Below are 72,089 nucleotides of genomic sequence, written 5' to 3' on the forward strand. Positions count from 1 at the left end.
GAAAGGAGAGGCTGAGTACTCGGTTTTAAGTACTCAGCGGAGAGATTAGGATTGAGTAGAAGTATAGAGGAAGGTACTCTTGTCATACTCAATTGCTGATATTGTAAAAGGTTTGAGGCTCTACCTTTAAAGAGCTCAGTAGAGTATTTGAAATCTCAGAACGTGTTCCGGGGACAGGACGTAGGCTTAGAAGAAGCCGAACCTGGATAAATCTGCTGAGTGAAGTATTTCTTACCTTAACTCCTTATTTATATTGCTTGCTTTAAATAATCAAAACTGACCAAGTAAAGAGGTCAAGTTGAGTTGTGCGCGTTGAACGTCTGAGCTCAGGAATAGACTCTAAGTGCTATTTCCTGACTTAAGCTAAGAAACTGACCTAGTCACCTGTTGACTAAGCCAGTATCTTATTGTTTACTCAGCGCCGCTGTTCAAATCTTTTTCTTTAGAAAAAGAAGTCTGCCTAAATTGCAAAAAGCTTAAATAGTTCCTAACCCCCCCCCCCTGGAACTATACTTGCAACTAAACAAGGGACCAACAGGTACTCTCAATCATTATCTCTGAGAATCAATCTGCTTTCATTAAGGGCAGATCTATTCAGGATAATGTACTTATTGCATTTGAGATAATCCACAGTATGAAACGGAACACGAGGAGGAAGAAAGGGGAGGTGGCCCTGAAGATTGATATTAGCAAAGCCTATGACAGGGTGAATTGGGAATACTTGGCGGCTATGTTACGTAAGTTGGGCTTCACAGAAATCTGGATCAAGTATATCATGCTTTGTGTAACCACGGTGAGATATTCAGCCAAAGTAAATGATAAACTTGTCGGACCAATATTGCCACAACGCGGGTTAAGGCAAGGCGACCCTCTGTCCCCGTACCTCTTCTTGATCTGTGTTGAAGGTCTATCTGCCCTCATTAAGGAAGAAGAAAGGGTGGGGCGGATCCATGGAATCAGGCTATGTAGGAGGGCCCCCTCAATCTCTCATTTACTCTTTGCAGATGATGCTTTTCTGTTTTTTCAGGCTAATATTAAGGAGGCTTGGGAGATGAAGAGATTATTGACTCTGTATGAAGAAGCATCGGGCCAGGCAGTTAATTTTACTAAATCCGGGATCCTTTATAGTAGTAATGTCGACATAATGCTAGCGGATGGTATTACAAACATATTGGGTGTCTGGCAACCTCTGAATACTGGGAGATATCTGGGGCTTCAGTCACTGGTAGGTCGAAAAAAGAGGGCTATTTTTGCTCATCTAAAAGATAAGCTGTGGAAGAAAGTTCAAGGCTGGAGAGATAAACCATTATCTAAAGCTGGGAAGGCAACTCTGATACGTGATGTGGGTCAGGCTATCCCTGTGTACTACATGAGCGTCTTTCTTCTTCCTATTTCAACAGTTGAGGAGCTGCAGCGAATGCTTAACTCATTCTGGTGGGGCAACAAAAAAGATGGGTCGAGGGGCATAAATTGGATGTCATGGGATAAGTTTTGTGTTTCCAAAGATGATGGAGGCCTGGGCTTCCGCGATCTTACTGCCTTCAATTTAGCATTATTGGGTAAACAAGGGTGGCGTTTTCAGTCATCCCCAGATTCTCTGGTCAGCAGGGTCTTCAAAGCTAAATACTATCCTGATAGGGACTTCTTAAAGGCTTGGCTGGGTCATTCTCCTAGCTATATTTGGCAGAGTATCTGGAGCTCTCAGATTTTGCTAGAAAAAGGGGTTAGATGGAAGATTGGAGATGGACAGTTAATTAATGCGTGGACAGATCCTTGGCTGAGGGATGATCAGAATCAGAAAATTTCTACCCCTGTTGTGGAAGGACTAGAAAATCTGAAGGTTAGTGACCTGTTTATCCCAAACTCGTTGGAGTGGGATCAGGAACTACTACAGGAGCTGTTCTCTGAAACGGATATTGCAGCAATATGCCGTTCTGCAGTCCGCGTAGCTGGTCAAGTCGACAAACTCATTTGGCATGGAACTCTGAATGGAATATATTCTGTCAAAAGAGCGTATGGACTGGCTACGGGAGTTCTGGTTGACAACTATGAGCTACGAATGGAGGGATTATGGCAAGCTATCTGGGACGCCTCAGTACCGTATAAAATTCGACATTTTTGCTGGCGCCTTGTCCGGAACTGCATTCCTACTCGGGTTCGTATGCGAGGGGTGGACATTGCGGAGGAGTGTGTCATGTGTGCTCAGGACGTCGAGGATGTCTGGCACCTATTTTGGCTATGCCCCAAAGTCCAGGAAGTCTGGCGAGTGGCGGGACTGCTTGGAGATCTAAACCGTATTGCTGCTGATGCTGATAATTTCGCAGACCTGTTCTTCAAATTCTGCAGGATGGCCGATGAAAGGAGTAGGGAGAAATTTTGTGTTGTCCTTTGGTCTTGGTGGCGGTCGAGGAATGATCGCCTTTGGCGGCATACTAACGTCCCTGCTACGGCAATTGTTAATGGCGGTCTGCAGATTCTCGGAGATTGGAAGCAAGCTCAAACCAGGCGGTGTGTGGCGCCGTTTACCCAACCCAGCCCTTGCTTATCAGCCTGGCATCATCCCCCAGCACAGAAGCTGTCGTGTTGCACTGACTTTAGCAGCTTTACCATTCTCGGCTTATCGGGTTGCGGAGCGGCTATCAGAAATGCGGATGGGACTTTCATCGCAGGACGGGCTGCTACTTCTGAAGGTTTAATGGCAGCGCGAGATGGTGAGATGTGGGCACTGCTACAAGCCATGGTTTGGGTCCATCAGGCGGGTTTTACTGATGTTATTTTTGAGACAGATTCAATGCTCACCTATCAAGCAATTTACTCGACAAAGCCCGATGATTCCGAGTTCAGGGATTTGTCCAAGCAATGTCGATCCTTTACTAATCTCAATATTGGCTTCTCAGTCATATACATCGAAAGACAGGCGAACAACTTAGCCCATGCTATGGCCCAGACGGCTACACAATACGCCAGTCCTTCTTTCTTTGATAGTTTACCGAGCTCTTTTCCTTTATCTGTATTGAACTTTTGTCGATCTTTGACTCATTAATGCAATTCCTCTTCAAAAAAAAAGATAGTATATTTAATTTCTTTGGATTTATATAATAAATTCAGTCAAAATAAATATTATTAATTAGTTTTTTTAAAAAGCAATATTATTAATTAGTTAATAATATTTTTCGTTCAATATTATTATAATTGTTGTATTGATATATCTAAAAATATTTAATGTGGTTTATTATTAGTAATTTATTATTTAATAATAAGTGATTATATAAATTTTAATACTGCATCTGTTCCACAATAAATGTCATTTAAGGTTAAAATACGAGAATTAAAAAATATAATAAATGTTAACTAAAAAGACTTTGTTATCTTTATATTAATTGCATCTACTAATTAAGTTTTATCTATTCTCAAAATAAAAAAAAAACAATTTAAATATGAGTATATTTGGTAAAATTCAATTAATGTGTATAGATTGAATCAAAGCGTCACATGTATTATGGAACATAAATTTTTTCTAAAAAACATATATTGTGGAATGGACATAGTATTATTTATAGATGGAATTAATGATTCTTAAAAAAAGGATGGAATTAATGAATTTTGAATAATAAATTCAAAGTTAACCCAAAACTTTAATAATACTCTTACAGTATGTTACGAGACAAGTTATATCTCATAACTTAATTCTCTATGCAAAAATATCTAATTAGTAGGCTGAACATTAGAAAATAAAGGATAATTAGAGCCAACTAAAGTTTCTTTTTTCCCAATCAAAACCTAATGTAAGATTATAGTCTATATTAGTTTGATATATGTTGCGTAAAAAACTTGCGTATATTATTAATTAACTTCTAGATCAATTTGTTCAACCATAAGGTATTATGAAAATTCAATATGTGCTTGAAGAGTAAAAGACTCTTGAACTTTGAAGTAGTTATTAATGAACTCGAAAAAGAGCTACAACTCAGCATAGAAGAGACTAAAAGGATTATATGGCCTAGAATACAAGAATTACATAGCTCATATTATCTTGCTCCGTGCAATGATGATGACATCACTAAGGGGTTTATTAAGTATGAAAACACAAAGCATCATTATGAAGGACAAGTTCGGAAGTGTGACTCTAACAGAGCTTTATTCTCTGAGATCAAGATCGACACTTACCAAAAATGTTATGATCATACTATGAAGAAAGACTTAAGGGGGATTCCAAAAATGATAAGGGAGCTTAATGATGCTGGTCACAAGTTGACCGATGAACACAAGGTCCAAAATGTTATCCATTCTTTGCCTAATAGATTAGAGAATATGAAGATGCTCATAACTTACATCTAAAGCATCGAAACTTTGGATGATGTTGTTTTCCATCTCAAACTCGAAGAGGATCGACTGACATTGATTAAGATAGATGTTGAGCTCCATTATGTTGGGGAAACGCTCAGTAGGAAATAGGCCCAACAATCAAGGCAACAAGCATGAGAGCTTCAATAGTAAAGGTACAAAATAAGCTAAAAAGTCAAGAAGCTGAAACGGAAAAGGAACGACAAGAACATGAAGCATACCATTTCACAAGTGAAATGCTTCAAATACCTATTAAAAGGCATTATGCAATAGATTGCAATATGTTGCTAAGGTATATTTAGTTAACCTAAGAATGAGTAAAATATATGTATCTAGTTTCGTTCTTCAAACCGAATCCAATCCTCTCCGGATTATCGATTCAAGTGTCTTGGACCATATGTCAAAGTATTAAGATCCCTTCGTCTAGTTCCGATGAATTCTAGTCAGATCAAGATGAATATATGTAAATGAAAACTCAAGAGTTGAAGTACGAGGGATCAGAACCTATAAATTAAATCTACATGGTGGTCAGGCTCTTCTATTACATAAAATCTTATTTCCTCTCGGGATTCTATGGAATTTAACTTCTATTATAGCTATGATCAAACTTAGGATCAATTTTTTATTTTTTAAGGATAATAATTTAAAGGTTTGTTTGGAAAAAAAAACTACTACAGTCGAATATCCTTTGCAAATTAATCTATTGTAATGTATATGATCCAATAAATGTAAGGGAAAGGCATAAGACCTTATACTTTTCACCACTTTTATTGATAAATATATAAAATAAGGTCACGTCTATTTGATATCTCACAAGTCTGAAGCTTTAAGCTACTTCAGAAAGTTTATGAACTTTGTTGAGAATTAATTAGATGGGAAGATTAATTCTTTGAGAACTAATCAAAGTTGGAAATATATTTCTGATAAATTCAAAGTTTTACGTAATAAAAAAATAATTGAACATCAGTTATCAATTTTGTGTAGTCCGCGAGAAAATGATGTTGCCAAAAGGAGAAACAGAATTCTTGATATAGTTAAGTCTATGATGGCTAAATCAAGTTTAAAAAAATTCGATTGGGGAGATGCTCTTGCTTACGACCGCTTGTATCCTTAACCGAGTACCCTCCAAATCGGCTACTTCTATTCCATATGACTTACGACAGGTTGCAAACCCATTTCTAGTCAACTTAAATTGTACGGTAGCATCGTTTTTTCTTATGATGCCTCGAGCAAGTTTTGAGAAACTATGCTCAATAGGTTAAAAAGAATGTGTTTATAAGATACTCGAACGTATAAAATAGATATATCCTAGTGAGAAAAAACAAAGACGGATATAATACATATCACGATACGTTTCCTTCTAAGAGAATAAGTTCCATAAGTTAGGTGAAGTTGACCATGATCACACTTAATATGAGGAATTAGATTCGAATGGATCTCTCCATTTGAGTGAGAGAAATTTTGAGAAGAAAGAAAATGTTTTAGCATCTCAAAATGTTTTGAATGATCTAGATCTTATCTTAAGTGGGAGTCTAATTCCTAACTCTAGTCGTAGTATGGAACATGGTTCAAGTGGGAGCATTTTGAATTATGACTAATATATGAGATATGTTTATCTAGTGTTATGTTAAAAAAACAAAAGTTGAACGTCACCGATTCAGTATCGAAGTCACATCGCCAATTCAGTATCGAAGTCACGACTATTTTAGTCAATCCAAAAGATGATGGCCCTGTTTGGTAAAGAGCGTTTTGGGATAAAAAGAGCGGTTTTGACCAACTTTAGCGGTTTGACCACTGAAACCGCTGATTGGAGTGTTTGGTGGAGAGAGGTTTGGAAGAGAGTTTTGGAATGAAAACGCTAATTTAGAAAAAGCTCATTTTAGGAGCTTTTTCAATTAGCGTTTTACAATATTAAAATTAATGGACTTCTTTAACCCTAATAGATAGACTCCTCCTCCAATATTAAAAAAAGAAATGTCCTTATTCGTCTTTTTGTACAAACCGCTATTATCAATCAGCTAATTTTTACCAAACAGGTCTACACAAACAACTAGTCAAATCAGCTAATGTAATCAGCTAACAGCTAACAACTAACAGCTAATTTCCAAACATGGCTGATGTGAAGTCTAGAAATGTCAACAAGGCTATCTTATTCCCAGAAAAAGACAAATGGATTAAGGCAATGGAAAAAGAAACAAATTTTATAAGATCAAACCACGTTTCGAATTTCGTCTCAATCGCTAACGGAATTCCATCACCCGTCCGTCACAAATGTGAGACACAAAAAGGTAAGCAAAATTTACATCGACCGATATAACCACGGTTGTAATCTGTCACTTATTCCGTCACTAAGAAGATTTAGTGACGGAAAATGGTGATTTCTGATGGAATTTTCCGTCACAGTTTGACAATTTTCTAGTGATGACATAAGATTATTATGAAAATAATACTAAGATATTTTAAGGCTATTGGGGATTACTCTATATGTTATTTAGAAGGATCTGTAACTAAGAGGATACACAGATAAAGATTGGGGAAGAGACTTGGATGTGAGAAAATTCATGCCTACCTATGTTTTTCTCGTTAGGCTAAAATGTTACACGAAAAAAAGTAGTGAAAAACTTGTGATTCCCTATCTGTTATATGAGTTGAGTATGTGTGATACTCATCTGCAATATATGAGGTAGTATGGTCAAATCATTTTATGAACCATTTAAGTGTTAATTCTTCATATACTACTATTATGATTAACAATGGTAGTTAATCGTCTGATAGATTTTGCTAAGAACCAAATGTTCCTTAACAAGTCAAAGCACATAGAGATTAAGTATCAGTTTGTTAAGGATTTAATTGCATGTAATGAATGGCATGGTAATGGATCCACTTACCAAACCTATCATGAGAGATATTTATGCAAAACATGTTAGATCCTAAGTTTTGTATCGAATCTAGACATATTTTTTCATGTATTTTGAGAACATAATCATTCAATAAAATTTGAATGTATATGATACACGAGTGTGATTATTATTCATTAATGTTTACTATTATTCAATTATGTATGTCAGCTAGAGAAGTAGCTCACTCACATAAGTTTTTATCCTTAATTTTTCAAATGATGAGAAATGTAAGGATAGGGCTATTGAACAAATCAAGAGCTTGTTCATTAATAAGAAATCGCCTTGCATGAGCTATGAAATTGATTTTATTAAAAAACCAAGATGTTAAATATACATGATACATGACACTTGTATATAGAGATTACATGTAATCTAAATAGCAAAGCTAAAGCTAACTTAAAGCCTTATGTCTTTATAGTCGAAAGTAGTTTCTAAACTTGATGGGACTAAGGTTGGATATTTAGACACATCTGAACGAATGCTTTTGTGTGGTGTTAATAAGACATGCACTTTTTTCAAAAGTCATGAATAAAACACCATAACACATGCTTTCATACCATTTGTGTTTAGAGATCGTGAGATGATACGATGTCAACTTTTCCTAGTGTGAGTCTCACATTGTAAAACTATGGTTTTACGAATTTATCCTTAGGACCCTTAACTTATTCTCAAAGTACAAACTAATATAGTCGTGGAATGATACTTTGAAAGGCCATGAGATAATTCAGTTTGTAGGATACCGATCAGACAAGTGAGTTAGATTATAATGGAAAGAATGTAGTAAGAGGGAAAGATTTTCATATGCTCACATCTTCAAGTTTATGTTTTTCACTACCCATGTAATTATGCACGTCGGTGTAGTTGTGATAATAAAAAGTTGTAGAGATACAAGGAATTACAATGGATGGATATGAAATATAGGATAAAACATACATGTTACGATCCATGTCCAATCAAAAGACTATATATCTGTACCATGTATAGCACTGGGTTTGATACATGCATGTCGAGATGTTATATATCTCCAACAAGTGTACAACTAGAACCCTCATTTGTATGTCGATCGCATGAACTATTTGCGAGTATGAATGAGAATAATAGGAAGCAGGAGGAATATGTTATGTCATGTGCAAGTGAGAGATGTTAGAAATTTAGCATAGACCAAATAGTCTGCCCTTAACGAACATGAGTCGGATACGGGTTATTGAGTTATTAGGTTAATCGTAACGAGATAGCTATATAAGCTTAGTTATCATAACTCTAAACATAACCTGACAATGCAAGAGAATTAACCTAAAGATAGAAGTTCCTCTCTCTCTCTCTCCCTTTTAGTCTCTCGTTTTTAGTTCGTGGACCATCGTACCTTCTCACGGTGCGGTGAGTTTTGATATAGTTGATTCTTAACTGGTAATATGGGATCGTGGTTCATTCTTCTGCGACAATCAATACTATAAGAGGTAATCTGTGAATTCGTCACTATATTCGAATTTTACATGTCATAATCCCTTCAATTTTAATTTTTTCTTTAATCTAATTTGATATTAACTAAAGAGTGACATAAACTAAATTTAAACACTATATAATTATTTCTAAAAAATATAAAAACTGATTATTGTATTATGTAAAATCATAAGAATAAGAATTAATAAAATTACAACAAAAAAAAATATGAGATCTTATTTATAGATTATTTATATTTGAAAAAAATGAAACTGTAACAAACGCACTCTGTATTGAACTAGAATTGCATAACAAAAAGGTTGGAGCCAACCAATCAATATATATTATTCCTATTCCTAGGCTATTAACATATATCTTAAAAAAACGTTTGTATTTAAACTTGAATGTTGGAGAAAAAACCGTTTGACCATTACAAACTAACACACCTCTCCTTCCTTTCTCTCTCTCTCTCCACCCATCTGCACCAAAATTCACCGCTGCCGCCACCTCCGCCTCTGCCTCCGCCTCCACCACCACCCCGACTCCAGGCTTTACACGAACTCAATGTAATTTGGGGAGGAACGAACAAGAAATTAAGCCATTTATTCATCATTTACAAACATAATCCAATTTAATTTTTTCATTGTTTGTTCCCTCCCTGAATTAATACTGATTATTGAGATATATACAATTTCCCATTGAAAGTATTGTGATCTTGAATTCTAGGCGTTTTTGTCCGCTTTGGCCATGGCGGACATTGTCAAAGAGATCTTGGCTAGGCCAATACAATTAGCAGACCAGGTCACAAAATCAGCCGACGAAGCACAATCTTTCAAGCAGGAATGTGCAGAACTTAAATCCAAAACAGAGAAGCTAGCTGCCTTACTCCGGCAAGCAGCTCGAGCTAGCAACGACCTCTATGAACGCCCGACGAGACGAATTATCGATGATACAGAGCAAGTTCTCGATAAAGCCCTTACTCTGGTCATAAAATGCAGGGCCTCAGGCATAATGAAACGCATGTTCACCATTATCCCGTCCGGCGCATTCCGGAAAACGTCGATACAGTTGGAGAATTCGATTGGAGATGTATCTTGGCTATTGCGAGTCTCAGCTTCCGCGGATGATCGGGACGACGAGTATTTAGGATTGCCTCCAATTGCTGCAAATGAACCCATTCTGTGTCTCATTTGGGAACAAGTTGCGATTCTTTTTACAGGTTCATTGGAGGAAAGGTCAGATGCTGCAGCTTCTTTAGTTTCGCTGGCCCGAGATAATGATCGGTATGTAAAACTTATAATTGAGGAAGGCGGAGTTCCGCCATTGCTGAAATTGGCTAAAGAAGGGAAAATGGAAGGTCAAGAGAATGCGGCGAGAGCTATTGGATTGTTAGGGCGTGATCCTGAAAGTGTTGAACAGATTGTAAACGCTGGTGTTTGTAGTGTGTTTGGGAAAATCCTGAAAGAAGGTCATATGAAGGTTCAAATAGTAGTAGCTTGGGCTGTATCTGAATTCGCTGCAAATCATCCCAAATGTCAAGATCATTTTGCACAAAACAATATCATTCGGTTTCTTGTTAGTCATCTTGCTTTCGAGACGGTTCAAGAACACAGCAAGTATGCAATTGCAAGTAAGCAATCAATTCATTCAATTTTTATGGCCAGTAATACTACTACTGATGGTAAGACTCAGGCTGAAGATGAAACCTCCAAAATTGCTCATCCAATGAGCAATGCCACTCCTACCCAAATTCACAATGTGGTTACCAACACTTTGGCAATGAAAACCACTACTAATAGTAATATCACCCCAGCACAAGCTCAAGCACAAGCCCAAGTACAAGCACAATTACAAAGTCCTAGAAAAAGACAACCCCCATCCCAAAATAGAGGCAATCAAAATAATGGAAAAACAAACAATCATGTCTTAACTGGGACAAGCATCAAAGGGAGGGAATTCGAAGAGCCCGCTACAAAAGCACAGATGAAAGCCATGGCTGCAAGAGCACTTTGGCAGCTCTGCAAAGGAAATGTAAACATATGCCAAAGCATAACGGAGTCGCGAGCGCTTTTATGTTTCGCGGTCTTGTTAGAGAAAGGTGTGGATGATATTCAATCCTATTCATCTTTGGCATTGATGGAAATCACAGCAGTAGCTGAACAAACTCCAGACTTAAGGCGCTCGGCTTTCAAGCCTACATCTCCTGCAGCAAAAGCAGTTGTTGATCAGCTACTCAAAGTCATCGATAAGGCGGACTCAGACCTTCTGATTCCTTGCATTCAATCAATTGGGAACTTGGCGAGAACCTTTCGAGCAACAGAAACTCGAATCATTGGACCGTTGGTGAAGTTACTGGATGAAACAGAACCTCATGTGACAATGGAAGCAACAATAGCTCTTGTAAAGTTTGCAACAACAGAGAATTTCCTTTGTGTGAATCATTCAAAGGCCATAATAACTGCAGGAGGTGCTAAGCATCTAATTCAACTGGTTTACTTCGGAGAACAAATGGTTCAAATTCCTTCACTCATTCTTTTATGCTACATTTCCTTAAATTGCCCTGATAGTGAGATTCTTGCAAATGAAGAAGTTCTTATTGTGCTTGAATGGTCATCAAAGCAATCACATTTGATCCAAGAACCAAATATTGAAAATTTACTCCCAGATGCAAAGAGTAGACTTGAACTCTATCAATCAAGAGGTACAAGAGGATTCAAATGTCAATAAAAATGAGAAAGTGTAAATAGAAAGGTGTATTTTAATATTTATGATGACTAATTGTTTAGCACATTAATTTCTCCTCCCAAAGCCTAAATTTTCTCCCATTTTCCTTTTGTAAAATTAATAGAGTAGCATAACCTTTTCTTAGTAGAAGGTAACATCAATACACTTATCATCAATTATCAGCATTGTTACTTTTGCTTTATCTGCAAATGTATTTGGACATAGATCAATTGCTTGTAAAATTTGTTAAGCTTTTCTGTAATTTTCATTTTTTATATGATGGTATATAAATACAGTCAGCCTGACATCATTAATCATCCATTTGATGCCTCTTTATGACAAATTTCTGTAAGAATATTTCCTAATAACGTTCCTGCTCATTAAGGCTTGAAAGATACAACCCTATACCAGATTGGAAAGTTGAATCCAGTAATGATTTCATGGTATGCACTACAGAAGGTGCAATCTTTGGTTTAATCCTCTAAATGGGGCAGTTTTATAAAATATTTACAAACCGGGTCGGGTTGAGAAATAATTCTCCAGAAGGTGTTGTTTCTCAACCCGATTAGTTTTTCTCACCATTACGGTGCACCTGGTGCCGTAATGGTAGCAAACTCTACAGAATGCGCAGAAAAACCATTACGCCGCCCGGTGCACCGTAATGGTGGCAAACTCTGCGCAAAAACAAGCTTTGCACAGAGAAGCCATTATGGCACACTAGGCGCCGTAATGGCTTTATACTAAAAAGAGAATGAATTAGATTCTTTCCCTTCAAAAGGGACTTCGAATTCCCTTCTCCTCCCCTCTTCACGGGTACCTTGACCCGTGAAGAGATGGATCATCCTTCTCCCTTTTCCCAGGCAGATTGCAAAATTTTGCAATCTGCCTCTCTAATTACGAAGGTATGTTTTTAACTTTTAATTTTTAAGGTATCTGTATTACGTTTTTTTATTTAGATTAATATATAATTAGAGAATATATTGTTATATTAAGGTATATGTAAATTAGTATTGAATATAGTTAGTTTTTTTTATAAAATCAATATAGTTATTTATTTATGAAACTAATATAGTTTTTTTTTTATGAAAGTAATGTAATTAGTTTTGATTTACTTTATTATTTTATGTTTTATATTAAAAGTAAATTAATGTAACTAGAATATTTTTTGTAATCTTAGTACTATATAAAATTAACGTTTGTTTACACTAATTTAATTAGAGAATATATTTGTTTGTTTTTTTTTTTTTTTTGAAAAGAATATATTTGTTAACTTAATATGTTAATTGTTTTTATATACTAATTAGAGTAATATGATAATTAGAGAATATATTAATATATAATTAGTAATTAATATAGTTAGTTCTTTTATGAAATTAATATAATTAGTTTTGATTTAGTATATTATTTGTGTATATTAGAAGTTTTTATATAGTATATTATTTTAGTATATGATTTACACTAATACGTTTATTTTTTTTAGTATGAAATTAAGATAACCGGTATTTATAATATCTTGAATTTCATTGTTAATACTCGAAATAAATTCCACTAAACTTCTACCTCGGTTACATTTTCAACTCCTTCAAAAAAAAAAAAATTCTTTTTTGTCTAGCTCTTTCCTTTACAAAACGAGATATACATACACATGGAACCATATATATGGTTTAGTCATCTATAAAACAAATAAATTATACAGTGTAAGTTCGTCATACATTTTTACTTCATATTTTTAAATAAAACATTGAGTTAATTACAATATACCATTTGAAAGACTTAATTACTTTTATTAATATATTGCGGGTTTGTCAGTTCTTGGACCATGGGTGCTCACCCCGCCCAAGTTCTGTCTCGCCCCAATTTCTATATAAAAAAAAAAAAAAACTTTAGTCAAACACCCTAATTTCCTATATAGTGATTTATCTATATACTAATTTATCTATATAGTGATTTATCAATTACTATACATAAACTAATTTCTAAGCATAATTATAGTTTATTAAGTATAACTAAAATTTCTAAGCATATTTAGAGTTTATAAGCATACTTAGATTTTCTAAGTATAATTATAAAATATTACAAAATTAAATTAGTTATATGATTTCTAAACATAATTATAATTAAGTCAATTGTAATTATACATATTATGAGATTATGAGATTTTCTAAGCATTCTCTAAGCATAATTATAAATAATAGATTTTCTAAGCATAACTTAAAATTTCTAATCAAATCGAAACCTCTTAATCTATTCATACTTACCTCATGAGTACTTTTCTAATGTCTAACCAAATTAGTGAGGATTTTAATAGAATGCTTAATCAGTTATGGTGGAAGATATGTTGGGTTTTCTCCTTTGGCATTTGTTGGAAGGAATGGCGCAATTTGTGTTATTCCAAATTTGTAGGAGGAATGAGATTTAGGAGTCTTCATGAGTTTAATTTGGTGTTGCCAGCTAAACAGGGATGACGTATCTTGAAAAATGAAGATTTTCTGCTTTTTAGAATTATAAAAGCTAAATATTTTAGATTCTCTAGCTTCCTCCAGACGTTGTATTCTGGTAAGGCGGGAGTTATTGGAGAAATGATTGATTTTTAAAATGAGAAACGGGAGAAATATTCATATTTACGAGGAAGTTTCATTCCTCTGCGATCAGCATCTCTATTACTAAGGCATCATCGTGCTACTCCTCTGGTTTATTTTTGATAACATTGTGATATTATCCCAAGGATCAAAATGGATATTTTATTAAAGAACGCCACGTGTTAGTCGCCTGATACAGGAATTCCGCGGCATATCGAAGTAAAGAGATCCGACAGGCGGATCACCTAAAACTCGCCAAGAAGGACCCGCTGGCAAACCTATGAGGCGGATCTCCATAAGCTCTCAATCCGCCATGAGAACGGCAGAGCCGGCCTTGTAATAAAGACCATTAATGAGCTATCAATTAGCTAACCGCCGACTTAAGGGTAACCAGTAACCGCCATTAATGGGGCATTAATGGAGATTTTCTAGTTACTGAGAGTTACAACTTCACAACTATATATAGCCTATGTCTCAGGCTATCAAGGTACACATTCACTTACCCATTGTCAATTCAGTTTGCTCTCTTGTTCTTCCTTACTAACTTTGGCATCGGAGCTTCCCCCCGTCGAACGCAACGACGCCCCCACAGGGACGGAAGTTAATCAGAATTTCTCCGCTTGTCATCAATTGGTGCGGTGATCGTGGAATCCTTAACCAAATAAAGGGTTTCCATTCACGTTAGAGAGAATATGACAAATGGAGAGCAGAACCCCTCCTCCGGGGTTGAAACACCATTAATAACACCATCGAGTCAACCAGTAACTAGTGCTGGGCGCGCTGATTCAAATGCTCCCACAACACAAGCTGAAAGTAGTATGCCCCCGGATGCTTTCATCAACATGTGTGCAGAAGCAATAGGAGAGAAGTTTGGCTCTGAGACAGGTAATCGCCTACGGTCATTCATGACCATTCCTCCGTTTTGGAGCATGGCGCCCACATCTACGATATCTTCTTAGCCCTAGATGACTCTAGGACCAAATGCCCTCAATTCTTCATTTCTCCAAGCTCACAATACAGAATCCATGATAACTTCCACGACGGCGTTTGGAGAACGACCGATCAATCGGGAATTATTCCCTGCTGGCACAGGAGGAAGTCAAAGGAACGATCAAAATCTTCCTGGCGGATCTGCAAGCCATGGGATAAATCTAGGCGGATCAGATATCCCAAGGCGACCACGGTCGAATCTCTCCTTGGGTGGATCAGAAGGGCGAACACACAAAAAACGTAGAAAAGAGAAAAGTAGGCGGTCCGAATCACCTTCGCCTTGAAGACCAAGATCCTCCCGCAAAGGCAGATCACCCCCATCTACTGGACGTAGATAGAGCAAAAGGCCAGTAGAGACACCACGTTTAAATGGGCCACCGCCACCACCACACCAAGGGAATGATGGGCACATTCCTTCAGGAGGCTCTGGAGGGGGTATCGGTCAAGCTCCCCCGGGAGGACAGGGTGGAGGAGGTGGACGTGGAGACGGAGGCGGACGTGGAAGTGGAGGCGGACGATCACCCTCGGATCCGTCTTCGGGATCCAGCTCTTCATCTTCTCCAAGCAGATCTCCACGGAGGGGCCGCCCAAGGGCGGGTCCGGAGAATTTTAACGACAGAGTTCGAGCTGCGGTGCTCCGCATGAATGAGGAGAATGCCAGGCATAACTGTTGGTGTGCCCTAGTTCATAGGCATTGGTTCTTATAAAATGTATTTGTGTCACATTAATAAAGGCATTAATCTAGTTCATTTATATCTTGTGCACTGTATGGTAGTAATTGATACTAGCCATAACACTTGATAAGTCAGTTGTGAATATGGGTACATGTTGTATACATGTGACTGGATCGATCCGCCCGAGAAAACTACATGGTGGTTGTGTCATTAGTTTTCTTAAGTAGGTCTCTAACTGTCTTCAGATCAGATTTCATTATAATATCAATGTGGGATCCGGTTCACTTTGACATACGCCTAACAGGTCTGTAACAGGATGCCAAATACGGATATGATTGGGTGAACAGGTGAACACATTAGTATTGATAGTGAAGTGATGGAATTACCACTCACATAACAGTGAGATGATATCACATGCCACTTGATAAGTGAGATTGATAAGTGTGTGGCCACACCCTGATGAGTAGTTTACTTATCTGATTCATTAATCTACTTAAGATCAAGAAATATCATAAACATCAGAGAGGATGACAGCCGCCATGCCTCTAGTTTATAATATCGATGTCAAATGGTAAAAGAAGTTAAGAGATAACTACAGGGTCTCTGCATCTTTAGATCCTCAAAACATTAAGGACGCTAAACCGGTTATACAGGTGGTGTTTAAAGTAGATTCATACAGAATTCTGATGAACCCTGTGTGTATATGAAATTCAGTGGGAGCATATCCACTTTCCTAATATTGTATGTCGATGACATACTACTCATTGGAGGCAATATATTAACACTGCAAGATCAAGCAGTGGTTGAGTAAATGCTTCATAATGAAAGACTTAGGAGAAGTCGATTAAGATCTACAAGGTTAGATCCAACCGACTTCTATGCTTGAGTCAGGCATCGTACATAGACAAGAATCCATCATGTACTCTATGTTATGTACAAGGCCAAATGTTGCGTGTTGCACCAAATACTTCTTTATGACATTGATCTTCTCAACCGTTTCCTGGACTAACTCAGGTCCTTCTAATTGCCTCATTCCTTCAACATCCCAACATATAGGGCTTCTACACGGTCTTCCATATAATGCCTCATAAGGTGCCATGCCTATACTCGAATGATAACCATTATTATAAGCAAACTCCATAAGAGGTAAATGTATATCCCACTCACCTTGGAAATTAAGAACACAAGCTCTCATCATATCCTCTAAGGTCTGAATAGTTCTTTCTGATTGTCCATCTGTCTGTGGATGAAAAGCTGTACTGAAATGCAATTTTGTTCCCAAGGAGTGCTGTAAACTGCCCCAAAATCTAGATGTAAATCTAGGATCACGATCTGAAACAATAGATATAGGTACTCCATGCAATCTCACAATTTGTTCCACATAAAGTCTAGCCAATTTATCCATCGAGTCTGTCTGTTGAACCGGTAGAAAGTGAGCAGATTTCGTAAGTCTATCCACTATCACCCATATACTATCGTGTCTATGCCTTGTTCTTGGTAATCCCATCACAAAATCCATAGTGATCCTCTCCCATTTCCACTCTGGTATGGTTAAAGGTTTTAGTTTTCCCACGGGAGCTTGATGTTCGGCTTTAACCTGTTGACATGTCAAACATTTGGAAACAAAATCAGATACATCTTTCTTCATTGTAGGCCACCAGTAAAAAGGTCTCAAATTTCTGTACATCTTTGTCATTCCTAGGTGCATAGCATAAGGAGAATTATGTGCTTCCTGTAGAATTTCTGATCTTAAATCTGCTACATCTGGAACACATAATCGACTACCTATCATCATAGTTCCATCATCTTCCACAGAAATATCAGGTCTTTTACCTTGTTGTACACGATCTCGCATTTTCTGTAAATAAGGATCATGCCATTGTGCTTCTTGGATCCTTTCTTTCAAATCTGGTTTTACCCGTAGTGTAGCCATCAAACCTGTTACTTCATTTACTTCTAACTGCACATCCATGGCTCGCATCTCCACTAGTGAATTTAAACTATAACTCTTCATACTAGCCACAATATCAACACTCTTTCTACTCAAAGCATCTGCAACCACATTAGCTTTTCCTGGATGGTAAGCTATTGTACAATCATAATCTTTTAATAGCTCAATCCATCTCCTTTGTCTTAGGTTCAACTCCTTTTGTGTAAAGATGTACTTCAAACTCTTGTGATCAGTGAGAATCTGAAATGTCTCCCCATATAGGTAATGTCTCCATACCTTCAATGCATGGATGACTGCTGCCAACTCTAAGTCGTGTGTGGGGTAATTCATCTCATGAGGTCTCAGTTGCCTAGAAGCATATGCAATGACTTTCCCATTTTGCATTAGAACACATCCCAAACCTTGTCCCGAGGCATCTGTATAAACAAAAAAGCCACCACCTTCAGAAGGTAACACTAACACTGGTGCAGAAGTCAATCTCTTCTTTAGTTCCTCAAAGCTTTGGTGACATTTATCATTCCACTGGAATACAACGCCCTTTCTTAGCAATTTAGTTAATGGACCTGCAATCAGAGAAAAACCCTCTACAAATCTCCTGTAATAACCAGCTAACCCAAGAAAACTCCTAAGCTCTGTAACGTTCTTTGGTGGTTCCCATTCATCAATGGCTTTAATTTTGGAAGGGTCGGGTTGAACCCCTTCACCTGACACCACATGACCAAGGAATACAACTTCATCCATCCAAAATTCACATTTGCTCAGCTTTGCATACATCTGATTATCTCTCAAAATTCTCAAAACAATTCTCAAATGTTGTTCATGCTCACCCACAGTTCTTGAGTACACTAGGATATCATCAATGAACACCACAACAAACTTATCTAGATATGGCTGAAAAGTCTTGTTCATTAATGCCATGAAAGCTGCAGGAGCATTAGTCAAGCCAAAAGGCATCACAAGAAACTCAAAATGACCATACCTTGTGCGAAAAGCAGTTTTAGGTATGTCAGCTTCTGCAACTCTCAACTGCCAATAGCCCGATCTTAGATCAATCTTTGAAAAATGACGAGCTCCTCTAAGATGATTTAGCAAATCATCAATCTGAGGCAATGGATACTTGTTTTTCACTGTCATTCTATTTAATTGTCTGTAATCGATACATAGACGCATACTACCATCTTTCTTCTTCACAAATAATACAGGTGCTCCCCACGGTGAAGTACTAGGTCGTATAAACCCCTTCTCAAGTAGTTCTTCTATTTGTTTCTTCAATTCTTGTAATTCCATTGGAGCCATTCTATATGGAGCAATTGATATATGAGATACTCTTGGCATGGTCTCAATAGGAAAATCAATCTCCCTATGAGGTGGTAATCCTGGTAGTTCATCTACGAATACATCTGCAAAATCTCTCACCACTGGAATATTCTCCAATTTGCCTCCATCCTCCCTAGTGTCCACAACATGAGCTAAATATGCCTCACATCCATTTCTAATCCATCCGATTGCTTGAATTGCAGATATTAAACAAGATGGCACAACCTTTCTCTCCCCAATAAATAACACAGTTGATTCTGAAGTAAAATGTAACACAACTTCCTTTGAACAACAATCAACTTTAGCTTCATATTTACACAGCCAATCCATTCCCAAAATAATATCAAATTCTCTAAACCCCATAACTACTAAATCTATAGGGAACTCACTTCCCCTCACTTTTATAGGACAATCTCTCAGAACCTGATTTACAATAACATTATTTCCAACTGGCAGGATAACTCCCACATCATATCCTAATGGTTCTACCTTCCCATTTATTTTCAATATAAACTCAGGTGTTATGTATGAATGAGTGGATCCAGGGTCAATCAAAACAAAAGCTATGGTATCAAGGATAGAAATTGTACCAGATATAACTTCTGGTGCTGTTTGAGCTTCACCCCTCGTCATATTGAAGGCTCTGTTTCGTGGTAAATTTTGTGTCTGTCCACCCATAGGAGCATCATGTCTACCCCCTCTACCTCCTCCTCGACCTCTGCCTCTGCCTCTATCCACTCCAGCTGCACCACCTCCTATATTAGACTGAGGTTGAACTCTCTCTCCTCTATCAACTAGTAAGGGACAATCATTACGATAATGGCCTGTTTCTCCACACTCAAAACATGTACCCTTCTTAAATGAACCATAACACTCTCCTGTGTGAGATCGGCCACATCTACCACAAACCAGGGAAGGTCCCCAACACTCACCTCTGTGTACCCATCCACATGTCTGACAAGCTGGAAAAGATGTTGTCCTCGCTCCTCTTCTATACCCACTATTAAACCGACCACCTGAAAATCTGTTACTACCAACGGATGGAGCACTACTCAAAACATCTCCAAATCCACCCCGTGATCTAGTCCCACCACGATGGATACTACTACTACCACCTCTAAATTGTTGAGAATAGCCTCTAGAAGAAACTGAGAATCCACCTCTCTTTGTTGGCCTGCTAGACTGGCCCTCTGTATCAAATCTAGCCCTTTTGGTTACAAAAAGTTGTTCTCTATCTTTCACAATTTCCTCAGCTCTGAGTGCAGATTCTACTAACAATCTAAAGCTAGTTTCATGTGCATGAATCCCAATTCTAACATCTGGGTGTAGACCATGTTCAAACCTACGACATTTTGCTTCTTCTGTAGCCACATTTGCAGGTGCATATTTGGCTAAAGTGTTAAACTTAAGCTTGTATTCAGCCACAGACATATCCTCCTGCATAAGGGTCAAAAACTCTGTTTGTTTCCTATCTTTGTATATCATTGGCATGTACTTATTAGTGAACAACTTCTTGAAAATATCCCATGTTATTTCAGTTCTAATTCTTGTCCTTTTTATAGATCTCCACCATTCTAAAGCTTCATCAGTGAAAAGATTAGAAACATATTTGACCATTGAATCTAGTCGACATTCTGTGTTCTCAAGTACATCTTCAATCTTGGCCCACCATTTATCAGCTATATCAGGATCTGTACTACCCTCAAACTCTGTTGCGCCCATCTTTTTAAGCCTTTCAAAATTTTTATCAAAGACTGGCGCATCTCGACGAGCTTGAACACGTGGCTGAGGCTGACCTTGAGCCAAATAGATTCCCATCATTTCTTCAAACTGGTTGTAACCCTGTGGATAACCTGCATGTCCTGAAGCTCCTATATGTTCTGAGCCCCCAGACTCATGAACATGACCAACTGAACCATGACTAGACACATTACCGGATTGTCCATTCTCACCATCAGACTCCATAACCCTACATGAAACATGACCATGTTAACATGCTTTAGAATAAGAAAACATGATTATGTGGTCTTAACCTAGGAATCCAAAACAAGTCATACACAACCTAATCCCTAGGAAAGTAGACCCGCTCTGATACCACTAAATGTAACCCCCTCACTTGGATCACATGATATCTTACACAATATCAGTTATAGACATGCTTTCAATTCTCAATCATATAAACTTCAATCTCATATAAACTTTACATATTATACATAAGAGAAAGCATTTACAATTTACAATACACGTTTAAGTCATTATCCTACATAGAGGATTTACAAAACAAAAGTATATCACAAGACTCCAAAATGCCTAGATGAGAATGGACTGACACTGCTGGTGCGACCTTAAGCAAGAAGAACTCCACCTAACCTGTAAAATCTGTTGGCAAGGGGTGAGCTGCCTACTCAATAATCATATTACGCATATATGTATATACAAAAGTAATGTAAAGAGCACAAATCAAAATATATCATCAATACCAAGTTAGACTTTATTCACCTGTTTCACTTATTATAGTAATACTTATTTTAGAAAGGCCTTGCTGTACTTAAACAATATATATAAAATGGTCCTTGGGCCCAATCTGTATTCCGGCTCACTAAATTCGGAATACAATCAGCTGTGCTACGGAGGAGTTACACTCACTCACGTACTCATATATCTCAACACATGTGCTTCCGGCTCATAATATTCGGATAGCACTCTCAACTTGGACCATTTCACATATCCATCTAAGCAAGCTCATATTCATTTATAATCCAACCATTATTCAGTTCCAGTATGTGCACAAGGCTTAACATGCCGTATTTACGCATCACACTGCAACATACTCAATCATAACACTTTCTTATCAATCATGACGTATCATAAACACTCAAACATTATCCACATCATTCACATCAGATTCAACCACATCTCACACTCAACAAGTCACAAGGCACAAGACAGTCATACACATATATAAGCAATATGCTTACCGTCGCACTTGGTTCGATCTATTCAACACGATCGGGTGTGCGTTCAATTGCACATTGCCCTCCTAATGTCACATAACATTGATCCAATTAGCCTTAACATAAACTTAATGAAAATATAAACTAAGGAATGCTATATGATTTACAAGACACTAATGCCACAAAGTTCATGCAATCTAATCCTTTTGTCTTAGATCATCACATGACCTACTTGCACACATTCTGCCATAACTCTCTCTATATAAATCCAAATGCCCTGATTCTTGAACCTACTGAAACTAGACATATATGGGTATAACATATCCAAAATTCATGTGAAGATCACTTCTACACAATATATGGCATGCAAAATGATTCTGTCCTGTTTCCTGCCAAGAAACAGACTATCCAGATTTGCATCTACCATAATTCACTCAACCTAGCTCACACTAAACACAATGGATTGCCAAATCCTTTTACATACATAGACTTCAAGTAGTTAGGAACACTTTTTTATAAAGAAATGTTCTCAAATTATGAATCTAAGGTCCTCAAAATGCTACATCAACATGGCTGCCTCACATGACATTCAATTTCGAGGCAGTCATGTTCCATCTAGGTTTTCTTCATCTATATATGGAATTAAAGTCCCATATTTTACAGAGGGTTTCATAACACATATAGAAACATATGTTATTCTTTATGTATCTTCAAATTCGAATAATATCAATATGAAAAACATGCTCCAAAATGACTGAAAGCAGTACCCTAGATTTCTGTTTAGGGCACTTGATACATATCTTTCATTTGGACAACCTATAACCACTTTAAACAACACCAAAACTCAACAAACGCCATCACAACTCATCCACAACAAATCCTATGATCATACCTAGGTATTTCAGAATCTCAAACTCATAGAAAACAAGCTAAAACAACATACTAACCTTCAACTCGTGTCTATCACCTAGTATGCTTCCTAACTTGACTTGTTTGACTCGAAAATGGAAGAAATTGGAAGAGTTTTCTTTGGAGAGGTTTAGGGTATGAACAAGGAAGGTTTTTCTGAAGCTTTGGTCGAAATTGTGGCTGGAATAGATAAAGAATGAGTTGTGCACATCATTTGGCAAATGAAGAGGTGTATTTTGTCTTAATATTGGGGTGACACCTCGTGCTTGCTCACAAACCTCAAATTCAGCCCTCCTAAAGTGTAACTTAATCAATTTAGGACATATGAATTCATTCATTCATTCATTTAAGTCCTAACTCAATTAACCAATCGTTACATCTTAACGATACACTAATCGTCTACTAATCGCACGGTAATCGCATTATGCATATGAAACTTCTAATGACAATGCGATGAATCTAAATGTATGTATTCAATCATGAAAACATATATGAATGTGGGAAGATGTATATGTTAGGGTTTTAGGGATGTTACATACTTAGGTAGTAACACCTTACCTGGTGATATTACATTGTAGAGGGTTGACACTGAGAACAATGTCGTTGATCAGTTTACCAAGAAAATTGGTAGTACTAGATCTATAGTGTTTAGGGCAATACCCGCTTGGAACTAGTTCAAGTGGGAGACTGTTGGTGTGCCCTAGTTCATAGGCATTGGTTCTTATAAAATGTATTTGTGTCACATTAATAAAGGCATTAATCTAGTTCATTTATATCTTGTGCTATAATATGAATAGAGAATCCATTGATTGATAATCGTAAAACCATATCCCAAGTCTATTCTATCATGGGAATGATTAGGACCACAGACTTGTATATTCGACGACTGTATGGTAGTAATTGATACTAGCCATAGCACTTGATAAGTCAGTTGTGAATATGGGTACATGTTGTATACATGTGACTGGATCGATCCGCCCGAGAAAACTACATGGTGGTTGTGTCATTAGTTTTCTTAAGTAGGTCTCTAACTGTCTTCAGACCAGATTTCATTATAATATCAATGTGGGATCCGGTTCACTTTGACATACGCCTAACAGGTCTGTAACAGGATGCCAAATACGGATATGATTGGGTGAACAGGTGAACACATTAGTATTGATAGTGAAGTGATGGAATTACCACTCACATAACAGTGAGATGATATCACAGGCCACTTGATAAGTGAGATTGATAAGTGTGTGGCCACACCCTGATGAGTAGTTTACTTATCTGATTCATTAATCTACTTAAGATCAAGAAATATCATAAACATCAGAGAGGATGACAGCCGCCATGCCTCTAGTTTATAATATCGATGTCAAATGGTAAAAGAAGTTAAGAGATAACTACAGGGTCTCTGCATCTTTAGACTGCTGAAACTCTGTCTTAGTTAGGGGCAATAATGGTTTGCTAGAACCCACTTACTGTCTGTGAGCCATAAGCCCACTGCTAGCTAAGGACAGTCCCATAGGATCGTGCACATTGAACATCTGAGTTAGAACTTATAGAACGGTACACTGGACGGATGAGATTAATTAAATGGTTGACACTAAAATGTCAAGGTAATTAATTGGTGGTTGATTAATTGATTAATTGATACTTTGTATCAATGTAATTGATTAATAGATTTAGGTGTTGAGTATTTAATTGGTTAATTAGTTTACGGGATGTAATTAATTAATTTGTAAATTAATGAAATTGCATTCGTGAATAATTAATCAAACTAATACGTCAATTTATTAATTAGTGTTGTTTATTTAATTGGGGTAATTAAATTTAATCTAATTATAACTAATTGCATAAAATAAATATTATTGGTATTTATTTATGTAGTTAGATTAGGATTTGATTATTTTTGTAATTAACCAATTAACCCTAAACCAATTAGGTTTAGGAATACACTATATATAAATTAAAACACTCCAAACCTAATTCTAGAACATACATATTCGGCCACCACCTACATGGAGATTGGAAATCAAAAATTGATTTCGCCAGAATCATAGTTTTGATAAAGTGGAATTTCATTGGCTAATTACACAATCTCTTCCGTTCTTCTTCGTTCTTCGACTAGCACCGGTTCTAGCTCAATAGATGTTCGTGCACCTGACTACGGAGATCTTACTACCTTGTGGATTCTTCAGCCGTCTCTAGAAGAGACAGTCCGGGTATGTTTATATCCTTAATCGGATAAAAAGGTTTTATTCAATCAATGGTTAACGGACAAAGATCAAGCTATAAGGGATTAGAAATAAATTTTAAACTGCAATTCTGCTGCGCTACAGTTGATTAACTGGCAATAATCCCTAACATAACCCATTCGCCAATAGAGATTCGCCCTTCACGGCTTGGATCGAGGCAGAGGAAACGGATAGGCATTTTAAAATACCTAATCTCCCAATATACATGGGTGCTGACAACCTAGAGGCCCACGCCAGAAAATACCGAATACTGCTTTGCCTCAACCGTGCAACTGAACCAGTGCTATGCAAAATGTTTATCACCACGTTAGGAGGTCCCGCTTATGACTGGTTCCAATCTCTACCTCCTGGCTCGATAAACAGTTGGGATCAACTAAGCAGGGAGTTTTGTGCTAAATTCGCCGGTTGTATCCCTCCAGTGGTCAAGTCACGGAAGCTTTTTGAATTAAAACAGAAGCCGAACGAATCCCTTCGAGAGTACGTAAACACTTTCAACAAATTGTGTATACAAATTGTTGATGTCGATATCTCCATGGCAGTGGAATCTCTGGTAAAAAACACAACTTGTAAGAGTTTACAGGAGGATCTAATTCGAAAGAAGCCCAGCAGCATGGCAGAGTTGATGGAGCGTTGCAAGGACTTTATGGAGGTGGATGACATTCGCCGCGAGTCACTATCTCCGCCTAGAAAGGACAAAGGCGAATCTCGCCACCGAGATAGAGAAAAGGACAAGCACCAAGACTCCTCCTCTAGAGGCCGGCGAAGGGGTTCAAAGAACAAATCAACGTTTGTCACGTCCTTCACGCCTCTCAATGCCTCTAAGAGTGAAGTGCTCATGTGGATAGAGAACAGCCAGCACAAACGGAGCATTTCATACCCCGAACCAAAAGGGGGGGAGTACACCAACACTGGTAAAAATCCTAAAAATTATTGTAAATATCATAGGAAAAATGGCCATGACACAGATGCATGCTGGGAGTTAGCCCGGGAAATAGAGCGTCTCATTGAGAGAGGCAAATTGGATCGGTTCATCCAAAATGATGGCAAGAAGGGAGATGGTGATAGATCCAGAGATGACCCGAAGAAGAAAGGAAAAGGGACCATCAATGTCATAGCAGGCGGACCTGGGTACCAACCAGTACTGAAAAAGGCAAAGACCACCGCTCTTGACAGGGCATCACTGAATCGTCCCTTTGCAGATGTAGGTCCAGAGATCTCTCCTCATGTAGATGCCTTAGTCATTACTATGATAGTGGAAGGCTGGGAGATGAAAGGAGTGATGATAGATACTGGGAGTTCGTGCAATGTCATCACAAGAGGAGCATTCGCCAAACTAATGGTAGACCCAATCCAGGTGGAAACCACCATAGTAGACATCCTAGGAGTGACAGGACACACCATTCGCACGAAAGGCCAAGTAACGTTAGATTGTGAGCTAGCAGATGACGAACAAGCCTGGAAAGGCGATCTGGAATTCTCTATCCTGGATGGTCAGTTAGCCTATAATATGATCCTTGGGCGACCTTTTATCTCCGAAGCGGCGGCCCTTATCTCCATTCGCCACTTAACTCTTTACATCCCCACGGCCAAGGGAGGTGTAATGATCAGAGGGAGTAAAAAAAGTAGCTCAAGAGACATATTCAGCATCATTAATGATTCGCCCCCAGTCAAAGGAAGAAGACGAAGAAGAACTCGTCACAATGGCCTTGGGCGAAACAGAAATGTACCTCATGGCAGATGAAAAGCAGGTACGGATGGCTAAAGGGCTTAAGGGAGAAATTAAAAAAGCAATCACCAAGGTTCTCCATGAAGCAGAAGACGTCTTTGCCTGGAAGGATGAGATCCTCCCCGGGATTAGTCCAGATGTGATCACTCACAAACTCAACATCGACAAAGATGCAGTCCCGGTTGCCCAAAAGCGGAGAAACCATGGCCTGGTGTTAGACGAGGTGTCGCGGCCTAATCTCCCGGGCGGACCGGGGGGTGGACAACCTCATGGCGACGTAAGCGGTGATTGGCGCCGAAAGCAACCAATCGTGGAATCAGGCTGCTCGGCAGGACCGGAGCTCGGAGATATGGAAGAGTCGCCACCCACGAATGGGAAAATAAACACCGATCCCTTACGGGAGACCGGTGTGGGTTCGGGAAACTTAGGTACGAGCCGAGAAGGCTAGCTCCTTTCCGAAGAAAGGCTACTAGGCACCCCGACATCGCCCGGTTATGAACCACCTGCCTCCTACTCAGTATGTTAGGCGATAACGGACTAATCGTATACTTCTTTAAGTTTAAAATTCATTTGAAACCCTTTTCTTTCTCTTTTTAGAAACCGTTTTGAGCATATATTATTGAAAAGCCACGTCAGTAAAGAATCACCCATTTATGTTATACATACACAGAGAGGGGGAAGAAAGAAGTGATTTATTTACGACCGTATTTAAATGTTATGTTGTGTGTTTGTTCTACACTAACTTATTTCCCCAAAACGAGTTTATTTACATGGTTCGCACCTTAATCGCCGTTGGAACGATTTAGGTGCGTTTTAAAACCCCGTTTGATGAAATTTACCCGAATCGCCCTTGGAACGACTCGAGTATTTGAAAACATTTGAGATAAAAACCTTTTAATGAGAAAACGTGGTTAAACATACAAGTCAATTTTATTTTGTACAAATCCTTTAAGAAAATGATTCAAAAAGTTCTATTATTCACAAAGAAAACGATTTTAATTACAATGTTCGCTTAATCCGTCGTTGGAACGGACTAAGGTTTTAAAACGTGATATTTTGAGAAATGATTTAAAATGCTAACAAAAAGACTCGATTTATTCACTTTAGGAAACTAAAAAAACTCATTAGTTTAAATAATTCAATTGAAAACTCTCTTTTTGTGATTTATTTTCTCCACTTATTTAATGGACTCTCTAATTGTTATAATTACAACAATAAACTTATTTTAACTAATATTTACACTTAAATAAAGCCCATTTGAAATATGGACCCATGAATGGGCTCAAAGAGTAAAGAAAATAATTTGTACATACATATATACATTTAAATCAAAAATAGAATATAAAATAAGAGTTAATACAAAAGAAGCTATATGTATATAAAAGTAATAGGTAAAATATATCTATACTTTGAAAATGTGAAAATAATAAGTAAATCCTATAACTAAGGAAATAATTCTTATCCAAAAATAATTTTATTCAATAATCACTAAAATAATCCAAATGTTCCAAAAACTATGCATATACATAACTACTATAGTTTTAAATACCAAAAATACCATATGCTAATATATATTAATTATTTCTCAAAATACCAAATAACTAACCTTTAAAACATAATCCAAATTAATAAAAAGGAATACATATATATACTTATACTTATATTGTAAAATGGAATAAATAATAATATACAAATATTCTAGAATGATTATATATGCTAAAGTTCTAAAATAATTTGAAAAACATATGTTACATATTTATATATATGTACTAAGGATTAAAAGTTTAAAAGTTAAGAAAAAGGGACTGAAATGGCATTTTTTACACTTTGACAGATTTACCGACGGAAAATCCGTCGGTAAACAGCATTTAGTGACAGAATAGGTAAATTACAGCAGCACTCCTAATGTTTCCAGATTTATTCAAAAGCTTTAAATTAAATCTAATTCAATCGTTTTGGGTTTTCGAACTACCAAAGATGGATCATAGTCGAAAACAGAAATTCCTAAACGACGTTTTTTATTTCAAAACATTATTTGGAAATTCCTTTTAAATTAAAAACTTGTAATTACAACGTTTTCGATACCCGAACTACCTTTTATCGGATCACGGTTCGTATTGGGACATCAAAACGAGGTTTTTTATTTTAAAACAAAACCGAATTTTATTTAACACGAAACGAAAATTAAATAAATACGCTAATTAAATGAAATGTGACAAAATAAATAAATGACTAAATGAATAAAAAACTATAGCATAAAAATAGAAGAAGAGAATAAATTAAATAAAATAAGGAGTCTAGTCCTCGGATAATACCTTGAATTCGGTATCTGACAGTTGAAGCCGATTGATTCCACGAACCACGAGCTCCTGTTTTTTATAAAAAAATTAGTAAAAATTGAACTTAGGAAATTTAGAGATTTTCAATTTTTAGGAAAAAAAATGTTTTTTCCTGAAAAAATCAACTTCCTCTCTCTAGAAAAATATCTAGTGTGAGAAGCTCTCTAAGGATTCCTCCTCCCCTTCCCTCCTTTTTTTTATGGGGATCCGTGCCTTTTATAGGCAAACGGGTCCCCGGACCAATGGGCGACGCCCAAAAAAAATTGGACGTCGCCCATTGGGGTTGGGCTACCGCCCAACGGCGTTGGGCGAGCGCCCAACCTCCGTCGGGCGTTCGCCCGACGTGGTTGGGCGCCCGTCCGACGACCCTCGGGGCGTGCCTCGAGCCATCGGGCGTGCGCACCCCGCGGCCGCCGAGCGCGCGTCCCGCGCCGCCGGACACTCACACGTCGCGGCCGCCGAACGCGCGTTTCGCGCTACCGGGCACGTGCGCTCAGCGGCCCACGAGAGCGCGCCCCGTGCCACTGGACCCGGGCATTGTTCGGACGTCGAGAGCATGCCACTTGCGGTGCGTTCGACGGACGCCAAGCGCACGTCCCGCGCCGCCGAGCGGGCGTTCGACCATTGTCGTCCGCGTGCCGGATGCCGCTAAGCACCCGCGCCGTGCCGCTAATTTTCCTTCGCTTATTATTCTTTATATATTTTTCAAAACTTCCGGAATCAATCGCTTCAACCTTCTTGTTTTCAGGTTTTCGTCACAGGTCCTCCGACTCGGTGTCTACAGTTGCCCCTACTTTTCTATTTTGACAGTGATGTGTGTGTTTCGAAAACGTTTTTTTGCTAACGCAACACATGCAATGTAAAACATATAAAAGTAAAAGACACGTAAAGAGTAGGAGGGAGCATACCTGACCTTTGCGCTGCGCGCTCCGGTGTTGTTCTCTGATTTCTTCAGACTCTGCTTTGGGTTGCACCGTGCTGCCTCTGAATCGGCTGCTGGCGAATGTCCCCCTTTTCGACTCCGGCCTACGTTGGCTGACTGCGATGAGAACGGCTCTAAAGCGATTTGGTCTACGGCGGTGGGGATGATGGCTCAATAGCTACCCTAGTCTACAATCTTCGGTAAAAACGGCTCAAAAGCTACCTGTTAGACGAGGTGTCGCGGCCTAATCTCCCGGGCGGACCGGGGGGTGGACAACCTCATGGCGACGTAAGCGGTGATTGGCGCCGAAAGCAACCAATCGTGGAATCAAGCTGCTCGGCAGGACCGGAGCTCGGAGATATGGAAGAGTCGCCACCCACGAATGGAAAAATGAACACCGATCCCTTGCGGGAGACCGGCGTGGGTTCGGAAAACTTAGGTACGAGCCGAGAAGGCTAGCTCCTTTCCGGAGAAAGGCTACTAGGCACCCCGACATCGCCCGGTTATGAACCACCGGCCTCCTACTCAGCATGTTAGGCGATAACGGACTAATCGAATACTTCTTTAAGTTTAAAATTCATTTGAAACCCTTTTCTTTCTCTTTTTGGAAATCATTTTGAGCATATGATATTGAAAAGCCACATCAGTAAAGAATCACCCATTTATGTTTATACATACACAGAGAGGGGGAAGAAAGAAGTAATTTATTTACAACCATATTTAAATGTTATGTTGTGTGTCTATTCTACATTAACTTATTTCCCCAAAACGATGTTTATTACATGGTTCGCACCTTAATCGCCGTTGGAACGATTTAGGTGCGTTTTAAAACCCCGTTCGATGAAGCTTACCCGAATCGCCGTTGGAACGACTCGAGTAATTGAAAACGTTAAAGTAAAAGCCTTTTAAGAAAACATGGTTAAACATACAAGTCAATTTTATTTTGTACAAATTCTTTAAGAAAATGGTTCAAAACTCTATTATTCGCAAAGAAAACGATTTTAATTACAATGATCCTTTAATCCGCCTTTGGAACGGATCAAGGTTTTAAAACATGGTGTTTTGAAGACAACTTGAAATATTAACAAGAAAGACTCTATTTATTTGCATTAGAAATCTAAAAAAACTCATTAATTTAAATGATTCAATTGAAAAACTCTCTTTTTATCTTTTATTTCCCCCCATCTATTTAATGGACTCTCTAATTGTTATAATTATGTTAACAACCCATTTAAACCATCATCAATACTCAAACAAAGCCCACTTGAAATATGGACATAAGATTAGGCCCAAAAGAATAAAGAAAGTAATTTATGCATACATATATACATTTAAAATCAAAAATAGGATATGAGGATAAAAGCTAATACAAAACGAACTATATATATATGAAAATAATAGGTACTATATACTTATACTTTGAAAATGTGAAAGTAGTAAATGAATCTTATAACTCAGAAAATAATATTTATAAGAAATGATTTACACTCAATGATCACTAAAATAACTCAACTATTCCCAAAACTATATATATATACACATTAAATACCAAAAATATCATATACTAGTATATATTAATTATTTCTCAAAATATCAAATAACTAATATTTAAACATAGCCTAAGTTAAGAAAAAGAAAATACTTATATATATATTTATACTTATATTGTAAAATAAGATAAAAACAATATACCAATATTCTAAAATAAATATGCATACTAAAGTTCTAAAATAATTTGAAAAACATGTATTACATAATCATATATACATACTAGGGATTAAAAGTCTAAAAGTTAAGAAAAAAGGGACCGAAATGACATTTTTTACATTTTGGCATATTTACCGACGGAAAATCCGTCGGTAAACAGCATTTAGTGACAGAATTGACAAATTACAGCAGCACTCCAATATTTTCCAGATTTATTCAAAAGCTTTAAATTAAATCTAATTCAATCGTTTTGGACTTCCGAACTACCAAAGATGGATCATAGTCGAAAACGGAAGTTCCTAAAACGACGTTTTTATTTTAAAACGTTATTTGGAAACCTCTTTTAAATTAAAAAAAAAGAACTTATAATTACAACATTTTCGATACCCGAACTACCTTTTTATCGGATCACAGTTCGTATTGGGATATCCAAAACGAGGTTTTTATTTTAAAACAAAACCGAATTTTATTTAACACGAAACGAAAATTAAATAAATGCGCTAACTAAATAAAACGTGACAAAATAAATAAATGACTAAAGGAATAAAAACTATAGCATAAAAAATAAATAGAAGGAGAGAAATAAATTAAATAAAATAAAGAGTCTAGTCCTCGGATAATACCTTTGATTCGGTATCTGACAGTCGAAGCCGATTGATTCCACGAACCGCGAGCTCCCGATTTTAATAAAAATTTAGTAAAAATTGAACTTAGGAAATTTGGAATTTTTGAGAAAAAAAATATTTTTCTCAAAAAAATCCACTCTCTCTCTCTCTAAAAATGTTTAGAGTGAGAAAGTTTTCCCCCAAAAAGCCTCCTTCTTTTCCTCCTCCCTCTTTTTTCTTGGGATCCGTGCCCTTATATAGGGAAACGGATCCCGGAACAATGGGCGACGTTCAAAAAAATTTGGGCGTCGCCCATTGTGGTTGGGCGGTCGCCCAACCTAGTGTTGGGCGGCCGCCCAACGGCGTTGGGCGAGCGCCCAACCCTCGTCGGGCGTCCGCCCGATGCGTTGGGCGTTCGCCCGACGCGGTTGGGTGCCCGCCCGGCGACCCTCGGGGCGTGCCCCGCGCCGTCGGACGCGTGCACTCCGTGGCCGCCGAGCGCGCGTTCCGCGCAGCTAGACGCTCGCACATCGCGGCCGCCGAACGCGCGCTCCGCGCTGCCATGCACGTGTGCTCAACGGCCCACGAGGGCGCGCACCGCCAGCGGTCCCAGGCATTGCTCGGGCGTCGAGAGCGTGCCACTCGCGGTGCGTCCGACGGACGCCGCGCGCACGTCTTGAGCCGTCAAGCGGGCGTTCGACCATGGTCGTCCGCGAGCGGGATGCCGTTGTGTGCCCGCGCCGTGCCGTTAATTTTCCCCAGCTTATTATTCTCTATATATTTTTCAAAACTTCCGGAATCAATCGCTTCGACCGTCTTGTTTCAGGTTTTCGTCACAGGTCCTTCGACTCGGTGTCTACAGTTGCCCCTACTTTTCTATTTTGACAGTGATGTGTGTGGTTCGAAAACGTTTTTGCTAACGTAACACATGCAATGTAAAACATATAAAAGTAAAAGACACGTAATGAGTAGGAGGAAACATACCTGACCTTTGCGTTGCGCGCTCCGGCGTTGCTCTCTGACTGCATCAGACTCTGCTTCGGGCTGCACCCTAGTTCACGATCGCGGGGATAATGGCTAAATAGCTACCCTAGTTTACGACCGCGGGGATAATGGCTAAATAGCTACCCTATTTCAAGATTGCGGAGATAATGGCTAAATAGCTACCCTGATTTACGACGGTTGGGATAATGGCTAAACAGCTATCCTATTTCAAGATCGCGGGGATAATGGCTAAAAAGCTACCCTATTTCAAGATCGCGGGGATGATGGCTAAACAGCGACCCTGGTTTACGACTGCGGGGATGATGGCTAAACAGCTACCCTGTTTCAAGATCGCGGTGAAGATGGCTAAAAAGCAACTCCGGTCAACGACCGTGAGTCAGATGGCTCAAAAGCAACTCCGGTCAACGACCGTGAGTCAGATGGCTCAAAAGCAACTCCGGTCAACGACCGTGAGTCAGATGGCTCAAAAGCAACTCCGGTCAACGACCGTGAGTCAGATGGCTCAAAAGCAATTTCGTTCCACGACTGAGAGTCAGATGGCTCAAAAGCAACTCCGGTCTGCGACCGTGAGTCAAATGGCTAAAAAGCGACTTCGGCCTGCGACCGAGAGTCAAATGGCTCAAAAGCAACTCCGGTCTGCGACCGTGAGTCAAATGGCTCAAAAGCAACTCCGGTCTGCGACCGAGAGTCAAATGGCTCAAAAGCAACTCCGGTCTGCGACCGTGAGTCAAATGGCTCAAAAGCAACTCCGATCTACGACCGAGAGTCAAATGGCTCAAAAGCAACTCCGGTCTGCGACCGAGTGTCAAATGGCTCAAAAGCAACTCCGGTCTGCGACCGAGAGTCAAATGGCTCAAAAGCAAGTTCTGTTTCTGGATTTTCTTACCACACGGTTGTCTGTATTTTCTCACTAGAGCTATCATCTCGACGATTCGATGGGCACACGTCTGAGTCCGAAATGAAATAGACTACTAATTGTTTTTCTATTGACTGTCGTCTGTATTTTGACTGGTGTCACTGTTCTGTAAAAATTAGCTGTTGTCTAGAATTGTTGTTTTGACAATGTTAGTCACTGTCTGGGAGAAATGCAGGCTGAAACGGACTGCAAATCGGAGGTCTGTGCACCTGGTAATTAATTATTTACTTTTTACCTTTATGTCAAATCGTACTTTTTTCCCTATTTACGGGAATGTCATTCCCTTTTCCTATATAAGGTGGTGGGGTTTCATTTCAACCCCACACCTTCTCTCTCCTCTTTCTCTCACTAGACTTCAATTTGGATTATTCTCGGGATGGATTTAGACGAATGGGATGGCACCAGAGGCATGGACGAGGTTTATGTGAACCTGGATAGAGTGGATACCTTCCACGACCCTACGACACATTTGAGCAGGACACGCTGCAACGAGGTAAGTGGTTTCTCACTTTTATTTGATTTGAACTCTAGGCTTTAGCATTCCTATACGAACATGATTTGCATGCTAACCCTTAGACTGCCTTAGAGGACTTTAGCTAGAAAACGTGAATTCCTTTATTTACATGTAACACCTGTTTGTTTTTGTAATAATGCGCGCTATATGCATGTGAATAGTACATTACGAATTTATGCATGTTAACCGTAAAAACGATGTGAATAGTAAAAACGTGAATAGTGCACGTGAATAGTAAAAACGTGAATAGTGCACGTGAATAGTAAAACGTGAGTAGTGACAACGTCAATAGTAAAAACTTAGCTAATGCACGTGCATAGTAGAACGTGAATAGTACACATGAATAGTGACAACGTGAATAGTAAAAACTTAGCTAGTAGAACGTGAATAGTAAAAACTTAGCTAATGCACGTGAATAGTGCACGTGAATAGTGACAACGTGAATAGTAAAAACTTAGCTAGTGCACGTGAATAGTGAAAACAACGTGAATAGTGCACGTGAATAGTAAAAACGTGAATAGTAAAAACTTAGCTAATGCACGTGAATAGTGAAAACGACGTGAATAGTGCACGTGAATAGTAAAAACGTGAACAGTGCACGTGAATAGTGATAACGTGAATAGTAAAAACTTAGCTAATGCACGTGAATAGTAGAACGTGAATAGTAAAACCTAATCTACGCTCCTCGTTACCGCAGACGAGGGTGGATTAAAGAATTGACTAAACCTTACGTGAATGACCCTACAGGAGAGATTTTTACCGAAAATTGGTCCTAACTGACCGGATGTCTCTAGGTTAGATAATGGAAGAATACCTAGTCTTAACGCGTTCTTTTCAATTGCCTGCTTTAGGAGCTGTATTTAAATTTTCTTGTCTTGTTCCTTTTTAGTTCATTGAGATTTCGGGGACCACCGCCGAGGTTCTCTCATGGTATGATAGGCTAGGTGCCGCGGCGAGAGCCCGCGTGCGCGAGTTGGGCTTCGAGCCCTTTATTGCAGCGCTGCCCCGCACCAATGGGGTGTGTGATCCTTTTGGCCTACGGGCCTTATACGAGCGGTGGGTTGACTCGACCCACACCTTCCACCTTTCCTTTGGGGAGATGACCATCTCGCCTCGAGATTTTTCGCTGTTGACAGGATTGCGAGGGAGCAACACTCCCGTCCCTTTCCACTTTGGTATGATGCGACCACGGGTCGACCCTGCTAGGCTTGCCGCCTTGATTGGACCGGGAGTTCGTCTATGCGCCAAGTCTACTCCGGCGAAGTTTGTCTCTACCGCGAGCCTCTTGAGTAGACGTGATTTCTGCGAGACTGACGCTACCGACCTGGCGGTTCGTAGTTTCTTAGTATATGCTCTGAGTGAGACGATCTTCCGCACGAAGGGAGGGAAGGTACACGCAGGTCTCATTCAGGCACTTAGCGATCTGGATGCAGCGGCTTCTTATGATTGGGCAGGGGCAGGCTTAGCCTTTCTTTACAAATTCTTGGATCTGACTTGCCGGAAGCGCAAGGACTTCGGCGGTTATACCTTTGCCCTGTTGGTACGTGGCGCCTTCTTGACTTATCCGTCTTATCTTTTTCGCATTTTTCACACTCATAATCCTTGTTTTTACCGCAGGTGTGGGCATACGAGAGACACATCCTTCCTAGCCGGTCTCGACCTCGACCGAGAGTGCCGAGGCCGCCATTTATGACTCGATGGAGGGACTTCGACTTGAGCGCCGAGAGGAGTCGGACAGTGTCGCGGCTTCTGGATTGGATCGACTCGCTGACCCTGGGACAGGTAGATTTTGCCTAATCAAGCTAGATTTTTGTTTGAGTCCCTCTGACTTTCTCCTTGTGCATTTTTCTTTAGATTAAGTTCAGGTGGGATGATCTTGACTTCGGCCCTGATTATGCATACGCATCGATGATCCAGGAGCAGCAGTGCGTGCTCACCGGCCCTTGTGTGCGGGCATGGTATTTGGGAGATCGAGGCATCACCGGAGTGAGTGATGTTCACTGGACGCCGGGGGAGATTCCCATTTCCATGTTTGCTGTACGGACTCTGCCCTTATCGACTATTCGTCGAGATCTGACCCGCCATTTTGTCGGTAGAGTGGTCTGGATTCATGCCGGGGCCGCGAGCCTTATTTGTCTACTTTACTGAGCGCGAGGGATGCCCCGGCGGCAGCGATGGAGGTAGATCCAGTGGCGGACGTGTTTTCGAGAGAGGCGGTCGAGGCCGTCTTTGGTCAGGCGGAGGTTCCGGTAAGTGATTCCGCCCTCTTTTCGTTTTATTCATGATATGCTCGGAGGTTTTATTGTGTGTTTTTTTTGCAGGAGGGATCTTGGAGGAGTGCCCACTTATCTGATTTTTTCGATGGCACTCAGACTCAGACACCAGTGCGCGAGCAGCCCTACTTCGTCGGCGAGTCCTCCAGCGCAGCCCGACCGGAGAGATCGTCCATAGGCGTGCCTATACCAGGCTACGGGAGGGATTATGCTACGATCTGCTATGACGAGTCTGGGACACCTTATGCGGGATTTGAGGCGGCCCCTCCTATCTTCTCCTCGAGGATCTCGTTTGATCCCTCGGACGCTTCACTGACCACTAGGGAGACCTGTACAGACTACGTGGATCTATCCGACTTCCTACGAGATTGCCTCAGCTTGCGCTGCACCGACCACCTGGTATGTATCATCATTGTACTTTAGTGTAGTGAAATGTATGCATGTATGTATGATTTATGTTTTTGCCTATGCTGCCTCTTATCTTTTTTCTTTTTCTTTTTTTTTTGTAGAGTGATCTTCATGCCCATGAGCGAAGACAGAGTGAGCTAGTGCGGGAAGCTGATGCCCGAGTTGGTCGTGTGTATCAAGAGAGGAACGACCACTGGTCGGGGGTGATGCGACGGGAGACTGAGGGTCGCCTTGCCATCAAGGAGAGGGCGCGTGATAAGTCGATCAGACGCCTTGCTGCAGAGGAGAGAGCACGAGCTGCTGATGAGAGAGCATGGGTTTCTGATGAGAGAGCGCGAGCTTCTGATGAGAGAGCGCGTGCTGCCGAGGAGACACTATCTGCGGAGCGGGCATCTCACCTGAGAGATTTTTGAGAACTATTGGGACTTCCCTCCGTACTAGGCTCGTAGCTTTCATTGTTTCTTTGTAGCTTTTATTAGGGTTTCTCCGATGTATAGCTGATGTATAGGGAGTGGGGTGGATAGTAGGTAGGCTTTTTGTGAAAAGTAGGATAGGAAATGTATAACTCGTGATTCATATTACCATGCATTCAGTAGATTATGATGATTCCAATCATTCTCGTCAAATATATTCATGCCTTTATTTATTTACAAACAACAGAAATACTTAGTCTCTTATACATTGTTTTTGTAATTGCTCAAGTTATAACTATTGTTACCAGGACCCGCCTTTCGGTTTTCGGATCCCGGCGATTTTTCTCCTCTCCTTTTACTATCCCGGAATTTTTAAGTGAGTGCCCTTTCGGGTTTTCACCCACTGGGATTTCCCTTATTGTTGCATAGGTCGCCCTTTGCGGGTTTTCAACCTATCGGGAATTTTTCTTTATTTTTTTTTTCTCTTTTTTTTTTTTACGAAAAGTATTTCTTAAGCCTATCCAGATTGGTAGGTTCGGAGAACTCCATGCCGTCCATTGTGGTTAACTTCACCGCTCCTTTGCTTAGTATCTTCTTTACGACGAATGGTCCTTCCCAGTTAGGCCTGAACTTCCCCCTCGGGTCGGTGTGCGTCACACGGATCTGTTTCAGCACCAAATCTCCTTCTTTGATAGGGCTGGTCTTGACTTTTTTATTGAAAGCCCGAGCCATCCTTCTTTGATATAACTGTACATGGTAAAGGGCTTCCATCCTTTTTTCATCAACTAGAGCCAACTTCTCATATCGCTTCTTCACCCATTCTGCCTCGGGAATTTCTGCTTCCACTGCGATTCTCAACGATCGCTTCTCAATCTCAATCGGCAAAACTGCTTCTGTGCCATACACCAAAGAGAATGGTGTTGCCCCAGTCGAGGTTCTGACTGTCGTGCGATAAGCCCACAACGCGAGTGGGAGGTGCTCATGCCAGTTCCGATGTGATTCTACCGTCTTTACGAGGATCCTTTTAAGGTTCTTATTAGCTGCTTCTACTGCCCCATTAGCCTGTGGACGGTACGGAGAAGACCTGTGATGTTCAATGCCATATTCTTGGAAAAGATTCCTTACTTCCCCCTGAAACTGGACTCCGTTATCCGTGATCATGTGATGAGGCACTCCGAACCTGGTGATCAAGTGTTTTTCAATGAACTTTCTCATCTGCTTGGATCCCAGTTTGCTAAACGACTCTGCTTCTACCCACTTGGTGAAATAATCGATGGCGACTGCAATAAACTTATGTCCATTTGAAGCATTAGGCCTTACTTCACCGATGATGTCAATGCCCCAGGCAGCGAATGGCCAAATAGGTGCTAGCACATGTAGTTCCATGGCCGGAAGATGGCTGCAATCGCCGTGGATTTGACAATCGTGACATTTCTTCGCATACTCGTTACAATCTTTTTCCATAGTGAGCCAATAGAAGCCTCGTCTGATAATTTTCTTAGCTAGTACTGCTCCTCCCATATGGGCTCCACAAATTCCCGAATGTACTGATTCCATCGCCTCGCGGGCTTCCCCCGCATCCAAGCATCTTAGTTGTAATCCGTCAATGTGCCTTTTGTAAAGCAAGTCGTTATGGATGACGAACTGATGAGCTAGCCTTCTAATCACAGTTTGATCCCTAGGTTCTGACTCCGCCGGATATGTTCCATCTTTCATGAAGTTCACGATATCGAAATACCACGGTTTTTCATCTGCCCCTAACAGCATTACGTCTTCGTAGCATGGTTTGTGAGATCTTCTCAATACCAATGGTTTCGAAGCAAGGTTCCGGGGGTTGTCCCAAACTGACACCAAAGTGGCCAAGGCATCCGCGGCCTGATTCTGAGCTCGAGGAATGTGATAGAAGCGACATTCTTGGAATCTCAATGCCAACCCTTCTAGCTGATCTAGATACGGACGTAGCCTTTCTTCTCTCACTTCCCAGTTTCCTTGTGCCTGTTCGATGATCAACTTGGAGTCACCCCAAATTTCGACATATGACGCTCCCAGTGCTGCTAAGGACTCCAAACCATAAATGCATGCTTCGTATTCGGCCATATTGTTGGTAAGGGGGAAGGATAACTTCTTCGCCATCGGGATTCTTTCTCCTTCTGGGGAGATAAGTAGTACTCCTACTCCGGCTCCATTCGAATTAACTGCTCCGTCGAAGAACATTTTCCACGGTATAACTTCGATTGCATTCAAATGTTCATCTGGGAAATCATAGCTTATCTCTTCTTCTTCTGTATTCAGGGGTTGGTTAGCCAAAAATTCTGCCACGGCTCTTCCTTTGATAACCTTCTTTGTCACATATTCAATGTCAAACTCGGACAAAAGCAACAACCATCTGGCTAACTTCCCCGTCAAGGATGGAGTTCGGTATAGATACTTTACGGGATCCATCCGAGAAATAATGATCACTTTATACGATTGGAAATAGTGCCGCAGTTTCTTCGTCAACCACACCACTACCACACATGTCTTTTCGATCATGTTGTATTTGAGCTCATACTCTAGGAACTTCTTACTCAAATAATACACCGCGTGTTCCACACCGGTGTCTCCCTCTTGAGCTAACATTGCTCCGATAGATCGCTCCTCAATTGCTACATAGAGGAGAAGTGGCTTTCCCAGTTTAGGCGGTCTCAACACTGGCGGATTAGACAAGTAACTTCGGACACTCTCCAACGCCTGTTGACACTTATCATTCCAAACGACGGGTTGGTCTTTCCTTAACAACTTAAAGATTGGCTCGCAAATTGCGGTGAGTCTCGCTATGAACCGACTGATATACTGAACTTGCCCCAGAAACCCTCTCACTTCCTTCTCATTTCTCGGTGCTGGCATTTCCGTTATAGCCTTCACTTTATCGGGATCCACCTCAATTCCCTTATTTCCTATTACATAGCCTAATATTTTCCCCGACGAAACGCCGAAAAAGCACTTCTTCGGGTTTAACCTTAGCTTGAATTCTGCAATTCGGGCCAAAAACTTCTCGAGTGCGGCAAAATGCCCTTCTCTCGTCTCTGATTTGACCATCATGTCATCCACGTAGACTTCTACCTCCTTATGTATCATGTCGTGGAACAGGGCTGTGGCCATTCGCTGGTAGGTTGCCCCGGCATTTTTCAAACCAAATGGCATCACTCTGTAACAGTATGTTCCCCACTCTGTTGTGAACGACGTTTTCGCTTTGTGCTTTTCGGCCATCTGAACTTGCATGTAGCCCATGAAACCATCCACATTTGTGTGTAAGACGCTTGATGCTGCACTGTCGATCAATACATCGATATGAGGCAAGGCGAACTCATCCTTGGGGCATGCCTTGTTAAGATCTCTGTAATCCACGCACATCCTTACTTTGCCATCCTTTTTCGCGATGGGCACTACATTTGCGACCCAAGGGGGATAGTCGATCACTTCGATGAATCCTGCTTCTAACTGCTTCTTCACCTCCTCTCTGATCTTATCTGCCCATTCGGGTCTCATACGTCGGAGCTTCTGCTTTACGGGCCTCGCCTCGGGATATGTTGGAATGCGGTGAGTTACGATTGATTGATCGATTCCAGGCATGTCTTCGTATGTCCAAGCAAATACAATTTCGTATTTTTTAATTATTCTCTCAAATTCTTTTCTCTCTTCAATAGTTAATTCTTAAGCAATTTGTATAAGTTTAGGATTTTCATCCGTACCAAGATTGAAAGTTGACATTTCTATTGTATTGATTTCAAATGTAGGCATGTTATATGAATGAGAATGCATGGAATGATCATGATCAACATCAAGCAAGTAAGCAAAATCAGAATTCATTTCATTGATAGCGTGGGTGATTACATCATCAGACTCAAACAAAGCAGTAATACAATTTTCATCCTCAATATCTTCGGACTTCTCATATACTCTCGAGGTACTAGGCTCAATTTCAGCTCCTGTAGCCGCTTCAATGGTAATGACCTGCTCCTCGGCATTTGAATCCAGCATCATAATCTCCTCGATAAAGCAGCTTGCCTTTCCTTTGCCCCAGTCGGCGACATCATTGAAGATTTCAAACCCTGGCAGAATCTTTCCTTCCGTGCTAGTCCACGACTCGGAGGTTCCCGAATATGGCTTTCCATGCCCCTCGCTTACAAAATGCTTCCTCAAACCTATTTTTCCTTCTGCACTCATGTTGGATGGACTCCCCTGCTCATATCCCAAACCCCTCCGGGTTTTCTGACTCTTAAAATCCGGAAACTCCGACAACCCTTGATGGTGTGCTCCTAAGCCCATTCCCGGGATGAAACCTCCTTTCATCATCTTCACCACATCGGTGGTCATGCTCGACTCGTAAATCCCAGAGACTTGGAATCCGGAGAAAAGTTGAGGCTCAATTCCCAATGCTGCCACCGAGCTCAGTTTTTCAGCTCTAATTGTAACTATCTCCTCCCCGAAGGGGAACTTAATCATTTGGTGGAGCGTGGAGGGCACACCTCCCAGCTTGTGGAACCAAGGGCGTCCCAACAACACAGCAAAAGTTACTGGGATATCCAACACTGTGAACTCAGTTTCTTCCTCGTGCGGCCCCACTTTCAACTTGGCCTTGAAAACTCCTTCAATATGCCTACGGCTGTCATCGTATGCTCTGATCACTGTTTCAGAAGCTGTCAAATCTCCTGTCTCCACTCCTAACTTGGACAAGAGCTTCAAAGGACAAACATTAATGGCCGATCCATCATCGACCATAACACAGCTAGTCTTCTTTCCGTTAATTTCAGCTCGGATATACAATGGCTTGTTGTGAGCCTTCCTCTCTTCTGGGAGATCCTCATCGGTAAACGTAATCTCAGTCTTCTTTCGGGCCATTATTGCCCCTACTAGCGCTGCCGGCTCAGTGTCGGTGGAGATCACCAAATTCTGCAACTCCTTCATCAGGTTCTCACGATGGTACTTAGAATGGCATAAAACTTCCCAGACCGTAGACTTAGCTTGCGTCTTCTTCAACTGTTCAAGAACTTGGTCGTCGGGCTTAGGAGTCGAACCTTCTCCAATCTCAGTCTCTACCATTGGTGCCTTTCCCTCGGCCACACGACCTGATCTCGTCATCACCGCAACTTCCGGCTCGTCATCCGACTCGTCCCAAATGTTGATAGGGATCTTCCGATTGGCATCCTCCTCGTCCGAGGAACTCGCCCAGATGTCTACGACCATTAAATCCATGACGTGAGGAACACTCGGATTCAGGAAAAAGGGATCCGCCGATCCATACAAGGCCCAACCTATCAACTCATCATAGTCACGAAGGGACACTCTACTCATCCTTCTCGCGGCCAATGGAATAGCGCCTCGTTGTATGCACATAAGCTGCACCTTATCGCTCATTGCCTCATTACACTGCTCATAACGGTGCCTCCACCTTCTAGCATAATCTACAAAATGTTCCTCGGGGAATTGCCTAATCCTGTCCAGATCATCCAGGGATCCCGTCCATGGAATGTACATTTCATATCTCGCCACAAAGGCATTTCGGAGCGGTATCCAATGACACATCTCTTCCTCTGACAGACCCTGATGCCACAATAAGGCTTCACCCATCAAGGTTTCCGGAAAATGTTCATGCAACTCACACTGCGGGAATCCAGCGTTATACATATGATCGCGGAATATCCTCGCATGCTCTACCGGATCCCGGTATCCACCATACCTAGGCATTGCTAACACCGCATCAGGTGTTTGGTAAGATGGGGAATCAGGAGTTTGCTCTGCTAGCATCCATACCGTATATTCCTTGATAAATCTCTTCGTCATAGCTGCCCAATCGATCTTAACATACATCGGCAGCGACATGTACCACATCAGCGGTTCACCCATCAATGAATTACAAAACAAGCTAGTGATCTCTTCCTCTTTGAAACTCAAGGCTGTCATAGCTGACAAATAGAAGTGAAGGTGCTCCATAGGGTCCTTATTGCCGTTATACTTGCTCACCCTTGGCAATGGACGCTTGATGGGTCCAATCTGCATTGCAAAGTGCTCTGCGGTTCTATCCTCAGCTCTCTGATACTTTTCAAAAAACAAATCCGACAACCGATCCCAATCGTGCTTGCAAGAGTCGGGCAATGAATGGAACCATTGCAAAGGCTCACCTACCAGTGAATGGTGGAACCACTGAGCAATTTCATCTACCCCGAAGGATTCAATAAACATGTCGTGCATATACTCACGCAAGTGCACTTCGGGATCCCTTCCTCCACAGAACAAACCCAAATTAGGCACGATAGTCCGAGACGACCCTTCTCCGATCTCTTCGGCACTATCCTCGTCATATGGTGCTCCACCATCTGATCCTTCCTCCATTGGTTCGTCCTCTTGTTCCTCACCCAAGAAGAACACATACAAACCATTTCCCATATTGCTTCTTTCGACGGAGTCCAACAACTCCTCTACATCTTCCTCAAAAGATTCCATCACTACAGTTTCCGTCAAACCAACTCCGATCACGCTCACCCTATGATTAGGCAATGGATTGCGCCTAACGGAAGGGTTTGCTGATGAAGGATCAGCTATCTTCTTCTTCTCAATCAAATTTTGGATTTCATGTTTCAGCCTCTCGCAATTCTCAATCGTATGTCCACAGCTGCTGTGGAATTCACAATACCCTCTAGCCTGAATCTGCGGAGTAGGTTGAGCTTTGTTATACGGGGTAAGGGCTTTCAACAACCCCTTCTTCTGCAGACGTTCAAAAACCTTTCCGTAAGCCTGGTCGAATTTGGCGAACCGCCTCTTTTTGATAGCATTAAGATCAACCACTTTCACTGTCGCAGATTCCGCACTCGCGCTAGGCCCTCCGGCACTATATCCAGACTTCGTCCACTTGGTATAAGCTTTCTTCGGCTCCCCATCACCTTCGACAGTCAAGGCACAACTATACATCTGATTGAAATCTGTGAACGGCATATATCTCAACTCATTCTTAATATACGGCAACGTATTGCCAATCACCATCCGGATCTGATCTTGCTCAAGCGGCTTCTGTTTCATGACCGCGGCCTTAGCCCTCCATCTCTTCACGAAGTCTGAAAGGGATTCCCCAGTCTGCTGCTTAGTGCTCTCTAACTCTTTCAAAGTGACTTCCAACATGGTGTTAAAACTATACTGAGCGATGAATGACTTCGCTAACTCCTTCCAATCCTTCTTTGTCACCATTGGCAGCGCATGGAACCATGTGAGGGCAGCCCCCTCCAGGTAAGTGTTAAACAGCCCCAAGACTTGATCCTCGGTCAGGATCGTGTGCTTCATTACCGCAACGTACTGATTCATGTGAGCGGTGGGATCTCCAGTTCCATCGAACTTTTTCATGTCGGGGAGACGAAATTTCAGAGGCAAAGCTGTTGCCGTCAAGCAATTCTTCAAGTTATAGAAATCTTGACTCCCGGAGCTTCCTCCGCGCAAGTCCTGCACTTCTTGTGTGATGTGTTGCCTCCACTCCTCTTCCTTAGCTTTCTCCTTCTCTAACTGTTTTCGGACATAATCCTGATAATCCTCCTCATTCCCAAAGCGAGGGCCATCGTTCACCTCATTCTCAGCACGCTTACTACCACTCTTGTTGTCCTTCAGTGCTAACTCAGCTAGCTGGGCCAAGATTGCGGCCAGCTGGTCGTTGATATTGTTCACAGAATTCTCTAATTCAGCCACCTTCTCGTCGGTTGCAGACATACTGACGGAAGACTGAGTATACTCGGATGAAGATGATTCAGGAGCCACAACTACTGATTCGGAACTGTCTACTCGCAGCTGATCAAACTGTCTGACAAGCCGATTACTCTCGCGAAACCACAACCGCTTAATGATGACGTCTGCGCGAACGGTATCCATTAGTATGTATGCATGATTTCATATGCATGATTCGTGGTGTGTGCGTTTATTTATTTACGATTATAAGATAAGAAGAACAAACGTTAGTTCTATTTACATGTATCACAACATCTCTCTTCCACCCTTATTCCTCCACACACTCATTGGTCTAGGTCTCTTTCCTAGGATTTTGGTTTTTTTTTTGGCTCACATTGCGGTCCAGGGGACGCGTGATGCCATCGATTATTGCGGGAAAGTAAATCATTCATCAGACAATACAGTTCGTTTTGACGTATCCACGTTCAGTGACTAAGAAATCGACCACGTTGAATTGTTCTTTCAGAATAACTCGTCTGTCGTCCTTTCATGAGACGCATTAATTCGGGTTTTGACTCCCTTTGAGCGCATCTCAGTTTTTAGACGTGGTTCGAGTTATTTTTCTAGTCCAATCGTTCGTTATTGTCAATGAGTTGTTCCCTTTTGTCCTCGTGGGTTTGTGTCTCGATTTTTGGATTACAACGGGACCTTTTAGATCTATCGAGAGACGTAACCACGTGTTTATTTAGTGACGGAATCACTTTTGGATTTTATTTTTAGGGAACGGACTCATCGCGTAACGCGTTTGTTCTTAGCGTCGAGGATCCGTTTGCTCATTTTGCTACGTGAAAAAGACGGCGAGTCTTATTTTGAGCGCACGATAATCTTTCGGCTAATTACAACTATTTGTTCCTCCCACTCCACGGGATATATCATCTCAGCGTCGTTATAGAAAATAAACGTTTCGTTGAATCGCGTGTTTATTCGAAGCGAGGATATCACCGTTTTCCTTCCTTCAGGCGCGAATTTAAGCAAACACGTATATCGGGCCATATTTCTTGCAGTTTTGGTAACGGTCGAAATGATCGAGTCGTTAGTCAAAACCCACCGTCGGACGCATGCACTCCGTGGCCGCCGAGCGCGCGTTCCGCGCAGCTAGACGCTCGCACGTCGCGGCCGCCGAACGCGCGCTCCGCGCTGCCATGCACGTGTGCTCAACGGCCCACGAGGGCGCGCACCGCCAGCGGTCCCAGGCATTGCTCGGGCATCGAGAGCGTGCCACTCGCGGTGCGTCCGACGGACGCCGCGCGCACGTCTCGAGCCGTCAAGCGGGCGTTCGACCATCGTCGTCCGCGAGCGGGATGCCGTTGTGTGCCCGCGCCGTGCCGTTAATTTTCCCCAGCTTATTATTCTCTATATATTTTTCAAAACTTCCGGAATCAATCGCTTCGACCGTCTTGTTTCAGGTTTTCCTCACAGGTCCTCCGACTCGGTGTCTACAGTTGCCCCTACTTTTCTATTTTGACAGTGATGTGTGTGGTTCGAAAACGTTTTTGCTAACGTAACACATGCAATGTAAAACATATAAAAGTAAAAGACACGTAACGAGTAGGAGGAAACATACCTGACCTTTGCGCTGCGCGCTCCGGCGTTGCTCTCTGACTGCATCAGACTCTGCTTCGGGCTGCACCCTAGTTCACGACCGTGGGGATAATGGCTAAATAGCTACCCTAGTTTACGACCGCGGGGATAATGGCTAAATAGCTACCCTATTTCAAGATTGCGGGGATAATGGCTAAATAGCTACCCTATTTCAAGACTCAGGGTCGCCTTGCCATCGAGGAGAGGGCGCGTGATGAGTCGATCAGACGCCTTACTGCAGAGGAGAGAGCATGAGCTGCTGATGAGAGAGCACGGGTTTCTGATGAGAGAGCGCGAGCTTCTGATGAGAGAGCGCGTGCTGCCGAGGAGACACTATCTGCGGAGCGGGCATCTCACCTGAGAGATTTTGAGAACTATTGGGACTTCCCTCCGTATTAGGCTCGTAGCTTTCATTGTTGCTTTGTAGCTTTTATTAGGGTTTCTCCGATGTATAGCTGATGTATAGGGAGTGGGGTGGATAGTAGGTAGGCTTTTTGTGAAAAGTAGGATAGGAAATGTATAACTCGTGATTCATATTACCATGCATTCAGTAGATTATGATGATTCCAATCATTCTCGTCAAATATATTCATGCCTTTATTTATTTACAAACAACAGAAATACTTAGTCTCTTATACATTGTTTTTGTAATTGCTCAAGTTATAACTATTGTTACCAGGACCCGCCTTTCGGTTTTCGGATCCCGGCGATTTTTCTCCTCTCCTTTTACTATCCCGGAATTTTTAAGTGAGTGCCCTTTCGGGTTTTCACCCACTGGGATTTCCCTTATTGTTGCATAGGTCGCCCTTTGCGGGTTTTCAACCTATCGGGAATTTTTCTTTATTTTTTTTTTCTCTTTTTTTTTTTTACGAAAAGTATTTCTTAAGCCTATCCAGATTGGTAGGTTCGGAGAACTCCATGCCGTCCATTGTGGTTAACTTCACCGCTCCTTTGCTTAGTATCTTCTTTACGACGAATGGTCCTTCCCAGTTAGGCCTGAACTTCCCCCTCGGGTCGGTGTGCGTCACACGGATCTGTTTCAGCACCAAATCTCCTTCTTTGATAGGGCTGGTCTTGACTTTTTTATTGAAAGCCCGAGCCATCCTTCTTTGATATAACTGTACATGGTAAAGGGCTTCCATCCTTTTTTCATCAACTAGAGCCAACTTCTCATATCGCTTCTTCACCCATTCTGCCTCGGGAATTTCTGCTTCCACTGCGATTCTCAACGATCGCTTCTCAATCTCAATCGGCAAAACTGCTTCTGTGCCATACACCAAAGAGAATGGTGTTGCCCCAGTCGAGGTTCTGACTGTCGTGCGATAAGCCCACAACGCGAGTGGGAGGTGCTCATGCCAGTTCCGATGTGATTCTACCGTCTTTACGAGGATCCTTTTAAGGTTCTTATTAGCTGCTTCTACTGCCCCATTAGCCTGTGGACGGTACGGAGAAGACCTGTGATGTTCAATGCCATATTCTTGGAAAAGATTCCTTACTTCCCCCTGAAACTGGACTCCGTTATCCGTGATCATGTGATGAGGCACTCCGAACCTGGTGATCAAGTGTTTTTCAATGAACTTTCTCATCTGCTTGGATCCCAGTTTGCTAAACGACTCTGCTTCTACCCACTTGGTGAAATAATCGATGGCGACTGCAATAAACTTATGTCCATTTGAAGCATTAGGCCTTACTTCACCGATGATGTCAATGCCCCAGGCAGCGAATGGCCAAATAGGTGCTAGCACATGTAGTTCCATGGCCGGAAGATGGCTGCAATCGCCGTGGATTTGACAATCGTGACATTTCTTCGCATACTCGTTACAATCTTTTTCCATAGTGAGCCAATAGAAGCCTCGTCTGATAATTTTCTTAGCTAGTACTGCTCCTCCCATATGGGCTCCACAAATTCCCGAATGTACTGATTCCATCGCCTCGCGGGCTTCCCCCGCATCCAAGCATCTTAGTTGTAATCCGTCAATGTGCCTTTTGTAAAGCAAGTCGTTATGGATGACGAACTGACGAGCTAGCCTTCTAATCACAGTTTGATCCCTAGGTTCTGACTCCGCCGGATATGTTCCATCTTTCATGAAGTTCACGATATCGAAATACCACGGTTTTTCATCTGCCCCTAACAGCATTACGTCTTCGTAGCATGGTTTGTGAGATCTTCTCAATACCAATGGTTTCGAAGCAAGGTTCCGGGGGTTGTCCCAAACTGACACCAAAGTGGCCAAGGCATCCGCGGCCTGATTCTGAGCTCGAGGAATGTGATAGAAGCGACATTCTTGGAATCTCAATGCCAACCCTTCTAGCTGATCTAGATACGGACGTAGCCTTTCTTCTCTCACTTCCCAGTTTCCTTGTGCCTGTTCGATGATCAACTTGGAGTCACCCCAAATTTCGACATATGACGCTCCCAGTGCTGCTAAGGACTCCAAACCATAAATGCATGCTTCGTATTCGGCCATATTGTTGGTAAGGGGGAAGGATAACTTCTTCGCCATCGGGATTCTTTCTCCTTCTGGGGAGATAAGTAGTACTCCTACTCCGGCTCCATTCGAATTAACTGCTCTGTCGAAGAACATTTTCCACGGTATAACTTCGATTGCATTCAAATGTTCATCTGGGAAATCATAGCTTATCTCTTCTTCTTCTGTATTCAGGGGTTGGTTAGCCAAAAATTCTGCCACGGCTCTTCCTTTGATAACCTTCTTTGTCACATATTCAATGTCAAACTCGGACAAAAGCAACAACCATCTGGCTAACTTCCCCGTCAAGGATGGAGTTCGGTATAGATACTTTAGGGGATCCATCCGAGAAATAATGATCACTTTATACGATTGGAAATAGTGCCGCAGTTTCTTCGTCAACCACACCACTACCACACATGTCTTTTCGATCATGTTGTATTTGAGCTCATACTCTAGGAACTTCTTACTCAAATAATACACCGCGTGTTCCACACCGGTGTCTCCCTCTTGAGCTAACATTGCTCTGATAGATCGTTCCTCAATTGCTACATAGAGGAGAAGTGGCTTTCCCAGTTTAGGCGGTCTCAACACTGGCGGATTAGACAAGTAACTTCGGACACTCTCCAACGCCTGTTGACACTTATCATTCCAAACGACGGGTTGGTCTTTCCTTAACAACTTAAAGATTGGCTCGCAAATTGCGGTGAGTCTCGCTATGAACCGACTGATATACTGAACTTGCCCCAGAAACCCTCTCACTTCCTTCTCATTTCTCGGTGCTGGCATTTCCGTTATAGCCTTCACTTTATCGGGATCCACCTCAATTCCCTTATTTCCTATTACATAGCCTAATATTTTCCCCGACGAAACGCCGAAAAAGCACTTCTTCGGGTTTAACCTTAGCTTGAATTCTGCAATTCGGGCCAAAAACTTCTCGAGTGCGGCAAAATGCCCTTCTCTCGTCTCTGATTTGACCATCATGTCATCCACGTAGACTTCTACCTCCTTATGTATCATGTCGTGGAACAGGGCTGTGGCCATTCGCCGGTAGGTTGCCCCGGCATTTTTCAAACCAAATGGCATCACTCTGTAACAGTATGTTCCCCACTCTGTTGTGAACGACATTTTCGCTTTGTGCTTTTCGGCCATCTGAACTTGCATGTAGCCCATGAAACCATCCACATTTGTGTGTAAGACGCTTGATGCTGCACTGTCGATCAATACATCGATATGAGGCAAGGCGAACTCATCCTTGGGGCATGCCTTGTTAAGATCTCTGTAATCCACGCACATCCTTACTTTGCCATCCTTTTTCGCGATGGGCACTACATTTGCGACCCAAGGGGCATAGTCGATCACTTCGATGAATCCTGCTTCTAACTGCTTCTTCACCTCCTCTCTGATCTTATCTGCCCATTCGGGTCTCATACGTCGGAGCTTCTGCTTTACGGGCCTCGCCTCGGGATATGTTGGAATGCGGTGAGTTACGATTGATTGATCGATTCCAGGCATGTCTTCGTATGTCCAAGCGAATACAATTTCGTATTTTTTAATTATTCTCTCAAATTCTTTTCTCTCTTCAATAGTTAATTCTTAAGCAATTTGTATAAGTTTAGGATTTTCATCCGTACCAAGATTGAAAGTTGACATTTCTATTGTATTGATTTCAAATGTAGGCATGTTATATGAATGAGAATGCATGGAATGATCATGATCAACATCAAGCAAGTAAGCAAAATCAGAATTCATTTCATTGATAGCGTGGGTGATTACATCATCAGACTCAAACAAAGCAGTAATACAATTTTCATCCTCAATATCTTCGGACTTCTCATATACTCTCGAGGTACTAGGCTCAATTTCAGCTCCTGTAGCCGCTTCAATGGTAATGACCTGCTCCTCGGCATTTGAATCCAACATCATAATCTCCTCGATAAAGCAGCTTGCCTTTCCTTTGCCCCAGTCGGCGACATCATTGAAGATTTCAAACCCTGGCAGAATCTTTCCTTCCGTGCTAGCCCACGACTCGGAGGTTCCCGAATATGGCTTTCCATGCCCCTCGCTTACAAAATGCTTCCTCAAGCCTATTTTTCCTTCTGCACTCATGTTGGATGGACTCCCCTGCTCATATCCCAAACCCCTCCGGGTTTTCTGACTCTTAAAATCCGGAAACTCCGACAACCCTTGATGGTGTGCTCCTAAGCCCATTCCCGGGATGAAACCTCCTTTCATCATCTTCACCACATCGGTGGTCATGCTCGACTCGTAAATCCCAGAGACTTGGAATCCGGAGAAAAGTTGAGGCTCAATTCCCAATGCTGCCACCGAGCTCAGTTTTTCAGCTCTAATTGTAACTATCTCCTCCCCGAAGGGGAACTTAATCATTTGGTGGAGCGTGGAGGGCACACCTCCCAGCTTGTGGAACCAAGGGCGTCCCAACAACACAGTAAAAGTTACTGGGATATCCAAAACTGTGAACTCAGTTTCTTCCTCGTGCGGCCCCACTTTCAACTTGGCCTTGAAAACTCCTTCAATATGCCTACGGCTGTCATCGTATGCTCTGATCACTGTTTCAGAAGCTGTCAAATCTCCTCTCTCCACTCTTAACTTGGACAAGAGCTTCAAAGGACAAACATTAATGGCCGATCCATCATCGACCATAACACAGCTAGTCTTCTTCCCGTTAATTTCAGCTCGGATATACAATGGCTTGTTGTGAGCCTTCCCCTTTTCTGGGAGATCCTCGTCGGTAAACGTAATCTCAGTCTTCTTTCGGGCCATTATTGCCCCTACTAGCGCTGCCGGCTCAGTGTCGGTGGAGATCACCAAATTCTGCAACTCCTTCATCAGGTTCTCACGATGGTACTTAGAATGGCATAAAACTTCCCAGACCGTAGACTTAGCTTGCGTCTTCTTCAACTGTTCAAGAACTTGGTCGTCGGGCTTAGGAGCCGAACCTTCTCCAATCTCAGTCTCTACCATTGGTGCCTTTCCCTCGGCCACACGACCTGATCTCGTCATCACCGCAACTTCCGGCTCGTCATCCGACTCGTCCCAAATGTTGATAGGGATCTTCCGATTGGCATCCTCCTCGTCCGAGGAACTCGCCCAGATGTCTACGACCATTAAATCCAGGACGTGAGGAACACTCGGATTCAGGAAAAAGGGATCCGCCGATCCATACAAGGCCCAACCTATCAACTCATCATAGTCACGGAGGGACACTCTACTCATCCTTCTCGCGGCCAATAGAATAGCGCCTCGTTGTATGCACATATGCTGCACCTTATCGCTCATTGCCTCATTACACTGCTCATAACGGTGCCTCCACCTTTTAGCATAATCTACAAAATGTTCCTCGGGGAATTGCCTAATCCTGTCCAGATCATCCAGGGATCCCGTCCATGGAATGTACATTTCATATCTCGCCACAAAGGCATTTCGGAGCGGTATCCAATGACACATCTCTTCCTTTGACAGACCCTGATGCCACAATAAGGCTTCACCCATCAAGGTTTCCGGAAAATGTTCATGCAACTCACACTGCGGGAATCCAGCGTTATACATATGATCGCGGAATATCCTCGCATGCTCTACCGGATCCCGGTATCCACCATACCTAGGCATTGCTAACACCGCATCAGGTGTTTGGTAAGATGGGGAATCAGGAGTTTGCTCTGCTAGCATCCATACCGTATATTCCTTGATAAATCTCTTCGTCATAGCTGCCCAATCGATCTTAACATACATCGGCAGCGACATGTACCACATCAGCGGTTCACCCATCAATGAATTACAAAACAAGCTAGTGATCTCTTCCTCTTTGAAACTCAAGGCTGTCATAGCTGACAAATAGAAGTGAAGGTGCTCCATAGGGTCCTTATTGCCGTTATACTTGCTCACCCTTGGCAATGGACGCTTGATGGGTCCAATCTGCATTGCAAAGTGCTCTGCGGTTCTATCCTCAGCTCTCTGATACTTTTCAAAAAACAAATCCGACAACCGATCCCAATCGTGCTTGCAAGAGTCGGGCAATGAATGGAACCATTGCAAAGGCTCACCTACCAGTGAATGGTGGAACCACTGAGCAATTTCATCTACCCCGAAGGATTCAATAAACATGTCGTGCATATACTCACGCAAGTGCACTTCGGGATCCCTTCCTCCACAGAACAAACCCAAATTAGGCACGATAGTCCGAGACGACCCTTCTCCGATCTCTTCGGCACTATCCTCGTCATATGGTGCTCCACCATCTGATCCTTCCTCCATTGGTTCGTCCTCTTGTTCCTCACCCAAGAAGAACACATACAAACCATTTCCCACATTGCTTCTTTCGACGGAGTCCAACAACTCCTCTACATCTTCCTCAAAAGATTCCATCACTACAGTTTCCGTCAAACCAACTCCGATCACGCTCACCCTATGATTAGGCAATGGATTGCGCCTAACGGAAGGGTTTGCTGACGAAGGATCAGCTATCTTCTTCTTCTCAATCAAATCTTGGATTTCATGTTTCAGCCTCTCGCAATTCTCAATCGTATGTCCATAGCTGCTGTGGAATTCACAATACCCTCTAGCCTGAATCTGCGGAGTAGGTTGAGCTTTGTTATACGGGGTAAGGGCTTTCAACAACCCCTTCTTCTGCAGACGTTCAAAAACCTTTGCGTAAGCCTGATCGAATTTGGCGAACCGCCTCTTTTCGATAGCATTAAGATCAACCACTTTCACTGTCGCAGATTCTGCACTCGCGCTAGGCCCTCCGGCACTATATCCAGACTTCGTCCACTTGGTATAAGCTTTCTTCGGCTCCCCATCGCCTTCGACAGTCAAGGCACAACTATACATCTGATTGAAATCTGTGAACGGCATATATCTCAACTCATTCTTAATATACGGCAACGTATTGCCAATCACCATCCGGATCTGATCTTGCTCAAGCGGCTTCTGTTTCATGACCGCGGCCTTAGCCCTCCATCTCTTCACGAAGTCTGAAAGGGATTCCCCAGTCTGCTGCTTAGTGCTCTCTAACTCTTTCAAAGTGACTTCCAACATGGTGTTAAAACTATACTGAGCGATGAATGACTTCGCTAACTCCTTCCAATCCTTCTTTGTCACCATTGGCAGCGCATGGAACCATGTGAGGGCAGCCCCCTCCAGGTAAGTGTTAAACAGCCCCAAGACTTGATCCTCGGTCAGGATCGTGTGCTTCATTACCGCAACGTACTGATTCATGTGAGCGGTGGGATCTCCAGTTCCATCGAACTTTTTCATGTCGGGGAGACGAAATTTCAGAGGCAAAGCTGTTGCCGTCAAGCAATTCTTCAAGTTATAGAAATCTTGACTCCCGGAGCTTCCTCCGCGCAAGTCCTGCACTTCTTGTGTGATGTGTTGCCTCCACTCCTCTTCCTTAGCTTTCTCCTTCTCTAACTGTTTTCGGACATAATCCTGATAATCCTCCTCATTCCCAAAGCGAGGGCCATCGTTCACCTCATTCTCAGCACGCTTACTACCACTCTTGTTGTCCTTCAGTGCTAACTCAGCTAGCTGGGCCAAGATTGCGGCCAGCTGGTCGTTGATATTGTTCACAGAATTCTCTAATTCAGCCACCTTCTCGTCGGTTGCAGACATACTGACGGAAGACTGAGTATACTCGGATGAAGATGATTCAGGAGCCACAACTACTGATTCGGAACTGTCTACTCGCAGCTGATCAAACTGTCTGACAAGCCGATTACTCTCGTGAAACCACAACCGCTTAATGATGACGTCTGCGCGAACGGTATCCATTAGTATGTATGCATGATTTCATATGCATGATTCGTGGTGTGTGCGTTTATTTATTTACGATTATAAGATAAGAAGAACAAACGTTAGTTCTATTTACATGTATCACAACATCTCTCTTCCACCCTTATTCCTCCACACACTCGTTGGTCCAGGTCTCTTTCCTAGGATTTTGGTTTTTTTTTTGGCTCACATTGCGGTCCAGGGGACGCGTGATGCCGTCGATTATTGCGGAAAAGTAAATCATTCATCAGACAATACAGTTCGTTTTGACGTATCCACGTTCAGTGACTAAGAAATCGACCACGTTGAATTGTTCTTTCAGAATAACTCGTCTGTCGTCCTTTCATGAGACGCATTAATTCGGGTTTTGACTCCCTTTGAGCGCATCTCAGTTTTTAGACGTGGTTCGAGTTATTTTTCTAGTCCAATCGTTCGTTATTGTCAATGAGTCGTTCCCTTTTGTCCGCGTGGGTTCGTGTCTCGATTTTTGGATTACAACGGGACCTTTTGGATCTATCGAGAGACGTAACCACGTGTTTATTTAGTGACGGAATCACTTTTGGATTTTATTTTTAGGGAACGGACTCATCGCGTAACGCGTTTGTTCTTAGCGTCGAGGATCCGTTTGCTCATTTTGCTACGTGAAAAAGACGGCGAGTCTTATTTTGAGCGCACGATAATCTTTCGGCTAATTACAACTATTTGTTCCTCCCACTCCACGGGATATATCATCTCAGCGTCGTTATAGAAAATAAACGTTTCGTTGAATCGCGTGTTTATTCGAAGCGAGGATATCACCGTTTTCCTTCCTTCAGGCGCGAATTTAAGCAAACACGTATATCGGGCCATATTTCTTGCAGTTTTGGTAATGGTCGAAATGATCGAGTCGTTAGTCAAAACCCGCAGTCTCGTCCATATGGCGCAATTATATGGTTTGGCTTGATTCGGCTTCGAGATTTTAAACGGGGTATACACTCGTTCGAGGCACGTATTCAACGGTATTGGTTTGTTTTCTTTAACTACCCTCGGGATTGACATATATCGCAGATTCGGAATGATTTTGGTCTTTTAGTTCATTTTTCTTTTCTTAGTCACCTTTTGCGGACACGTCCATTTCTCTTAAGAATGACGCAAGGCATAACGTAAAAGCTCGTCTTTTATTCGGAAGGGACGGGCTACTTGTGCGAAACTTTTCACGTTACAACAAGGTCGTTCGAAACAGAAATGTTCTTCGTTTTCGTTTCGTCGTGATCTCGTTTTATCCCAATTTATTTAAAGAATGTGAATAACGGCTACCGTTAATATAGTCTCTTGTATCGAAATGTAACTATCCTTAACACCGAACCGATTCATACTAATACGTGCTTACGTCATAACGTATTTCCTGAACACGTGCCTTCGTCGGGACACCGAAAGGGACAAGGCGGGTCGCACATGTTCATTCATATGAGATGACTAAGTCGTCTTTAGTTCAAATCGTTTCGATGTTTTAGGGTAATTAGTATGTCGATTCATGAGTATATATTAACGCATCGTCTCATTTCCTTTACATAGTTTAGGATTAGACACGTATCATGGCGGTTTGAAAACACGAACTGATTCATTTATCACATCAAAAATAGTAACGGGTAATCCTATGGAAACTTCTAAGGCTACTATATGCTGACACGGCTGACCGCGGGACCTCACAGGACCGCACAGATTCGCCCCTAACGAATGGATGGGGACCCTCTGGCGCCTTACTGTAAGGGGGAACTTACGCTATCCTCTTTCGAGCGACGAATGGACTCTCGCTAGAGGTTTCGCGGAAATTACCCAAAGGGTTTGCAATAATGCTCGTGAATGCATACGAAAAGAAGTAAAACGATCCGTCCCCGTTAAGGGCTTAGTGCATGCCTTCCGGAATCAAATTTCTCGCTTCCCCAGCAGAGTCGCCACTTGTTAGATGAGGTGCCGCGGCCTAATCTCCCGGGAGGACCGGGGGGTGGACAACCTCATGGCGACGTAAGCGGTGATTGGCGCCGAAAGCAACCAATCGTGGAATCAAGCTGCTCGGCAGGACCGGAGCTCGGAGATATGGAAGAGTCGCCACCCACGAATGGGAAAATGAACACCGATCCCTTGTGGGAGACCGGCGTGGGTTTGGGAAACTTAGGTACGAGCCGAGAAGGCTAGCTCCTTTCCGGAGAAAGGCTACTAGGCACCCCGACATCGTCCGGTTATGAACCACCGGCCTCCTACTCAGCATGTTAGGCGATAACGGACTAATCGTATACTTCTTTAAGTTTAAAATTCATTTGAAACCCTTTTCTTTCTCTTTTTGGAAATCATTTTGAGCATATGATATTGAAAAGCCACATCAGTAAAGAATCACCCATTTATGTTTATACATACACAGAGAGGGGGAAGAAAGAAGTAATTTATTTACAACCGTATTTAAATGTTATGTTGTGTGTCTATTCTACATTAACTTATTTCCCCAAAACGATGTTTATTACATGGTTCGCACCTTAATCGCCGTTGGAACGATTTAGGTGCGTTTTAAAACCCCGTTCGATGAAGCTTACCCGAATCGCCGTTGGAACGACTCGAGTAATTGAAAACGTTAAAGTAAAAGCCTTTTAAGAAAACATGGTTAAACATACAAGTCAATTTTATTTTGTACAAATTCTTTAAGAAAATGGTTCAAAACTCTATTATTCGCAAAGAAAACGATTTTAATTACAATGATCCTTTAATCCGCCTTTGGAACGGATCAAGGTTTTAAAACATGGTGTTTTGAAGACAACTTGAAATATTAACAAGAAAGACTCTATTTATTTGCATTAGAAATCTAAAAAAACTCATTAATTTAAATGATTCAATTGAAAAACTCTCTTTTTTGTCTTTTATTTCCCCCCATCTATTTAATGGACTCTCTAATTGTTATAATTATGTTAACAACCCATTTAAACCATCATCAATACTCAAACAAAGCCCACTTGAAATATGGACATAAGATTAGGCCCAAAAGAATAAAGAAAGTAATTTATGCATACATATATACATTTAAAATCAAAAATAGGATATGAGGATAAAAGCTAATACAAAACGAACTATATATATATGAAAATAATAGGTACTATATACTTATACTTTGAAAATGTGAAAGTAGTAAATGAATCTTATAACTAAGAAAATAATATTTATAAGAAATGATTTACACTCAATGATCACTAAAATAACTCAACTATTCCCAAAACTATATATATATACACATTAAATACCAAAAATATCATATACTAGTATATATTAATTATTTCTCAAAATATCAAATAACTAATATTTAAACATAGCCTAAGTTAAGAAAAAGAAAATACTTATATATATATTTATACTTATATTGTAAAATAAGATAAAAATAATATACCAATATTCTAAAATAAATATGCATACTAAAGTTCTAAAATAATTTGAAAAACATGTATTACATAATCATATATACATACTAGGGATTAAAAGTCTAAAAGTTAAGAAAAAAGGGACCGAAATGATATTTTTTACATTTTGGCAGATTTACCGACGAAAAATCCGTCGGTAAACAGCATTTAGTGACAGAATTGACAAATTACAGCAGCACTCCAATATTTTCCAGATTTATTCAAAAGCTTTAAATTAAATCTAATTCAATCGTTTTGGACTTCCGAACTACAAAAGATGGATCATAGTCGAAAACGGAAGTTCCTAAAACGACGTTTTTATTTTAAAACGTTATTTGGAAACCTCTTTTAAATTAAAAAAAAGAACTTATAATTACAAAATTTTCGATACCCGAACTACCTTTTTATCGGATCACAGTTCGTATTGGGATATCCAAAACGAGGTTTTTATTTTAAAACAAAACCGAATTTTATTTAACACGAAACGAAAATTAAATAAATGCGCTAACTAAATAAAACGTGACAAAATAAATAAATGACTAAAGGAATAAAAACTATAGCATAAAAAATAAATAGAAGGAGAGAAATAAATTAAATAAAATAAAGAGTCTAGTCCTCGGATAATACCTTTGATTCGGTATCTCACAGTCGAAGCCGATTGATTCCACGAACCGCGAGCTCCCGATTTTAATAAAAATTTAGTAAAAATTGAACTTAGGAAATTTGGAATTTTTGAGAAAAAAAATATTTTTCTCAAAAAAATCCACTCTCTCTCTCTCTAAAAATGTTTAGAGTGAGAAAGTTTTCCCCCAAAAAGCCTCCTTCTTTTCCTCCTCCCTCTTTTTTCTTGGGATCCGTGCCCTTATATAGGAAAACGGATCCCGGAACAATGGGCGACGCCCAAAAAAATTTGGGCGTCGCCCATTGTGGTTGGGCGGTCGCCCAACCTAGTGTTGGGCTACCGCCCAACGGCGTTGGGCGAGCGCCCAACGCGAGGTTGGGCGCCCGCGCCCAACCCTCGTCGGGCGTCCGCCCGATGCGTTGGGCGTTCGCCCGACGCGGTTGGGTGCCCGCCCGGCGACCCTCGGGGCGTGCCCCGCGTCGTCGGACGCGTGCACTCCGTGGCCGCCGAGCGCGCGTTCCGTGCAGCTAGACGCTCGCACGTGGGGCCGCCGAACGCGCGCTCCGCGCTGCCATGCACGTGTGCTCAACGGCCCACGAGGGCGCGCACCGCCAGCGGTCCCAGGCATTGCTCGGGCGTCGAGAGCGTGCCACTCGCGGTGCGTCCGACGGACGCCGCGCGCACGTCTCGAGCCGTCAAGCGGGCGTTCGACCATCGTCGTTCGCGACCGGGATGCCGTTGTGTGCCCGCGCCGTGCCGTTAATTTTCCCCAGCTTATTATTCTCTATATATTTTTCAAAACTTCTGGAATCAATCGCTTCGACCGTCTTGTTTCAGGTTTTCGTCACAGGTCCTCCGACTCGGTGTCTACACTACCCTAGTCTGCGACTGCGAGGATGATGGCTCAATAGCTACCTTAGTCTACAATCTTCGGTAAAAACGGCTCAAAAGCTACCCTAGTCTGCGACTGCGAGGATGATGGCTCAATAGCTACCTTAGTCTACAATCTTCGGTAAAAACGGCTCAAAAGCTACCCTAGTCTGCGACTGCGAGGATGATGGCTCAATAGCTACCCTAGTCTACGATCTTAGATAAATATGGCTCAAAAGCAACTCCGGTCTGCGACCATGAGTCAGATGGCCCAAAAGCAACTCCGGTCTGCGACCGCGAGTCAGATGGCTCAAAAGCAACTCCGGTCTGCGACCGCGAGTCAGATGGCTCAAAAGCAACTCCGGTCTGCGACCGCGAGTCAGATGGCTCAAAAGCAACTCCGGTCTGCGACCGCGAGTCAGATGGCTCAAAAGCAACTCCGGTCTGCGACCGCAAGTCAGATGGCTCAAAAGCAACTCCGGTCTGCGACCGCGAGTCAGATGGTTCAAAAGCAACTCCGGTCTGCGACCGCGAGTCAGATGGCTCAAAAGCAACTCCGGTCTGCGACCGCGAGTCAGATGGCTCAAAAGCAACTCCGGTCTGCGACCGCGAGTCAGATGGCTCAAAAGCAACTCCGGTCTGCGACCGCGAGTCAGATGGTTCAAAAGCAACTCCGGTTTGCGACCGCGAGTCAGATGGCTCAAAAGCAACTCCGGTCTGCGACCGCGAGTCAGATGGCTCAAAAGCAACTCCGGTCTGCGACCGCGAGTCAGATGGCTCAAAAGTAACTCCGGTCTGCGACCGCGAGTCAGATGGCTCAAAAGCAACTCCGGTCTGCGACCGTGAGTCAGATGGCTCAAAAGCAGGGATTATTTCTGGATTTTCTTACAACACTGTTGTCTGTATTTTCTCACTAGAGCTTTCATCTCGGAGGTTCAATGGGGACGTGTTTTAGTCTGAAATGATATAGACTAATGATTGTTCTTCTGTTGACTGTCGTCTGTATTTTGACTGGTGTCGCTGTTCTGTAAAAAATGACTGTGGTCTGGAGTTCATATCTTGACAATGTTGGTCGCTGTCTGGGAGAAATGCAGGCTGAAACGGACTGCAAATCGGAGGTATGTGCACCTAGTAATTAATTATTTACATTTTACCTTTATGTCAAATCGTACTTTTTTTTACTATTTACGGGAATGCCATTCCCTTTTCCTATATAAGGTGGTGGGGTTTCATTTCACCCCCACACCTTCTCTCTCCTCTTTCTCTCACTAGACTTCAATTTGGATTATTCTCGGGATGGATTTAGATGAATGGGATGGCACTAGAGGCATGGACGAGGTTTACGTAAACCTGGATAGAGTGGATACCTTTCACGACCCTACGACGCATTTGGGCAGGACACGCTGCAACGAGGTAAGTAATTTCTCACTTTTATTCGATTCGAACTCTAGGCTTTAGCATTCCTGTACGAACATGATTTGCATGCTAACCCTTAGACTGCCTTAGAGGACTTTAGCTAGAAAACGTGAATTCCTTTATTTACAAGTAACACCTGTTTATTTTTGTAAGAATGCGCGCTATATGCTTGTGAATAGTGACACTACGAATTTATGCATGCTAACAGTAAAAACGACGTGATAGTGAAGACGTGAATAGTGCACGTGAATAGTAAAAACGTGAATAGTAAAAACTTAGCTAATGCACGTGAATAGTGAAAACGCGAATAGTGCACGTGAATAGTAAAAACTTAGCTAATGCACGTGAATTGTAAAAACGTGAATAATGCACGTGAATAGTAAAAACGTGAATAGTGCATGTGAATAGTGAAAACGTGAATAGTAAAAACTTAGCTAATGCACGTGAATAGTAAAAACGTGAATAGTGCACGTGAATAGTAAAAACGTGAATAGTGCACGTGAATAGTGAAAACGTGACTAATGCACGTGAATAGTAAAGCCTAATCTATGTTCCTCGTCACCGCAGACGAAGGTGGATTAAAGAATTGACTAAACCTTACGTGAATGACCCTACAGGAGAGATTTTTACAGAAAATTGGTCCTAACTGACCGGATGTCTCTAGGTTAGAAAATGAAAGAATACCTAGTCTTAACGCGTTCTTATCAATTGCATGCTTTAGGAGCTGTATTTAAATTTTCTTATCTTGTTCCTTTTTAGTTCATTGAGATTTCGGGGACCACCGCCGAGGTTCACTCGTGGTATGATAGGCTAGGCACCGCGGCGAGAGTCCGCATGCGTGAGTTGGGCTTCGAGCCCTTTATTGCAGCGCTGCCCCGCACCAACGGGGTATGCGATCCTTTTGGCCTACGGGCCTTGTGTGAGCGGTGGGTTGATTCGACCCACACCTTCCACCTTTCCTTTGGGGAGATGACTATCTCGCCTCGAGATTTTTCGCTATTGACCGGATTGCGAGGGAGCAACACTCCCGTCCCTTTCCATTTTGGTATGATGCGACCGCGGGTCGACCCTGCTAGGCTTGCTGCCTTGATTGGACCGGGAGTTCGTCTATGCGCCAAGTCTACTCCGGTGAAATTTGTTTCCACCGCGAGCCTCTTGAGTAGACGAGATTTTTGCGAGACTGACGATACCGACTTGGCGGTTCGTAGCTTCTTGGTATATGCTCTGAGTGAGACGATTTTCCGCACGAAGGGCGGGAAGGTACATACGGGCCTCATTCAGGCGCTCAGCGATTTGGATGCAGCGGCTTCCTACGATTGGGCGGGGGCAGGCTTAGCCTTTCTTTACAAGTTTTTGGATCTGACTTGCCGGAAGCGCAAGGACTTCGGTGGTTATACCTTTGCTCTGCTGGCACGTGACGTCTTCTTGACTTATCCGTCTTATCTTCTTCGCATTTTTCACACTCCTAGTCCTCATTTTTACCGCAGGTGTGGGCGTATGAGAGACACATCCTTCCCAGCCGGTCTCGATCTCGACCGAGAGTACTGAGGCCGCCTTTCATGACTCAGTGGAGGGATTTTGACTTGAGCGCCGAGAGGGGTCGAAAAGTGTCGCGGCTTCTGGATCGGATCGACTCGCTGACCCTCACACAGGTAGATTTTGCCTAATCATGCTTGGTTTTTGTTTGAGTCTTTCTGACTTTCTCTTTGTGCATTTTTTAGATTAAGTTCCGATGGGACGACCTCGACTTCGGCCCTGGTTATACATATGTATCGATGATCCAGGAGCAGCAGTGTGTGCTCACCGGCCCCTGCGTGCGGGCGTGGTATTTAGGGGATCGAGGCATCACCGGAGTTAGGGTCGCTCACTGGACGCCGGGCGAGATCCATGTCTCTATGTTCGCGGTGCGGACCCTGCCACTATCGGTCATTCGTCGGGACCTGACCCGTCGGTATATTGGTAGAGCGGTGTGGATTCACGCCGGGGGCCGTGAGCCTTACTTGTCTACTTTGCTGGGCGCGAGGGATGCCCCGGCGGCGGCGATGGAGGTGGATCCGGTGGCGGATGTATTTTCGAGGGAGGCTGTCGCGGAAGTCTTTGGTCAGGAGGAGGTCCCGGTAAGTGATTCCATTCCCTTTTTATTTTACCCCTTTTATTCATGAGATGTTCAGAGGTTTTATGGTGTGTTTTGTTTGCAGGAGGGATCCTGGAGGAGTGCCCACTTATCTGATTTCTTCGACGGCACTCGGGCTCAGACGCCAGTGTGCGAGCAGCCCTACTATGTTGGCGAGTCCTCCAGCGCTGCCCGACCGGAGAGGTCTTCCCTAGGCGTGCCTATACCAGACTATGGGAGAGATTATGCTACGATCTGCTATGACGAGTCCGGGGCACCTTACGCGGGATTTGAGGCGGCCCCTACTATCTTCTCCTCGAGGGTCCCGTTTGATCCCTCAGACGCTTCTCTGACCACGAGAGAGACTTGTACGGATTACGTGGGGCTGTCAGGTTATCTCCGAGACCGCCTCAGCTTGCGCTGCACCGATCACCTGGTATGTATCATTACTGTACTTTAGTGTAGTGAAATGTATGCATGTATGTATGATTTATGTTTTTGCCTATGCTGCCTTTTATCTGTTCCTTTTTTTTTCTGTAGAGTGATCTGCATGCCCACGAGCGGAGACAGAGCGAGCTAGTGCAGGAAGCTGATGCTCGAGTTGGTCATGTGTATCAAGAGAGGAACGACCACTGGTCGGGGATGATACGACGGGAGACTGAGGGTCGCCTTGCCGTCGAGGAGAGGGCACGTGATGAGTCGATCAGACGCCTTGCTGCAGAGGAGAGAGCACGAGCTGCTGATGAGAGAGCACGAGTTTCTGATGAGAGAGCGCGAGTTTCTGATGAGAGAGCACGTGCTGCCGAGGAGGCACTATCTGCAGAGCGGGCATCACACCTGAGAGATTTTGAGAACTATTGGGACTTCCCTCCGTATTAGGCTCGTTATGTATTGCTTTGTAGCTTTCATTATTGCTTTGTAGCTTTCATTATTGCTTTGTAGCTTTTATTAGAGTTTCCCCGATGTATAGCTGATGTATAGGGAGTGGGGTGGATAGTAGGTAGGCTTTTTGTGAAAAGTAGGATAGGAAATGTATAACTCGTGATTCATATTACCATGCATTCAGTAGATTATAATGATTCCAATCATTCTAGTCAAATATATTCATGCCTTTATTTATTTACAAACAACAGAAATACTTAGTCTCTTATACATTGTTTTTATAATTGCTCAAGTCATAACTATTGTTACCAGGACCCGCCTTTCGGTTTTCGGATCCCGGTGATTTTTCTCCTCCCCTTTTACTATCCCGGAATTTTTAAATGAGTGCCCTTTCGGGTTTTCACCCATTGGGATTTCCCTTATTGTTGCATAGGTCGCCCTTTGCGGGTTTTCAACCCATCGGGAATTTTTCTTTATTTTTCTTTTTTTTTTACGAAAAGTATTTCTTAAGCCTATCCAGGTTGGTAGGTTCGGAGAATTCCATGCCGTCCATTGTGGTTAACTTCACCGCTCCTTTGCTTAGTATCTTCTTTACGACGAATGGTCCTTCCCAGTTAGGCCTGAACTTCCCCCTCGGGTCAGTGTGCGTCACACGGATCTGTTTCAGCACCAAATCTCCTTCTTTGATAGGGCTGGTCTTGACTTTTTTATTGAAAGCCCGAGCCATCCTTCTTTGATATAACTGTACATGGTAAAGGGCTTCCATCCTTTTCTCATCAACTAAAGCCAACTGCTCATATCGCCTCTTCACCCATTCCGTTTCGGGAATTTCTGCTTCCACTGCGATTCTCAACGATCGCTTTTCGATCTCAATCGGCAGGACTGCTTCTGTTCCGTATACCAAGGAGAATGGCGTTGCCCCAGTCGAGGTTCTGATTGTCGTGCGATAAGCCCACAACGCGAGTGGGAGGTGCTCATGCCAGTTTCGATGTGATTCCACCGTCTTTACGAGAATCCTTTTAAGGTTCTTATTAGCTGCTTCTACTGCCCCATTAGCCTGTGGACGGTACGGAGAAGACCTGTGATGTTCAACGCCATATTCTCGGAAAAGATTTATTACTTCCCCCTGAAACTGGACCCCATTATCCGTAATCATGTGATGAGGCACTCCGAACCTGGTGATCAAGTGTTTTTCAATGAACTTTCTCATCTGCTTGGATCCCAGTTTGCTAAACGACTCTGCTTCTACCCACTTGGTGAAATAATCGATGGCGACAGCAATAAACTTATGTCCATTTGAAGCGTTAGGCCTTACTTCGCCGATGATGTCAATGCCCCAAGCAGCGAATGGCCAAATAGGTGCTAGCACATGTAGTTCCATGGCCGGAAGATGAATGCAATCGCCGTGGATTTGACAATCATGGCATTTCTTTGCATACTCATTACAATCTCTTTCCATGGTGAGCCAGTAGAAGCCTTGCCTTATGATTTTCTTTGCTAACACCGCTCCTCCCATATGGGCCCCGCAAATTCCTGAATGCACTGATTCCATCGCCTCGCGGGCTTCTCCCGCATCTAAGCACCTTAGCTGTAACCCATCGATGTGCCTTTTGTAAAGTAAGTCGTCGTGGATGACGAACTGCCGAGCTAACCTTCTAATCACTGCTTGATCCCTCGGTTCTGACTCTGCCGGATATGTTCCATTTTTCATGAAGTTCACGATATCGAAATACCACGATTTTTCATCTGCCCCTAACAGCATTACGTCCTCGTAGCATGGTTTGTGAGATCTCCTTAATACCAACGGTTTCGAGGCAAGGTTCCGGGGGTTGTCCCAAACTGACACCAAAGTGGCCAAAGCATCCGCCGCCTGGTTCTGCGCTCGAGGAATGTGATAGAAACGACACTCCTTGAATCTTTGTGCCAACCCTTCTAGCTGATCTAGATATGGACGTAGCCTTTCTTCCCTCACTTCCCAGTTTCCTTGTGCCTGTTCGATGATCAACTTGGAGTCACCCTAAATTTCGACATATGATGCTCCCAGTGCCGCTAATGACTCTAAACCATAAATGCACGCTTCATATTCGGCCATATTATTAGTGAGAGGGAAGGATAACTTCTTGGCCATCGGGATCCTTTCTCCTTCCGGTGAGGTAAGTAGTACTCCTACTCCAGCTCCATTCGAATTAACTGCTCCATCGAAGAACATTTTCCACGGTATAACTTCGATTGCGTTCAAGTGCTCATCGGGGAAATCATAGCTTACTTCTTCCTCTTCTGCATTCAGGGGTTGGTTAGCCAGAAACTCTGCCACGGCCCTTCCTTTGATAACCTTCTTCGTCACATATTCAATGTCAAACTCGGACAGAAGCAACAACCATCGGGCTAACTTCCCCGTCAAGGATGGAGTTCGGTACAAATACTTCACGGGGTCCATCCGAGAAATAATGATCACTTTATACGATTGAAAATAATGCCGTAGTTTCTTTGTCAACCATACTACTGCCACACATGTCTTTTCGATCATGTTGTACTTGAGCTCGTACTCCAGGAACTTCTTACTCAAATAATACACCGCGTGCTCCACACCGGTGTCTCCCTCTTGAGCCAACATTGCCCCAATAGATCGCTCCTCGATCGCTACATAGAGGAGAAGCGGCTTCCCTAGTTTAGGCGGTCTCAGCACTGACGGATTAGACAAATAGTTTCGGACGCTCTCCAAAGCTTGTTGACACTTATCATTCCAGATGGTGGGTTGGTCTTTCCTTAACAACTTAAAGATTGGCTCGCAGATTGCGGTGAGTCTTGCTATGAACCGACTGATATATTGAACCTGCCCCAGAAACCCTCTCACTTCTTTCTCATTTTTTGGCGCCGGCATCTCCTGTATAGCCTTCACTTTATCAGGATCCACCTCGATTCCCTTATTTCCGATTATATAGCCTAAGATTTTCCCCGATGAAACGCCGAAAAAGCACTTCTTCGGGTTTAACCTTAGCTTGAATTCTGCAATTCGGGCCAAAAACTTCTCGAGCGCGGCAAAATGCCCTTCTCTTGTCTCTGATTTGACCATCATATCGTCCATATAGACTTCTACCTCCTTGTGTATCATATCATGGAACAGTGTTGTGGCCATTCTCTGATAAGTTGCCCTGGCATTTTTCAACCCAAACGGCATTACTCTGTAACAGTATGTCCCCCACTCAGTTGTGAACGAGGTTTTTGCTTTGTGCTTTTCGGCCATCTGAACTTGCATGTAGCCCATGAAACCATCCACATTCGTGTGTAATACACTTGACGCTGCACTGTCGATCAATACGTCAATATGAGGCAATGCGAACTCATCCTTGGGGCATGCCTTGTTAAGATCTCTGTAATCGACGCACATCCTCACTTTGCCGTCCTTCTTCACAATTGGTACCACATTTGCGACCCAAGGGGGATAGTCGATCACTTCGATGAATCCTGCTTCTAACTGCTTCTTCACCTCCTCCCTGATCTTATCTGCCCATTCGGGTCTCATACGTCGGAGCTTCTACTTTACGGGCTTAGCTTCGGGATAAGTTGGAATGCGGTGAGTTACGATAGATTGATCAATTCCAGGCATGTCTTCGTATGTCCAAGCGAATACAATTTCGTATTTTTTAATTATTCTCTCAAATTCTTTTCTCTCTTCAATAGTTAATGCTTGAGCAATTTGTATAAGTTTAGGATTTTCATCCGTACTAAGATTGAAAGTTGACATTTCTATCGTATTGATTTCAAATGTAGGCATGTTATATGAATGAGAATGCATGGAATGATCATGATCAACATCAAGCAAGTAAGTAAAATCAGAATTCATTTCATTGATAGCATGGGTGATTACATCATCTGATTCAAACAAAGCAGTAATACAATTTTCATCATCAGGGTTCTCGGGTTTTTCATGAACTTTGGAGGTACTAGGCTCGTCCACCGCTCCCGCAGTTGCTTCAATGGTGATGACTTGCTCCTCGGCATTCAAATCCAGCGTCATAATCTCCTCGACAAAGCAGCTCGCCTTTCCTTTGCCCCAGTCGGCAACATCATTGAAGATTTCGAACCCCGGTAGAATCTTTCCTTCGGCGCTAACAGCCACTTCCGACTCATCATCAGACTCATCCCAGATGTTGATCGGAACCCTCTGATTGATACCTTCCTCGTCGGAGGAACTTCCCCAAACGTCCACGACCATCAGATCCATTATGTGAGGGACATTCGGATTTATGTAGGAAGGGTCCGACGATCCATACCGAGCCCAGCCTATCAGTTCTTCATAGTCCTTGAGGAACACTCCATTCATTCTTCTAGCCACGAGTGGAATAGCACCCTTCCGGATGCACATGAGTTGCTACTGATCACTCAAGGTGACCCGACACGAGGCATACTTGAACCTCCATCTTCCAGCATAATCCACAAATGGTTCCTCGGGGAATTGCCTGATCCTTTCTAAATCTTCCAACGACCCTGTCCACAGAATGTACCTCTCATACCTCTGCACAAAGGCCTCCATGAGGGATCCCCAGTCCCCTTTTGTCTTTGCCGCGAGCATTCGGTGCCACATCAAAGCTTCTCCTATGAGTGTCTTTGGAAAATGCTGGACTAACTCACTTCGGTAGAGTCCCGCGTCAAACATGTAGGCACGAAAACGGTTTATGTGATCAATGGGGTTCTCATCTCCCTTATACTTAGACATGGCTGTTACTGCTTCAGGTGTCTCCTCTTCGGATAATGCAGGCATTTCCTCTGGACATTCCCGTGCGGCGTATTTCTTGATGAATCTCTTAGTCATTTTTGCCCAATCTGCTTTAACGTGCATTGGAAGAGACATGTACCACACTAGTGACTCTCCTGCCAGTGAGTTGCAAAACAAGCTCGTGATCTCCCCCTCTTTGAAACCTAGAGGACCCATAGCCGACAGATAAAAATGCAAGTGCTCCATGGGGTCCTTCCCTTCATTATACTTGCTGACAGTCGGAAACGGACGTTTGATAGGCCCAATTTGCATTGCGCTATATTCCCCTGCCCGTATTTTGTCTCTTCGATACTTCATCAAAAACAAGCTTGACACCAGTGACCAATCATGCTTAGTCGCGTCAGGTAGCGATTGAAACCACTTCAAAGGTTCGCCCACCAGCGAAAGATGGAACCATGGAGCGACCTCTTCCACTTTGTATGGCTCTCCAAACATAGCACACACGTATCCATACAAATGAGCTTCGGGGTCTTCTACCCCACTAAACAATTTCAACACAGGCATGATCCTCCGAGATGAGACTTCCTCGGTCTCCTCAGTTTCAGTTCTATCATCCATCACTTCTTCCGTTGGCTCCTCTTCCAAAGCCGACACATACAAACCATTTCCCACATTATTCTTCTCATCGGAGTCCAACAACTCCTCTACGTTCTCCTCGAAGGATTCCATCACTACACATTCTGTCAAACCAACTCCGATCATGCTCACCCTATGATTAGGCAATGGATTATGCCTAGTGGAAGGGTTTGCTGATGAAGGATCAGCTATCTTTTTCTCCTCGATTAAATCCTGGATTTCGTGTTTCAGCCTCTCACAATTCTCAATTGTATGCCCATAACTGCTATGGAATTCACAGTACCCTCTAGCCTGAATCTGCGGAGTAGGTTGAGCTTTGTTATACGGGGTAAGGGCTTTCAACAATCCCTTTTTCTGCAGACGCTCGAAAACTTTAGCATAGGTCTGATCGAACTTGGCGAACCGCCTCTTTTCAATAGCATTAAGATCAACCACTTTCACTGCTGCGGATTCCGTACTCGCGCTAGGCCCTCCGGCACTATATCCAGACTTCGTCCACTTGGTATAAGCTTTCTTCGGCTCCCCATCACCTTCGACAGTCAAGGCACAACTATACATCTGATTGAAATCCGTAAACGGCATATACCGCAACTCATTCTTGATATACGGCAACGTGTTGCCAACCACCATTCGGATCTGATCCTGCTCGAGCGGCTTTTGTTTCATCACTGCGGCCTTAGCCCTCCATCTTTTCACAAAATCGGAAAAGGATTCCCCAGCCTGCTGCTTAGTGCTCTCTAATTCTTTCAAAGTGACTTCCAGCATGGTGTTAAAGCTATACTGAGCGATGAACGACTTTGCTAATTCCTTCCAATCCCTCTTTGTTACCATCGGCAATGCATGAAACCATGTGAGGGCAGCCCCCTCTAGATAGGTGTTAAATAGCCCCAGGACTTGATCCTCAGTCAGTATCGTGTGCTTCATCACAGCAACATACTGATTCATGTGAGCGGTGGGATCTCCAGTTCCATCGAACTTTTTCATATCGGGGAGCCGAAATTTCAAAGGCAAAGCTGTTGCCGATAAACAATTCTTCAAGTTATAAAAGTCCTGACTCCCGGAACTTCCCTCGCGCAAGTCCTGCACTTCCTGTGTGATGTGTTGCTTCCACTCCTCTTCCTTAGCTTTCTCTTTCTCTAACTGTTTTCGGATATAATCCTGATAATCCTCCTCATTCCCAAAGCGAGGGCCATCGTTCACCTCATTCTCAGCACGCTTACTACCACTCTTGTTGTCCTTCAGTGCTAACTCAGCTAGCTGGGCCAAGATCCCGGCCAGCTGATCATTGATATCGTTCACAGAATTCTCCAATTCAGCCACTTTCTCGTCGGTCGCAGACATGCTGATGGAAGACTGAGTATACCCAGACGAAGATGATTCAGAAGCCACAACTACTGATTCCGAACTGTCTACTTGTAGCTGATCAAACTGTCTGACAAGCCGATTACTCTCGCGAAACCACAACCGCTTAATGATGACGTCTGCGCGAACGGTATCCATTAGTATGTATGCATGATTTTTATATGCATGATTCGTGGTGTGTGCGTTTATTTATTTACGATTATAAGATAAGAAGAACAAACATTAGTTCTATTTACATGTATCACAACATCTCTCTTCCACCCTTATTCCTCCACACACTCGTCGGTCCAGGTCTCTTTTCTAGGATTTTGGTTTTTGGCTCACATTACGGTCCAGGGGACGCGTGATGCCGTCGATTATTGCGGGAAATTAAATCATTCATCAGATAACACAGTTCGTTTTGACGTATCCACGTTTGGTGACTAAGAAATTGACCAAGTTGGATTGTCCTTTCAGAATAACTCGTCTTTTGTCCTTTCGCGAGACGCATTAATTCGGGTTTTGACTCCCTTTGAGCGCATCTCAGTTTTTAGACGTGGTACGAGTTATTCTTCTAGTCCAATCGTTCGTTATTGTCAATGATTCGTTCCCTTTTGTTCGCGTGGGTTCGT

The 72,089-nt window shown here is 42.3% G+C and overlaps 1 protein-coding gene across 1 annotated transcript; it reads left to right on the forward strand.

Annotated features, from left to right (window-relative positions):
• Positions 1-9,266: 9,266 nt before the first annotated feature.
• LOC136224002 (uncharacterized) lies at positions 9,267-11,508 on the forward strand. The gene has a single exon (XM_066012203.1). The coding sequence runs from the start codon at positions 9,432-9,434 to the stop codon at positions 11,409-11,411; it is 1,980 nt and encodes a 659-aa protein (XP_065868275.1). The 5' UTR covers positions 9,267-9,431; the 3' UTR covers positions 11,412-11,508.
• The last annotated feature ends 60,581 nt before the right edge of the window (positions 11,509-72,089 follow it).

Source organism: Euphorbia lathyris, chromosome 3 (genome assembly GCF_963576675.1).
Source record: "Euphorbia lathyris chromosome 3, ddEupLath1.1, whole genome shotgun sequence".
In the NCBI taxonomy this organism is placed as follows: Eukaryota; Viridiplantae; Streptophyta; class Magnoliopsida; order Malpighiales; family Euphorbiaceae; genus Euphorbia; species Euphorbia lathyris.

What these genes read in the sequence shown, in the direction of transcription:
- LOC136224002 (XM_066012203.1), top strand. Translation starts at nt 9,432, where the DNA reads ATGGCGGACATTGTCAAAGAGATCTTGGCTAGGCCAATACAATTAGCA.